The sequence below is a fragment of the Pseudophryne corroboree genome (genome assembly GCF_028390025.1).
Source record: "Pseudophryne corroboree isolate aPseCor3 chromosome 3 unlocalized genomic scaffold, aPseCor3.hap2 SUPER_3_unloc_18, whole genome shotgun sequence".
Classification (NCBI taxonomy): domain Eukaryota; kingdom Metazoa; phylum Chordata; class Amphibia; order Anura; family Myobatrachidae; genus Pseudophryne; species Pseudophryne corroboree.
Window position 1 is genome coordinate 1,086,124 of NW_026967506.1, and position 72,089 is coordinate 1,158,212.

Genomic DNA, 72,089 nt, shown 5'->3' on the forward strand with positions numbered 1-72,089 from the left:
AAACATGTAAGACAAGAACCTGGGACAAACATACCTGCCCTCAAACACTATCCCAGTGTTCTTGTCACACTATTTACCACTCGTATCCTTGTCATGTATACTGCCAAACATATTTCCAAATGCTCATCTCTGCTCAAACCTCTAACCCCAAGCCACTTTTTACTACATTCAAATCACTTCTTAATCCTCCCTCACCTCACTAGCCCTTCTCCCTCACCTCACCAGCCCTTCTCCCTCACCTCACCAGCCATTTTCCATCACCTCAGCAGCCCTCCTCCCTCACCTCACCAACCTTTCTCCCTCACCTCACCAACCTTTCTCCCTCACCTCACCAGCCTTCCTCCCTCACCAGCCCTTCTCCCTCACCAGCCACTACCAGTGCGCAAGTTCTTGCTTCCTACTTCAAAGACAAGATTGATAAGATGTCATGAGCCAACGCAGATCGCTCCCTGTGGTTGCCAGAAGACGCTAGTTTCCAGCCGGCATTCATTGGCAGCCAGGATGCCAGGGATACTGCCGGGAGACTATTGTTGGGAATCTTCCCGGCTGTCAGGGCTCCTGCAGTATTACAGCTGCTTCTAGTTGTTTCAATGGGAAACTCTTCCTGCTTGAGACTGATTGGTGGACTCTTATTTATAAGCTCATCTGACCAGCTCCAAAGTGCTGCTTATATTTACACCTAATGTCAAGTTGCTGGTTCATGCCTTGTCTGGAGAATCCTGCTGTGTATCCAGTGGAACCGTATTGAGTACCTTGTCATCTTGCCTCTGCCTCCAGTATTACTGCATCCCAGACGCTGATCTATCTAACTGCGGTGTTATCATCTAAACCAGGGATGGGGAACCTTCCGCCCTCCAGCTGTTGTTGAACTACACATCCCAGCATGCCCTGTAACAGTTTTACCATGGCCAAGCAAAACTGTAGCAAGGCATACTGGAATGTGTAGTTCAACAACAGCTGGAGGGCGGAAGGTTCCTCATCCCTGATCTACACCATCACTCCCTGGCAGCTACCATTCCTTCATGTGAGTGAGGGGAACTTCCACTGTGATAACCTCACCATGACCAAGTCGCATGTCTGCCGTGAATTTCCTTACTGCAATTAAGCCGCATATTATTGGTTTACAAATACCGTCACCACATCACCACGACTAAGGGGGTCATTCGCTCTGCATAGCTGCAACGGCTGCGCAGTCTGACCACATTGTAGAGTGAGCTCGTGCCCCCGGGAGCCCAGTGAGATACTAACAGCATCTCACTGGTGCTCGAGGAGGAAGGGGGTGCAGCAACGGCATTAGAACCCCGTTGGCAGGGCGCGTTCCGGGCAACACAGGCGTGTCCGGGCCGTTGGGGTGGCATGGCGGTGACGGCGGCTCAGTGACGCAGGAGCTACTCGCCGGGTGCAAAAGCACTTCTGCACCCTTGCGGGGGGGGGGGGGTGTATGGATCTGTCTGAGAGATGGATCGTAAATCTGCTAAATTTATCACATCAACGATCAGATCTGAATTAGGCCTTCAGTCTCATCTCAGCGTGGCTTCTCTCTTCACCAACTGGATATTGAACTACAGTGAATTATTTCAGTTATATCAAATTCCATCTTCAAGATACTCCTCTGTTTCTTCTCTATGATTCCTGGACTCCTTTTATTTTATGATTCTTCCATAGTAAGACCAAGAATCGTAACATAAGATTCGAGATTAAATTGTATGCCCTTCTTCAGCCAGTGACATGCTCAGTCCCTAGCTGAACTGTCCCGCTCTCTCTCTTCATTTGATCCAAGAAATGAAGATGAAGTATCAACACTCTTCTCATCCTGCTACTCTACTACCTCTCCTCTTGGGCCTATACCCTCACAAATAGATAAAGTCTCCTGCGCTCATGGAACAAAAGGGAAGATGTGAATCCGCACTGACCTGATCCAATTAGGATCAAATAGACGTGTATAGTATTATAGAACCAACATATAGGGCATCATATATTATGGCAAAATCCTACTAAATCACAAGGTTGGTGGTGAACCCTAGAGTCAGATATCATGTATAAACCAAAGAAAGAAGACTCTTTTTGTTGGGGCACTCTCCAGTACAGATACAGAACACACTACAGTGGGTTATGAAATTATTGTTACACAGTTTATTATTAGATGTAAGAAGATACAAACAGTACAATTATGTGATGTGGGTGAAAAATAGAGCTATAAAAAGCAATGAATATATCAGCCAGTAGTAGAGTCATTTCCAGGATTTGAAGTGAAGATAAAGTATCAACAATCTTCTCATCCTGCTACACTACTACCTCTCCTCTGGAGCAAATACCCTCATAAATACGTAAATCTGTCTCCTGTGCTCAACCCAACCCTAAATAACATCTGTAATCTCTGTCTCCACTGGTACAAGCATGCAGTGATTACTCCCATTCTATAAAAAACTAAATTCTGACCCAAACTCTCTAATACCACCCCATCTCTCAGCTCCCGTGCCCCTCCATGTTACTTGAGACTTGCCTACACTCGGCTCACACACTTTCTTATCTCACACAATTTACTGGACCCACTTCAGGCAGGCTTTCGTTCCCAACACTCCACAAAGACAGACTGACAAAAGCAGTGAATGATTTAGTCACTAAGTCCAAAGGCCATTACTCACTACTTATTCTTCTAGATCTCTCTGTTGCATGTGACACTGTTGACCACTCTCTTCTCATACAAACACTACAATCCCTAGGTCTACAGGACACAGCCCTTCTTGGTTCTAATCCTATCTAATCGCTCCTTCAGTGTCTGCTTCGCTGATTCTACGTCCTCTTCGCTACCTCTTTCAGTTGGAGTACCGCAAGGCGCAGTCTTAGGTCCTCTGCTTTTCTCAATCTATATCACAACTCTTGGCAAACTAATCAGCTGTTTTGGATTCAATATCATCTGTATGCGGTTGATACTCAATCTACCTATCCTGTCCTGATTTGTCATTATCAGTATTGGTCCGTGTCACTGAATGCCTTTCTGCCATTTCCTCTTGGATGTCTTCTTGTCACCTCAAACTTATTTCCAAAACAGAATTAATTATATTTCCACCAACCAATAGCAGTTGCCAAACTGATATCGCTATCACTGTTGAGAATTCAACAATCAATCCTACACATAAGCTCGCTGCCTAGGAGTCATCCTCGATTCTGAACTGTCCTTTGTTCTCCACATTCAATCTGTCTCTAACTCTTGCTACATGCATATAAAAAAACAGATCCAAAATACGCCCATACCTTACACAAGACACTGCAAAAACTCTAATCCATGCTCTAATTATCTCCCGCATTGATTATTGCAATAGTCATCTCACTGGTCTTATCGAAGAGACTCTCACCACTGCAATCTATTCTGAATCCAGCTGTGAGGCTAATCTCAGATCACTGAATGTTCATTATATGCAGAGTCGCTGTCAGTCCCTCCATTGGTTACCTGTATTCTACCGTATTCAATATAAAATACCTTTACTCACACACAAGGCCATTAACCAAACTACACCAATGTACATCTCTTCGATTATCTCAAACTATCTCACAACCCGACCTCTTCGCTCTTCACAAGATCTACAGCTTTCATCAACATTGATTATTCGCTCCCACTCAAGATTGCAGGACTTTCTTTGGGCTGCACCCAGTCTGTGGAAAGGCCAACCACATACAATAAGGCTCTAGTCTCCAAACCTTGAAGCGCTCCACGGAAACTCACCTCTTCAGGCAGCTTATCAAATTCCGGAACCGCCCACATAACCTTCATAATCTTTCATATCCAATTACTTCCCCACTGTAGAGCCCACTCATATCCTCCACATATTTTCCTGTTCTTCAATTTCCCATCCTCCTGACCCCTGGCCAACATCACTGTGTGACCATATCATACAGCCCACCAAGGACCTTTGCAATCTGGTGGACCTTTACATAATAGATAACACTTATCCTTGTGTACCAATGCCTATCTCCCTGTAGAGTGTAAGCTTATGTTCAGGGCCTTCCTACTCTATGACTGTCTTTTATTACCCAGTCTCGTTTTCTCAATGTTGTTTCCAATTGTTTTATTTTGTTATCACGGTTTCCACTTGTAAAGCGCAACAGAATTTGCTGCGCTATATAAGAAAACTGTTAATAAATAATAAATATATTTACAAACCATTGGAAGATGGATACTAAAATAAGATTTTAAACCTACCGGTAAATCTTTTTCTCCTAGTCCGTAGAGGATGCTGGGGACTCTGTAAGGACCATGGGGTATAGACAGGATCCGCAGGAGACATGGGCACACTAGAAGACTTTGAATGGGTGTGAACTGGCTCCTCCCTCTATGCCCCTCCTCCAGACCTCAGTTATAGGAACTGTGCCTAGGGAGACAGACATTTTGAGGAAAAGGATTTTTGTTAACCAAGGGTGAGAAACACACCAGCTCACACTACAACACACCATACAACATGGCTTTTAAGCAATACCAGTTAACAGCATAAACTAAAAACAGCAACAAGCTGAACATAACCGATACACAACCTCCGTGTAACAGAAGCAATAACTATCAATACTACTGCAAAAAAACAGTCCGCACAGGGACGGGTGCCCAGCATCCTCTACGGACTATGAGAAAAGGATTTACCAGTAGGTATTAAAATCCTATTATCTCTTACGTCCTAGAGGATGCTGGGGACTCCAAAAGGACCATGGGGTCTATAACAAACTCCAAACCGGGCGGGAGAGTGCGGACGACTCTGCAGCACCGATTGAGCAAACATGAGGTCCTCATCATCCAGGGTATCAAACCTGTAGAACTTAGCAAAAGTGTTTGAACCCGACCACGTAGCTGCTCGGCAAAGTTAAAGCATCAAGAGTCCTCGGGCAGCTGCCCAAGACGAGCCCACCTTCCTGATAGAATGGGCTTTCACCGACTTCGGCAATGGCAATCCAGCCGTAGAATGAGTATGCCGAATCGTATTACAGATCCAGCGTGCAATAGTCTGCTTGGAAGCAGGAGCCCCAATTTTGTTGGGAGCATATAGACAAACAGAGCCTCTGATTTCCTAATTTGAGCCGTTCTGGCGACATAAATTTTCAAAGCTCTGACTACATCGAGAGATTTTGAGACAGCCAAGGCATCCGTAGCCAAAGGCACCACAATAGGCTGGTTTATATGAAACGAAGAAACCACCTTCGGCAGAAACTGTTGATGAGTTCTCAATTCCGCTCTATCCACATGGAAAATCAAATAGGGGCTCTTGTGAGACAAAGATGCCAATTCCGACACCCGTATTGTGGACGCCAAGGCCAAAAGCATGACCACCTTCCAAGAGAGAAATTTCAACTCAACCTTTCGCAAAGGTTCAAACCAGTGAGGCATAAGAAATTGCAACACCACGTCAAGATCCCACGGTGCCACGGGTGGCCCAAACGGAGGATGGATGTGAAGTACTCCCTTCATGAAAGTCAACCTCTGGAAGGGCGGCCAATTCTTTTTGAAAGGAAAAAGATAAAGCCGAAATCTGCACTTAAATGGAACCTAATTTCAGGCCTGCATCCACACCTGCCTGCAAAAAATGGAGGAAACGACCCAGCTGAAACTCCTCCGTAGGAGCCTTCTTGGCTTCACACCAAGAGACATACTTTCTCCAAATACGGTGATAATGCTTCGCCGTGACCTCCTTTCTAGCCTTAAGGAGATTGGGGATGACTTCCCTGGGAATATTCTTTCGAGCTATGATTTGGCGTTCAACTTCCACGCCATCAAACACAACCACGGTAAGTCCTGGAAGACGCACGGCCCCTGCAGTAACAGATCCTCTCTGAGAGGAAGAGGCCAGGGATCTTCTATGAGCAATTCCTGAAGATCCGGATACCAGGCCCTCCGTGGCCAATCTGGAACAATGAGTACCGCCTGAACCCTTGTTCTTCTTATGATCCTTATCACTTTTGGAATGAGTGGAAGTGGAGGGAACACGTATACCGACTGAAACACCCACGGAGTCACCAGGGCGTCCACTGCACTGTCCTGAGGGTCCCTCGACCTGGAACAATATCTCTGAAGCTTCTTGTTGAGGCGAGATGCCATCATGTCTATGTGAGGAATTCCCCGACGACTTGTCACTTCTGCAAAAACCTCGGGATGAGGACCCCACTCTCCTGGATGGAGATAGTGTCTGCGGGGGAAATCTGCTTCCCAGTTGTCCACGCCCGGAAGGAAGACAGCTGACAGAGTGCTTACATGTTTTTCCGCCCAGCGGAGTGGCCTCCGCCATTGCTGCTCTGCTTTGTTCTGCCCTAGCGGTTTATGTACGCCACCACTGTTACATTGTCCGACAGAATCAGGACAGGTAGACCTCAAAGAAAGTGTTCCGCTTGCAGAAGGCCGTTGAAGATGGCACTTCATTCCAGAACGTTTATGTGCAGACAAGCTTCCTGGCTGGACCATTTTCCCTGGAAATTTTTTCCCTGTGTGACTGCTCCCCAGCCTCGGAGACTTGCATCCCAATCCTGGATCCCGAATCTGCGTCCCTCTAGGAGGTGAGAACTTTGAAATCACCACAGGAGAGATATTCTCGTCCTGGAAAATAGACTTATTTTCCGGTGCATGTGCAGGTGAGACCCGGACCACTTGCCTAACAGGTCCCACTGAAACACCCGGGTATGAAACTTGCTGAACGGAATGGCTTTGTAGGCTGCAACCATCTTCCCCAGCACCCGAGTGCAGTAATGGTCGACACTCTTGCTGATTTCAGAAGCTCCTTGACCATGGTCTAGATTTCCAGAGCTTTTTCCGCCGGAAGAAACACCCTCCGTAGTTCCATGTCTAGGATCATGCCCAAGAAGGGCAGCCGAGTTGTCGGAATCAACTGTGACTTTGACAAATTTAGAATCCAACCATGTTGTTGCAGAACTCTCAGGGAGAGTGTCACGTTTCTTAACAACTGCTCCTTTGATCTCACCTTTATCAGGAGATCGTCATAGTACGGGATAATTGTGACACCCTGCTTGCGCAGGAGTACCATAATTTCCGCCATTACTTTGGGGAAGACCCTCGGGGCCGTGTAAAGACCAAACGGCAACGTCTGAAATTGGCAATGATAATCCTGAACCGCAAACCTCAGGAAAGCTTGATGTGGAGGATATATCGGGACGTGTAAGTAGGCATCTTTTATGTCGACTGACACCATAAAATCCCCCCCTTCTAGACTGGAAATCACTGCTCGAAGAGATTCCATCTTGAACTTGAAAGTTTTCAAGTACAGATTGAGGGATTTTAGGTTCAGGATCGGTCTGATCGAGCCATCCGGCTTCGGTACGACAAATAGGTTCAAATAAAACCCTTCTCCCCGTTGAGACGGGGGTACCGTGACAATGACACGCTGTTGACACAGCTTTTGTATCGCAGCATGCACTACTTCCCTTTCTGGGATAGAAACTGGCAAGGCTGATTTGAAAAATCGGTGGGGGGGGGCACTTCTTGAAACTCCAGTTTGTACCCTTGGGACACTATGTCTAACACCCAAGGATCCAGGCCCAAGTGAAACCAGACCTGACTGAAGAGTCGGAGGCGCGCCCCCACCGGTACGGACTCCCGTAGAGGAGCCCCAGCGTCATGCGGTGGACTTGGCAGAAGCCGGGGAGGACTTCTGCTTCTGGGAGCCTGGTACAGCAGGCGACCTTTTTCCTCTTCCTCTAACTTTAGAGGCAAGGAAGGAAGACCCTCTTCCTTTTTTGTATTTATTAGGCTGAAAGGACTGCATCTAATAATGCAGCGTCTTTTTCTGTTTTGCAGGAACATAAGGAAGAAAGGATGACTTACCCGCTGTAGCTGTAGACACCAGATCAGCAAGGCCGTCACCAAACAAGACCCTACCTTTATAAGGGAGAGCTTTCATAGCTTTCTTGGAGTCGGCATCAGCATTCCATTGATGAATCCACAGCGCTCTCCTGGCCGAGACTGCCATGGCATTGGCCCTTGATTCCAAGAGGCCAATATCCCGCGCCGCATCCTTTAGGTAAGCCACAGCGTCTCTGATATAACCGAGAGTCTAAAGAATGCTATCCCTATCCAGAGTATCCATGTCAGATGCCAAATTATCTGCCCACTTGCCAATAGCACTACTCACCCATGCGGACGCCACGGCAGGTCTGAGCTGCGCACCCATAGTGACATAAATGGATTTTAAGGTCGTTTCCTGCTTACGATCCGCAGGGTCCTTTAGGGCAGCAGTGTCAGGAGACGGAAGCGCCACCTTCTTGGACAGTCGTGACAGAGCCTTGTCCCCATTGGGAGATGACTCCCACTTTTCCCTGTCGTCAGAGGGGAAAGGGGATATGCCATTAGAATTCTCTTGGGAATCTGCCACCTTTTGTAAGGAGATTCCCAAGCTTTTTCACAAAGAGTGTTCAGCTCATGAGAGGGGGGAAACGTCACCTCAGGCTTTTTCCCTTATACAAACAAACCCTTGTATCAGGAACAGTAGGTACTTCAGAAATATGTAAAACGTCTTTATTTGCCACAATCATGTACTGAATACTATTAACCAGTTTCGCATTTAAACTGGTCTCACTATAGTCGACACTGGAATCAGAGTCCGTGTCGGTATCAGTATCCGCCATCTGGGTAAAAAAACACTTTTGTGACCCCGAGGGGGCCTGTACTTGAGACAAGGCGTCCTCCATGGATTTTCTCCACGTTTGCGTCTGAGAATCAGATTTATCCAGCCTTTCAGTCAATAACGCCACATTCGCATTCAATGTACTCAACATATCCACCCAATCAGCAGTCGGCGGTGCCGACAGTCACTCCCAGCGCCTTATCTGCCCCCACTGCAACTTCCTCCGGGGAAGAGCACTCAGTCTCAGACATGTCAACACACACGTACCGACATGCACAAACACACTGGCTATAGGAGACAGACCCACAGGAAAGCCTGTTAGAGAAACACAGAGGGAGTTTACCACTCACACCCCAGCGCCTATCCCGGTACTGAGAGCAATACACACTGCCTCAGACCTGTTTGCGCTGCTATTATAATGGGTTAATCGCACCAAATTACTGTGCCCCCCCACACACGTTTTGCTCCGTTACTTGTGCAGGAGAGTGGAGGTCCGGGCCAGGGTCTCTGTCCTGTGAAAGGAAAATGGCGCTGGTAAGCTGTGAGGGATAAGCCACGCCACCTCACCGGCGCGCTGTAGTCCCGCTCGAATTTTAAATATTTATACTGGCGGGGGCTATATCAAGTGCCTAGGCACTGCAGACATATATATTTTGGCCAGATTATGCTCCAGTAACCATGCTGCCCAGGGCGCACCCCCTGCGCCCTGCAAGTGCCGCCAGAAGTGTGTGGGAGCATGGCGTGCAGCGCGACCGCTGCACGCTACCTCATTACTGAAGTCCTCTGATCTTCTCTATACTCACCCGGCTTCTTTCTTCTGGCTTCTATGAGGAGGGTGACGGCGCGGCTCCGGGAACAAGCAGCTAGGCGCACCAAGTGATTGAACCCTCTGGACCCAATGGTGTCCAGTAGCCTAAGAAGCAGAGCCTTTAAACTAAGAAGTGGGTCTGCTTCTCTCCCCTCACTCCCACAAAGCAGGGAGCCTGTAGCCAGGCCTCCCTGAAAATAAAAAACCTAACAAAGTATTTTCAGAGAAACTCAGTAGAGCTCCCCTAGTGTGTGACCCATCACTCCTGGGCACAAAGTCTGAGGTCTGGAGGAGGGGCATAGAGGGAGGAGCCAGTTCATACCCATTCAAAGTCTTATAGTGTGCCCATGTCTCCTGCGGATCCCGTCTATACCCCATGGTGCTTTTGGAGTCCCCAGCATCCTCTAGGATGTAAGAGAAAATTATTTATCTTCATTATTCAGGATAAAAAGCAAAGGTACCATCCTCAGGGGTCTCTCAAGAACAACAATATTGATGTCATGCGGCAAAAAAGGCTCAGGTATCAGTAAGGACATCTGCGCAACACCAACTTGGAGTCATTAAATCACTTAACTGACGATTTTTCCCTTCCAAACCGTTCATATAGTATTTTTTTTGTTTTTTATTTAATATAGTTTTGAACGTATTTTTAAAACTCTCTCAATATTATATTATGCACAGCTACAAAATGGATCTCCATGTCAAAAACTGGGGGACACGTGATCTGACCATGCCAGTTAAAGGGTTAAATATGAAGGACACCCTCTTTGAAGTGAAGTTCTGCAAAGTGTAGTTTAGTTGTGACTTCTTAGGTGATATTTCAGGTGTGATTGTCTGGTGGAACATTTCCCACATTCTGGGCAGGAATGAGGAGACTCTCCTGTATGGAGTCTCTGATGCACTCTCAGATATGACTTGCTGCCAAAACATTTCCCACACTCAGAGCAAGAATATGGTTTCTACCCTGTGTGGACTCTCTTATGTACAACAAGATGTGATCTAGTTTTGCAGCATTTCCCACACTCAGAACAAGAATACGGTTTCTCCCCTGTGTGAACTCTCTTATGTACAACAAGACTTGATCTAGTTCTGCAACATTTTCCACATTCTGGGCAGGAATACGGTTTCTCTCCTGTATGGACTCTTATATGATCTTTCAGATTTGACGCAGTAGTAAAGAATTTGCCACACTCAGAGCAGGAATATGGGTTCTCCCCTGTGTGGAGCATCTGATGGTTTTGTAGCTCTTCTTTCCTAGCAAAACACTGATCACACTCAGAGCTGGAATATGGCTTCTCTCCTGTGTGGAGTCTCTGATGTATAAGAAGTTGCTGACTAGTGGTAAAACATTTCACACACTCAGAGCACGCATGTGGTCTCTCTCCAGTATGGAAGCGCTCATGTCTCTTCAGGCTTGATGCACAGGCAAAACATTTCCCACAATCAGAGCAGGAATATGGCTTCTCTCCTGTGTGACATCTCTGATGCTTTTTCAGATGTTCATTCCTAGTATAACATTTCCCACACTCAGAGCAGGAGTATGGTTTTACCCCTGTGTGGATTTTCTGATGCTGCCTTAGGTCTGATGTACAGCTAAAAGATTTCTCACATTCCGAGCAGGAATATGGCTTCTCCCCTGTGTGACTTCTAAGGTGATCTTTCAGGTTTGATTGTCTGGTGAAACATTTCCCACATTCTGGGCAGGAATGAGGAGACTCTCCTGTATGGAGTCTCTGATGCACTCTCAGACATGACTTACTAACAAAACATTTTCCACATTGTGAGCAAGAAATCTCCCCTGTGTGACTTCTTAGGTGATATTTCAGGTATGATTGTCTGGTGAAACATTTCCCACACTCCGAGCAGGAATATGGCTTTATTCCTGTGTGACTTTGGATATGCCGTTTCAGTTGTGATGCTATAGTAAAACATTTCCCACATTCTGAGCAGGAATATGGCTTCACGCCTGTGTGACTCTGGATATGCAGTTTCAGTTGTGATGATATAGGAAAACATTTCCCACATTCTGAGCAGGAATATGGCTTCACCCCTGTGTGACTCTGGATATGCAGTTTCAGTTGTGATCGTGTAGTAAAACATTTTCCACACTCAGAGCATGCATGTGGTCTCTCTCCAGTATGCAATCGCTCATGTCTCTTCAGGCTTGATGTACAGGTAAAACACTTACCACATTCAGGACAAGAATACGGCTTCTCCCCTGTATGGTGTCTCTGATGCGATATCAGACCTAATGTTCTGGTAAAACATTTCCCACACTCAGAGCACGAATATGGCTTCTCTCCCGTGCGACTTCTATTATGTTTAACAGAAGTATAAATATTTTCAGCACTAGATGAAGATCCTGGTTCCACCTCAATATGAGTAGATTTATGTTGTGTATGTTCTGCAGATGTATTAATGTCAGTGTCTGTGAGGGTTCCTCCATCACATGAGACTGGTTCCTCCTTAATACGAGATGAATACGGTGTATGACCTGTGGGTGTATAAATGTCACTGTCTGTGAGGGTTCCTCCATCACATGAGACTGGTTCCTCCATAATATCAGATGTATACTGTGTATGATCTGTGGGTGTATAAATGTCACTGTCTGTGAGGGTTCCTCCATCACATGAGACTGGTTCCTCCTTAATATGAGTAGATGTATACTGTGTATGATCTGTGGGTGTATAAATGTCACTGTCTGTGAGGGTTCCTCCATCACATGAGACTGGTTCCTCCTTAATATGAGTAGCTGTATACTGTGTATGATCTGTGGGTGGATAAATGTTGGTATCTGTGAGGGTTCCTCCATCACATGAGACTGGTTCCTCCTTAATACGAGTAGCTGTATACTGTGTATGATCTGTGGGTGGATAAATGTTGGTGTCTATGAGGGTTCCTCCATCACATGAGACTGGTTCCTCCTTAATACGAGTAGCTGTACACTGTGTATGATCTGTAGGTGTATAGATGTCACTGTCTGTTAGGGTTCCTCCATCACATGAGACTGGTTCCTCCATACTAGGAGTAGCTGTATCCTGTATATGATCTGTGGGTGTATAAATGTCAGGGTCCGTTAGGTTTCCGCCATCACATGAGACTGGTTCTTCGTCATTATGAGCAGATGGATTTTTTCGTAGTTCTGCTGGGAAAAATATATGGTGGTGAGACATACAATGTTCAGAATCCTGCAATTTCACAGTACAAATCCTGCGGACTACCCTTATTTAGTACTAAGGATTTGATCTTTCACGAAAGAAGCCTGAAATGTGATTAATGGTAGATGTGAAACATCCAAGTAACAGCCACGTTCTTGGTCTTTAGTGTAACAAGCCTCAGAGGCTCCGCTATTACTAGATGAACTTCTCCATCATACAGGAGCGGTGGATTGGCTCTCTGCTTCTTTATTAATGCAAATTGCTGTGGTACTATTGCTTTAGAGGGTCCCACAAGTCTCTGACCCCCCCACTAATTTCACCAAAATGTGTATATGTTTTGTGTATCTATATATAGCAAAGTCTACACTCACGTATACAGACAAATGTGGTGCTGGGGTAGCAACCCAGGTAGGTCCAGAAGAAACAGGGTGTCCATGCAATTTGTAATAAAATGGGTGAACTCACCAGACTAACACAGAGAAGCCATTATATTGCCCAAGTCCCATCATGCAGAGAACAGTCACCAATGTTTTGGCCCTCATTCCGAGTTGTTCGCTCGCAAGGCGAATGTAGCAGTTACACACGCTAAGCCTACGCCTACTGGGAGTGTATCTTAGCTTCTTAAATGTGCGACCGATGTATTCGCAATATTGCGTTTACAAACGACTTAGCAGTTTCTGAGTAGCTTCAGACTTACTCTGCCTGTGCGATCAGTTCTGTGCTTTTCGTTCCTGGCTGACGTCACAAACACACCCAGCGTTCGCCCAGGCACTCCCACCGTTTCTCCGGCCACTCCTGCGTTTTTTCCGGAAACGGTAGCGTTTTCAGCCACACGCCCCTAAAACGCCGTGTTTCCGCCCAGTAGCACCCATTTCCTGTCAATCACAATGCGAACGTCGGAGCGATGAAAAAGCCGTGAGTAAACTTACTTTCTTCATAGTAAAGTTACTTGGCGCAGTCGCAGTGCGAACATTGCGCATGCGCACTAAGCGGATTCTCACTGCGATGCGATGAAAAACACCGAGCGAACAACTCGGAATGAGGGCCAATGTTTTGTTCATGGATTGGACCTTTAACAATGTACTCTGCGTGATGGGACTGGGTAAAATAAAACTGCTTCTGATGGGTGGGGGCAAATATACCAAATCTCACACACACACACACACACTGTGTGTTGAGACAAAGGGGGTAAGTCAGACCTGATCGCAGCAGCAAATTTGTTAGTAGATGGGCAAAACCATACTGCACTGCAGGGGGGCAGATGTAACGTGCAGAGAGAGTTAGATTTGGGTGGGGTGTGGTCAAACTGAAATTTAAATTGCAGTGTAAAAATAAAGCAGCCAGTATTTACCCTGCACAGAAACAATATAACCCACCCAAATCTAACTTTCCCTGCACATGTTATATCTGCCCCACCTGCAGTGTACATGGTTTTGCCCAACTGCTAACAAATTAGCAGGTCTGAATTACCCCCAAAGTTTGTAAACACTAAAAATAATTGCTGACAAAATGTTCAGATAGTCACATAAGTCATAAAAATAGATAGTTTGTGGCCGGAGAATCCCCCCCACCCAGCCAAGTGTACTGGTGGCCACGGCGCTGAAGGGATTTCCAGTGAATTTCAATTGAAGCTGAAACCAAAGTGTTAGTAAATAGAAGTTCTTTACACAGCAATGTGCAATGTCCGTTGGTTTTGGTTTAGTACCAAAACAGAATTTTAGTAAATTTATCCCCTAGGATTTCATAACTGGAGACTTTCGTTGTTAGCAATTACTTTAATGAAATACTTGTATGGTAATTGTCCATCAGTCTCACAGATCAGCTTGGAGGAATCATTGCCCAGTCCTCCATACAGAACTGCTCCAACTCGTATGCATATCTAGGCTTTCTTCCCTGAACACCCTTCATTTGGTCCTGCCGTACCATTCCTATTGGACTAAGATCTGGACTTTGATTAGCAATTACTTGTACAGGTGAAACTCAGAAAATTATCGGGCGAAAGTTAATTAATTCCACTAATGTAACTTAAAAGGTGAAAGTAATATATTATATACTGACTGCACGCAAAGCGAGATATTTCAAGCCTTTATTTTTTATCATTTTGATGATTGTGGGTTACAGCTTAAGAAAACCCGAAATCCAAAATCTTAGAAAATTAGAATATTACATAAAATCAATAAAAAAAGTATTTTACAGAAAGAAATGTCGGCCCTCTGAAAAGTATAATCATGCCTATGTACTCAGTACTTGGTTTGTGCCCCTTCTACATGAATTACTGCCTCAATGCGGCATGGCGTGGATTCTATCAGCCTGTGGCACTGCTGAGGTGTTATGGAAGACCTGGATGCTTCAATAGCGGCCTTCAGCTCTTCTGCATTGTTCCGTCTCATGTCTCTCATCTTTCTGCAATGCCCCGTAGATTTTCTATGGGGTTCAGGTCAGGTGAGTTTGCTGGCCAATCCAGCACAGTAATCCCACGGTCATTGAACCAGGTTTTGGTACTTTTGGCAGTGTGGTCAGGTGCCAAGTCCTACTGGAAAATGAAGTTAACATCTCCGTCTGTTGTCAAGCTGCTCTTGAACAACAAACAACGTTAGAAGCGTCTTACCTGGGCTAAAGAATAAAAGAACTGGTCTGTTTCTCAGTGGTCCAAAGTCCTCTTTTCAGATAAGAGCAAATTTTGCATCTCATTTGGAAACCAAGGTCTCAGAGTATGGAGGAAGGGAGGAGAGGCACACAATCCAAGATGCTTGAAGTCCAGTGTAAAGTTTCCACAGTATATGTTGATATGGGGAGCCATGTCATCTGCTGGTGTTGGTCCACTGTTCTATATTAAGACCAGAGTCAACAGAGCCATCTACCAGGACATTTTAGAGCACTTCATGCTTCCTTCAGCAGACAAGCTTTACTGCACCCATGATACATAAGCTACATTTAGGATTTTTAGATATAACTCTTGGATTCAATTTCATATGCTCACCATAAATAAACCTTCATACTGGATTAATAAGGTCTCTCTCATTATTATTGTTTACTTATATGGCGCCACAAGGGTTCCGCAGCGCATAACAAACTACATAAACCAATGAGCAAAACAAAGAACACAGCGACTTACAGTACAGACATTGTAGGGAAAAGTTCACGGTACAGTGCCTTGCTAAAGTATTCACCACCTTGGCTTTTTACCGATTGTTACATTACAACCTGTAATTTAATTTTTATGTTTTTTCATCTGAATTTTATGTGATGTATCTGCACAAAATAGTCGAAATGAGAAAAATGTATATAAAATAATTTTTATAACTAAAAATTTGAAAATTGGCATGTGCATATGTATTCACCCCCTTTGCTATGAAGCCCCTCAAAAGTTCTTGTGCAACCAATTACCTTCAGAAGTCACATAATTAGTGAAATAAAGTCCACCTGTGTGCAATCAAGTGTCACATGATCTGTCAGTATAAACACAACTTTGCTGAATGGCCCCAAAGGCTGCAACACCACTACACCATGAAGACCAAGGAGCTCTCCAAACAAGTCAGGGACAAAGTTGTTGAGAAGTACAAGTCAGGGTTGGGTTATACAAAAATAGGGTTTTAATTACCTACTGGAAAATACTTTTCTCGTAGTCCATAAGGGATACTGGGGTCTTAGTACAATGGGGTATAGATGAGGTCCAAAGGAGCCGGTGCACTTTAAATTTCTTCAACTGGGCGTGCTGGCTCCTCCCCTCTATGTCCCTTCCTACAGCCAGTCTAGGTAAAACTGTGCCCAAAGGAGAATGGATATACCTGAGAGAAGGAACAGAACAATAACGAGTGGTGAGATTTACACCAGCACATCACAACTTAACTGACTAGCAACAGCTGGTAACAACAAAAACAGCAACAGCTGAACAGGTAAACTTTTACAAAAGAAAAAACCTGCAGACAAGTCAAGCACTGAGGCGGGCGAACAGTATCCCTTATGGGACTATGAAAAAAGGATTTACCGGTAGGTAATTAAAATTTTATTTTTTCTAGCATCCATAAGGGATACTGGGTTCTTAGTACGATGGGGACGTCCCAAAGCTTCCAGAATGGGCGGGAATGTGCGGAGACGTCTGCAGCACCACTGCCCAAACTGGGTATCCTCTTTGGCCAGCGTATCAAACCTGTAGAACTTCACAAAGGTGTTCTTCCCCGACCAGGTAGCAGCTTGGCATAGTTGCAAGGCCAAAACTCCACGTGCAGCCGCCCAGGAAGACCCCACTGATCTTGTAGAGTGGGCCTTCAGAGACTATGGAACAGTTAAGGCTGCCGACACATAGGCCTGTTGGATAGTCGGCCTAATCCAAAAGGCAATGGACTGCTTAGAAGCATGGTAACCCTTTTTCTGCGCATCATAAAGCACAAATAGGGAATCCGTTTTTTGTAAACTGAGCCGTCCTCTTGATGTAGATCTTCAAAGCTCGCGCAGCATCCAACGCCTCCGGAGGGTCAGAAATGCCAGTACCTGATGGAATCACAATAGGTTGGTTCAGATGAAACGCAGAGACAACCATCAGCAGGATCTGCTGCATACTCCGGAGCTCTGCTTTGTCTTCATAAAAGACCAAGTATGGACTTTTACAGGATGAGGCCCCAAATTCTGAGACACGCCTAGCAGAAGCTAGGGTCATTAACAACATCTTCCATGTGAGGTACTTGTCTTCTACCATCCTTAACTGTTCAAACCAGGAGGACTGTAGAAATTCCAATACCACACTCTGATCCCATGGTGCCGTTGGTGGCACAAAGGGAGGCTGTATACAAAGAATGCCCTGCAAGAAGGTCTGAACTTCTATCAACACTGCCAACTTATTCTGGAAAAAAATTGAGAGGGCTGAAATCTGGACCTTAAGAGAACCAATAGGCAAGCCCATATCCACTTCAGGCTGGAGGAAACATGAGATACGTCCCAAGTGAAAATCCGCTGGAGGATACTTGCGCTCTTTACATCAAGAGACATATCTCCTCCAGGTATGATGATAGTGCTTTGACGTCACAGATTTTCTGGCCTGAACCATGGTTGCGATAACCCTTTTGGAAAGGCCTTTTCGAGCTAGGATGTTCCGCTCAACCGCCATGCCATCAAACGAAGCCGCCGTAAGTCCGGGTAGACAAACGGTCTTTGTTGCAGAAGATCTCTTCTCATTGACAGAGGCCAAGGGTCCTCGATGAACATGAAGATCCGCGTACCAAGCCCTCCGAGGCCAGTCTGGGGCAATCAGAATTGCCTGGACTCTGATGCCTGATTCTCTTTAGCACCATCGGGAGCAAAGGAATCAGAGGAAACAGGTAGACCAACCTGTAAGGACACAGGGTTGTCAGTATATCCACTGATACCACCTGCGGGTCCCTGGACCTCGAACAATACCGGCTAAGTTTCTTGTTGAGCCGAGCTGCCATCAAGTCGATCTGTGGGCAGCCCCACAGATCGGTGATCTGCCAAAATACCTGTGGGAGGCTCCACTCCCCCGGGTGTAAGTCTGATGACTTACTAATCCATGCTCTAATTATCTACCGCATTGATTATTGAATAGTCATCTCACTGGTCTTATCAAAAAGAGACTCTCACCACTACAATCCATTCTGAATGCAGCTGTGAGGCTAACCTTAGATCGCTAGATGTTCCTTATATGCAGAGTTGCTCTGTCAGTCCCTCCATTGGTTACCTGTATTCTACCGTATTCAATATAAAATACCTTTACTCACACACAAGGCCATTAACCAAACTACACCAATGTACATCTCTTTGCTTATCTCAAACTACCTCACAACCCGACCTCTTCGCTCTTCACAAGATCTACAGCTTTCATCATTAACATTGATTATTCGCTCCCACTCAAGATTGCAGGACTTTCTTTGGGCTGCACCCACTCTGTGGAAAGCCCTACCACACACAATAAGGCGTTTCTCTAGTCTCCAATCCTTCAAGCGCTCCCTGGAAACTCACCTCTTCAGGCAAGATTATCATATTACAAAACCGCCCACATAACCTTCATAATCTTTACTATCCAATTACTTCCCTACTGTAGAGCCCACTCATATCCTCCACATATTTTCCTGTTCTTCAATTTCCCATGCTCCTGACCCCTGGCCAACATCACTGTGTGACCATATCATACAGCCCACCAAGAACCTTCCCAATCTGGTGGACCTTTAGGTAATAGATAACACTTATCCTTGTGTACCAATGACTACCTCCCTGTAGAGTGTAAGCTTATGTTCAGGGCCTTCCTACCTCTATGACTGTCTTTTTTCACCATTGTTACAAATTGTTTTAATTTGTTATTGTATAGCGCAAAGGAATTTGCTGTGCTATATAAGAAACTTTTAATAAATAAATAACTGAACAAACCATTGGAAGATGGATAATAAAATTATTTATCTTCATTATTCAGAACAAAGAGCAAAGGTACCGAAGTCCTCTGTATTCGCTCAGCTACGACAATATTGATGTCATGCGGCAAAAAAGGCTCAGGTATCAGTAAGGACATCTGCGCAACACCAACTTGGAGTCATTAAATCACTTAACTGACGATTTTTTTCCCTTCAAAACCGTTCATATAGTTGTTTTTTTCTTTTTTATTTAATATAATTTTCAAAGTATTTTTAAAAACTATTTCAATATTATATTATGCACATCTCCAAAATGGATCTCCATGTCAAAAACTGGGGGACACGTGATCTGACCATGCCAGTTAAGTGGTTAAATATGAAGGAAACCCACTTGGAAGTCAAGTTCTGCAAAGTGTAGTTTAGTTGTGACTTCTTAGGTGATATTTCAGGTGTGATTGTCTGGTGAAACATTTCCCACATTCTGGGCAGGAATGAGGAGACTCTCCTGTATGGAGTCTCTGATGCACTCTCAGATATGACTTACTGCCAAAACATTTCCCACACTCAGAGCAAGAATATGGTTTCTCCCCTGTGTGAACTCTCTTATGTACAACAAGACTTGATCTAGTTCTGCAACATTTCCCACACTCAGAGCAGGAATACGGTTTCTCCCCTGTGTGGACTCTTTTATGATCTTTCAGATTTGACGCAGTAGTAAAGAATTTGCCACACTCAGAACAGGAATATGGGTTCTCCCCTGTGTGGAGCATCTGATGGTTTTGTAGTTCTTCTTTCCTAGCAAAACACTGATCACACTCAGAGCAGGAATATGGCTTCTCTCCTGTGTGGAGTCTCTGATGTATAAGAAGTTGCTGACTAGTGGTAAAACATTTCACACACTCAGAGCACGCATGTGGTCTCTCTCCAGTATGGAAGCGCTCATGTCTCTTCAGGCTTGATGCACAGGTAAAACATTTCCCACACTCAGAGCAGGAATATGGTTTCTCTCCTGTATGGGTTCTCAGATGCTTTTTCAGATCTTCATTCCTAGTATAACATTTCCCACACTCAGAGCAGGAATATGGCTTCTCCCCTGTGTGGATTTTCTGATGCTTCCTTAGATCTGATATATAACTAAAAGATTTCTCACATTCTGAGCAGGAATATGGCTTCTCCCCTGTGTGACTTCTAAGGTGATCTTTCAGGTGTGATTGTCTGTTGAAACATTTCCCACATTCTGGGCAGGAATGAGTACTCTCTCCTGTATGGAGTCTCTGATGTACTCTCAGATATGACTTACTGACAAAACATTTTCCACATTGTGAGCAAGGATTCTCCCCTGTGTGACTTCTTAGGTGGTCTTTCAGGTGTGATTGTCTGGTGAAACATTTCCCACATTCAGAGCAAGAATATGGCTTCTCTCCTGTGTGAATTCTCAGATGCCTGTTTAGATCTGATTTAAAGCGAAAAGATTTTTCACATTCTGAGCACGAATTTGGTTTCTCTCTTGTGTGACTTCTTAGGTGATGTTTCAGGTGTATTTTTCTGGTGAAACATTTACCACATTTAGAGCAAGAATATGGTTTCTCTCCTGTGTGATTTCCAAAACTAGATGTAGATCCTGGTTCCACCTCAATATAAGTAGATTTATGTTGTGTATGATCTATAGATGTATTAATGTCAGTGTCTGTGAGGGTTCCTCCATCACATGAGATTGGTTCCACCTCAGTATGAGTAGCTGTACACTGTGTATGATCTGTGGGTGTATAAATGTCACTGTCTATGAGGGTTCCTCCATCACATGAGACTGGTTCCTCCTTAATATGAGTAGCTGTATACGGTGTATGATCTGTGGGTGTATAAATGTTGGTGTCTATGAGGGTTCCTCCATCACATGAGACTGGTTCCTCCTTAATATGAGTAGCTGTATACGGTGTATGATCTGTGGGTGTATAGATGTTGGTGTCTATGAGGGTTCCTCCATCACATGAGACTGGTTCCTCCATAATATGAGTAGCTGTATCCTGTATATGATCTGTGGGTGTATAAATGTCACTGTCTGTGAGGATTCCTCCATCACATGAGACTGGTTCATCCTCATTATGAGCAGATGGATTTTTTCGTAGTTCTGCTGGGAAAAATATATGGTGGTGAGGCATACAATGTTCAGAATCCTGCAATTTCACAGTACAAATCCTGCGGACTACCCTTATTTATTACTAAGGATTTGATCTTTCACTAAAGAAGCCTGAAATGTGATTGATGGTAGAACTGAAACATCCAAGTAACAGCCACATTCTTGGTCTTTAGTGTAACAAGCCTCAGGGGCTCCGCTATTACTAGATGAACTTCTCCATCATACAGGAGCAGTGGATTGGCTCTCTGCTTCTTTATCAATGCAAATTGCTGTGGTACTATTGCTTTAGAGCAGGGGTTCTCAAACTCGGTCCTCAGGGGCGCACATAGTGCATGTTTTGCAGGTAACCCAGCAAGTGCACAGGTGTATTAATTACTCACAGACACATTTAAAAGGTCCACAGGTGGAGCTAATTATTTCACTTGTGATTCTGTGAGACCTGCAAAACATGCACTGTGTGCGCCCCTGAGGACCAAGTTTGAGAACCCCTGCTTTAGAGGGCCCCACTAGTCTCTGACCCCACACTAATTTCACAAAAATGTGTAAAGTCTACATTCATGTATATAGACAAATGTGGTGCTGGGGTAGCAACCCAGGTAGGTCCAGAAGAAACAGGGTGTCCATGCAATGTGTAATAAAATGGGTGCACTCACCAGACTAACACAGAGAAGCCATTATATTGCCCAAGTCTCATCATGCAGAGTACAGTCATCAATGTTTTGTTCATGGATTGGTCCTTTAACAATGTACTCTGCGTGATGGGACTGGGTAAAATAAAACTGCTTCTGATGGGTGGGGGCCAAATATACCAAATTACACACACACACACACACACACACACACACACACTGTTGAGACAAAGTTTGTAAGCCCTTAAGATACTTGCTGAGAAAATGTTCAGATCTTCACTTAAGTCATAAAAATCGATAAAGAGATAAATCCAGCATTATGGGGTAAATTCACTAACGGTTGATTTTGGGTTTATAGATAATTTTTTGCAAACTGAACATTACAAAAGAGAAAAGCAATGTCAAAACTACCAAACACCCAACTTCAGAATACTTCCAACCAACAGATTTTTTTAAATACAGTTCCCCTAAATTTCCAGTGAATTTCAATTGAAGCTGAAACCCAACAGATAGTAAATAAAGGTTCTTTAGAAAGTAACGTGCAATGTCCGTCGGTTTTGGTTTAGTACCAGACGGTTAGTACATTTAGCCTCTAGGATTAAATAAGTGGAGACTTTCGTCGTTAGCAATTACTTTAAATACTTGTATGGTAATTGTCCATCAGTCTCACAGATCAGCTTGGAGGAATCATTGCCCAGTCCTCCATACAGAACTGCTCCAACTCATATACATACCTAGGCTTTCTTCCCTGAACACCCTTCACATGGTCTTGCCGTACCATTCCTATTGGACTAAGATCTGGACTTGGACTAGAAATTACTTGTATATTTAGGGCTGTTGCCTTATTACAACCCCTCTTTCTGCTCACCTTCAGTTCATGGACATATACTCTGACAACCTCCTGTATAATTTGTTGGTACAGTCCAGAACATATAGTTCCAACAATAAAGGCAAGCCATCCTGGTCTCGTGGCAGGAAAGCCACCCCAAGCCACAACTCTGCCAATACTGGTTTTCTTCAAACAGAAGGTTTCTTATTTATCTAAAAAATACTGTTTTAGGTTCATCCAGCCACAGAAACCATTTCCATCTGGCTCATCCAGCTACAGAAACCATTTCCATCTGGCTCATCCAGCCACAGAAACCATTTCCATCTGGCTCATCCAGCCACAGAAACCATTTCCATCTGGCTCATCCAGCCACAGAAACCATTTCCATCTGGCTCATCCAGCCACAGAAACCATTTCCATCTGGCTCATCCAGCCACAGAAACCATTTCCATCTGGCTCATCCAGCCACAGAAACCATTTCCATCTGGCTCATCCAGCCACAGAAACCATTTCCATCTGGCTCATCCAGCCACAGAAACCATTTCCATCTGGCTCATCCAGCTACAGAAACCATTTCCATCTGGCTCATCCAGCCACAGAAACCATTTCCATCTGGCTCATCCAGCCACAGAAACCATTTCCATCTGGCTCATCCAGCCACAGAAACCATTTCCATCTGGCTCATCCAGTTGGTTCTTTAGGAAACATTAAAAAGGGCAGAAGGTCTTCTTGAAGAGCAGAGGCTTCATCTATTATTCTCCCATGCACGCCATTCTTCTTCAGCGTTTGCCTGATGGTGGACACATGAACACTGAGATTATCTTGTGATACCTGTAGATCCTTTGACCTTACCCTGGTGTTCTCCCTGATTATATGTCTTTTGTTGGACAACCACTTTTGTGGAGGGGTAACTATGGAGTTGACTGTTCTCCATTTTGACAAATCCCCTGGCTGACAGTAGATCCAAAACATCATTATGTCTTGTCATACATTTTCGCTCCCAGGCAAGGCTCCTATTTGGTATAGAAGTCTTTGATTTCCCTCTTGTCAAAGTAGAGGAAGTCAAGAACTTCTGCTTTAACTACACTAACAGCAGAGAAAACATGCAATACCCATTTACTTTAGATACTGTAACTGTGAGAAGTGGTCTAGCAGTTATGTCAGGAAGACCATCCATCCAGACACCTAAACTAGATAGAGTAAGGCTTCCTAGGTAGACTGTGACTAATAAAATATAGACCTTGATGCCGCAGTGTAATCATTTTCATATGTCGTGTGACTGGATGTTGGATAATTCCAACTGGTCACTCACTATGGGCAATCTGCATTGAGGAAAGGGTTTCAGGTTGGAGACTGGGCTCAATTCAGGTGTTTTAAGAAGAGATGCGTATTGCTGGTAAATCTGTTAAAATCGTAATCCCTAAGGGTGCTTGGGAAGATCACAGTATGCAAGATGTCACAGAAGTACAATCCTCTCTGGATGGTCAGAGGATATCAGAGGTCATGGTAGACTTACCTTGATAACCCTGTTTCTCTAAAGTCCACAGGATCTGCCTTGGGGATACATAGTAGTGACAGTGGAACGGGCACCAAACAGTTAAGCTTTTCAGACTCCCAGGATGTAATAAGTCAGTCCCCTATATTCCCGCCTCCCGGATCAGGCAATTCAGTTGGAATCAAAGCTCAAGGCTGGTGCAGTTTTATCGAGAGGTAGACATATTCAGGCGAGAAGAACATGCACACACTTCCATACCCAAGGACAGGAAGAGGTTAGTAAGTGTACAGATTATTCAATCATGTGTGTCAGGGTGGGATGCCTGTGGACACTGTGGACTTCAGAGAAACAAGGTTATCTAAGTAAGTCTACGATAACCTCCGATTTCTCCTTCAGGGTCCACAGTGATCCACAGGATCTACCTTGGGACATCCTAAATCAGCCACTAAGGGAGGGGACACTACTATTAAACAGAAGAATCCTTCAGTCAAATCAGAGGCAAATGTGTCAAAGGCATAATGTCTAATGAATGCATTAATGGATGACCATGTGGCTGCCTTACAGATTTGTTCAGCTGAGGCACCATGGTAGGCCCATGAAGAACCTACCTTACGAGTAGAGTGGGCAGAGACATTATCCGGAATAGGCAGATCAGCTAGGAAGTATGCTTCTGAAATAGTCATCCAAAGCCATCTAGCCAGAGTTTGTTTATTGGCAGGCCATCCTTCGTATAAGACGAAGAGTGAGTCTGTCCCTCCGATGGCACTGGTACGATCCATGTAGATCCATAGAGCATGAACTACGTCCAGTGATGCATCTCCCGCAAAGAGGTCCGGTACCTGAAAATCCGGAACTACTATCTATTCATTAAGATGGAACTTAGAAACCACCTTAGGAAGGCGTCCAGATTTAGTTTGAAGAACTGCTCTATCTGGATGAAATACCAGAAATGGAGGACGACATGATAGCGCCCCTAAATCTGTAACTCTTCTAGCTGAAGCAACGGACACAAGAAAAAGCACTTTAGCTGTCAACCATTTGAGATCCACACAATTTAGTGATTCGACTGGAGCAACTTGAAGCGCCCTGCAAACTAACTCTAGGTCCCAGGGAACTCTAGGGGGAACAAAAGTAGGTTGAATGTGAAGCATTCCTTGGAAAAAAAAGTGCAAACATCCTCTAGGTTTGCAATATTCTTTTGAAACCATACAGTTAACGCTGAAACTTGTACCTTCAAGAACGCTATGCGGAGATCCCTGTCCATTCCTGCTTGAAGAAAAGCTAGAATTCTCGAAACTCTGAAGGACCTAGGATCAAAACTTTTGGCAGCGCACCATTGAAAATACGCATGCCATATCCGTTGATAGATGCGAGCAAAGGATGACTTCCTTGCTTTGAGCAGCATCTGAATTACCTCTTCTGAAAACTCTTTAGCTTTTAAAATGGATGTTTCAAGAGCCACACCGTCAAAGACTGTTGATACGGATGTTTGTAGAGACAGGGACCCTGAATCAGCAGATCTGAACGTTGAGGTAGTAGGAACGGAGCGTCCACAGACAGACTCTACAGATCTGTGTATCAGTTATATCTGGACCACGCTGGAGCTATTAGTATCACGGCGCCCCCTTCTTGTTTGAATTTTCAAATCACTCTGAGTACCAGAGAGATTGGTGGAAACAAATAGGCCAGATAAAAATTCCATCTCACTGATAGAGCATCCAAGAAGGCTGCTTCTGGATTTCTTGTTCTCGACCCGTATGCGGGAACTTTGTTGTTCTGACGGGAGGTCATGAGATCCACTTCCAGCAGCCCCCACTTGTCTACCAGACTCTGGAAGACTTCTGGGTGTAAGGCCCATTCACTAGCATGAATATCGTGCCTGCTGAGAAAATATGCTTACTAGTTTAGGACTCCTGAAATGAAAACTGCTGATACAGCTGGAAGATAAAGTTCTGCCCACCGTAATGTGCGGTTTAGCTCCTTCACTGCCATTAGACTTTACGGGTCTCCTTGGTGATTGAGGTACACTACTGCCGTGGTATTGTCCGAGCAAATCTGAATCAGTTTGCCATGAAGTATTTCTTTTGCCTGGGTGAGAGCCATGTATTATGGCCTGAAGCTCCAGAATGTTGATTGGCAGATGAATTTCCTCCTTGTTCCAGCGTTCATGGAATGAGTACTGTTCTGACTGGCTCCACGGCCCTGAAGACTTGAGTCTGTTGTCAGAACCTACCAATATGAAATCCAAAATGGTCGCCCTTTGTCCAGATGGGACGTCTGTAGCCACCAGGCTAATGACCGCAGCACTTCCGGAGGAAGAGTTATTGTCAGAGTTATTGTCTGATGCTGTCCGTTTCATTTGGAAAGAATCAGAAGTTGAAGAGATCTTGAATGGAATTGAGCATACTCTACAATGTCGAATGTCGAGACCACTGATACCAAAACTCGCATTGCTGCCTGGATGGATACCCTCTGACTGTGTAGCAATTTCAGAACCCTTGTTCGTAACATGGTTATTTTGTTCAGAGGCAAAATATTCTCTGAAGACTGGTATCCAATAAAGCCCCCAGATACATCATCCGTTCAGATGGAACTAAGGAAGATTTTATCCAATTTATGAGCCAGCCCTGATCCTGTAGCCAGGCTATAGCATGAGGCCGGTAGCGCTTCCATGGAAGTGCTGACATAAAAGTGTTATTATAATAGCGTTATACCTGGTAAAGTTATATCATCAGCTGTTGTCGATTGTGAACTGACTCCTCATCAACTCCTTCTCATCAACAGGTAAACTGAACTACCACTACCACCATCGGATGCAAATGAAATCGGATTGTATTACATAGCTGTGTTGTATTGCCGGAGTAAAATGAAAACGGCTTTTTTTTCTTTGTAATGATTCAGTGTCTGCCATGCTGGTGTGTAATGCTTGTTTGTCTAAGCTACTTCATTGCCTGGGCTTTTAAGTGGGATCGTATTGGAAGAAGTTTGCAATCATTGCATTCACATGGAAAATTTTACTATTTAAAGTTTAGTATAAGGCTGGTAGTGCTTCCACAGAAGTGTTATTATAATATTAGCGTTATACCTGCATTAAACCGAAGGTAAACATCTGCAGACCAATATTACCACATATGGACTGCCTTAATGCCTCAAAAGTATGTAATTCATCTTATGCATATTATCTATCTTTTTATACTAGGAAAAGACATCCCCAATCTGCTATTTTGATGTAAAGATTTGCTTGTAATTGGCACTGCATGTGTGGGGAAGTTGCTCAGTGAAACATGGTTTATTATTGCATGTGTGGGGAAGTTGCTCAGTGAAACATGGTTTATTATTGCATGTGTGGGGAAGTTGCTCACTGAAACATGGTTTATTATTGCATGTGTGGGGAAGTTGCTCAGTGAAACATGGTTTATTATTGCATGTGTGGGGAAGTTGCTCAGTGAAACATGGTTTATTATTGCATGTGTGTGGAAGTTGCTCAGTGAAACATGGTTTATTACTGCATGCTGTCTGGTGTTTACCTCCTTTGATCATTTGGCCATTTGTGGTCAGGTATACTATATCTTTACATTTAGTAAGGTGTAGTCGTGGTGTAAAGGACAACAAAGCAATGAGAAAGGCAAGTCAGATGCTTGGTTGCATAGGGAGAGGAATCAGTAGCAGGAAAAGAGAAGTAATAATGCCACTGTATAGGTCATTGGTACGACCTCATCTGGAATACTGTGTCCAGTTCTGGAGACCATATCTCCAGAAGGATATAAATACATTAGAGGGTGTACAAAGAAGGGCAACTAAAATAGTGCATGGCCTACATCACAAAACCTACCTGGAAAGGCTAAAAGATCGTAACATGTATAGTTTGGAGGAAAGAAGAGAAAGGGGAGACATGATAGAAACTTTCAAATACACCAAGGGTTTTAACAAAGTTCAGGAGGGAAACATTCTTCAAAGGAAGAGAAGCAATAGGACACAAGGACATGCACCGAGACTGGAGGGGGGAGGTTCAGGGGAAATTTAAGGAAAAATTACTTCACAGAAAGTGCAGTGGATAAGTGGAAAAGACTCCAGTCAGAGGTATTAGAGGCTAAGACTGTAGAGCAATGTAAACATGGGCAGTACGGATGGTGTAGTGGTTAGCATTACTGCCTCACAGCACTGAGGTCATGGGTTCAATTCCCACCATGGTCCTATCTGTGTGGAGTTTGTATATTCTCCCTGTACTTGCGTGGGTTTCCTCCGGGTACTCCGGTTTCCTCCCACAATCCAAAAATATACTGATAGGGTAATTGGCTCCCAACAAAATTAACCCTAGCGTGAATGTGTCTGTGTACATGTGGTAGGGAATATAGATTGTAAGCTCCACTGGGGCAGGGACTGATGTGAATGAGCAAATATTCTCTGTAAAGCGCTGCGGAATATGTGTGCGCTATATAAATAACTGGTAGTAATAATAATAATAATAAATATGCTTGGGATAGGCATATGAATATCCTTACAAAGAACTAAGGTTCAAAGGGTTGAGATTACCTTAAGGATAAATAAGAGGGGCAAACTAGATGGGCCAAGTGGTTCTTATCTGCCGTCAAATTCTATGTACTCACTTGAAGATGGCGTTACAGAGTTTCCTGAGACTGAGCCAGGATAAGCAAGTCATCTACATATGGGAAAATCCTTATTCCCTGACGATGAAGGTGAACTTCCATCACCACCATGATCTTGATAATTACCCTGGGAGCTGTAGCCAGTCCCAAGGGCAGCGCCGGAAACTGGAAATGTTGTTGGAGGATACCAAACCTGAGATAGCAGTAATGAGAAGATGCTATAGGTACATGTAGGTAAGCATCCTGAATATCAAGGGACACCATAAAATCCACTGGCACCATAGCCAGGATAATGGGCCGTAAGGTTTCCATACGTAATCATGGCACCCAGACATATTTCTCAGAGTCTTGAGATTGAGAATCGGTCAGCAGGATCAATTTGGTTTCTGTAGAAGAAATAGGTTGGAATAGAAACCTCAACCTCTCTGTGTAGTAGGAACCGGCACTATTACTCCTGACTGCAGTAGTGTCTGAACTGCATCCTCTAGAGCCATAGCCTTCAATTCCACAGGAGACGGTACAAAAGAATCTTTGAGTAAGGTTTTTCCTGAAGGAAAAAGCGTAACGGTGAGCCACCACTTCTTGCGCTCATGTATCTGTGGTGGACTGTAGCCAAACCTGTGCAAAATGAAGAAGTCGTCCTCCCACCCTGGGGCCTCCCAGGTGGAGGCCTATGGCTTGTCTTCTAGTTAAGAAGCTGGGCATTTGGTTGACCAAGTCTGTTTCTTCTAATTCCAAAAAGGGGGGGGGAGGGGGGGGCTGGACTGCACACCATGTTACTAAAGATATTAAGGGGTGCTATCATGCTGAGGCTTCTATTACTATGCTGGAGGAAGAGAGATGCAGGTGCACGCTCCTAGCACTGAGAACACTGATCGTAAGTATAATTGAATAAACCCTCACCACAATGAACATGGAGTATAACTGAAGTTCTTTGCACACATTTGCGCAAATATGCGGGCCCAAGTACCGCGACCAGGTGACTTCATCACATGGGTCCCTAACATTCCTAATACTATCACACTATATAAATTTATCCAGGACTTATCTCTGAATATGATCTGAAATACAGGAAATTAAAACACCTGAGGGTGAATGGGAGGGGTGCCAATACCAGAAGAAGGAAGCCTTGCCTTCCAGTGTACAATATATACACAATAGTAGAGGGGAAAAAGGGGGGGGGGTAGGGGGGGTAGGGGCGGTCTGGACTGCGCACCCTATTACTAAAGATATTAAGAGGTGCTATCATGCTGAGGCTTCTAAAAACAACCTGACTTGGATCTGATTTATCCAGAAAATGTTTATGAAAATTATAGCAATTTACAAGTCATCTTGTACCAGATCCTGGGTGGCACAGCTTTGCTGGACAAACATGTTGTTAATGTAGGTGCCTTGTCACCTTTGTCTTTCTTGGACATAGCAACAATTATTACCACAATGATCATTGTAACTCTACTCATAAATGTGACCATCCCCACTTTAATACTTTAAAGTGAAATATAATCAGATCCTACCCTGCTTTGCACCAGCATTGAGGATCTGAATAACAGAGAGAAACAGCTAACAGAAACAGAGTTTAAAGTCAGTCGTCACACTAGCAATCGGTCACATAAAATGAGTTAATACACATATACATTGTATGTGTGTATATATATATATATATATATATATATATATATATATATACACACACATTATACAATATGAGCACATTTTTCAATTACACAATATATATAAGTAGGTAGGAAGAAACATTGCTGCATTACCTTATACCAGAGATTAGCGTATTCAGACGCACAGCAAATAATACAGCAGAAAACAATCACAATGATCATTTGTATCAGGCACCTACTCAACTACTCAATATTGCCAAGGTAGGTAGGAACTCAGGGGGTCATTCCGACCCGATCGCTCGCTGCAGTTTATCGCAGCGATCGGGTCGAAATTGCGCGTGCGCCGGCGTATGCCGGACGTCCGAGGGCCGTCGTTCAGTAGCGATCGCCTCTGCCTGATTGACAGGCAGAGGTGGTCGCAGGGCGAGAGGGCGGCGTTAAGCCTCAGTTTAGGGGGGCACAGTCTGGCCAACGCAGGCGTGGCCGGACCACTGGGGGGGGCGGGCCACGGCGGCTGCGTGACGTCTCAACGGCCAGTGGCAGCGACAAACAACTCCCGGCCAGCCGCAGGAGCTGCGCTGGCCGGGAGTTACTCCACAAATACAAAAGCATCGCCGCTGTGTGATGCTTTTATATTTGTGCAGGAGGGAAGCCGGACTGACATGCAGGGCGGACTAGCTACGTGCTGGGCGTCCCACCGCATGTCAAGGAAAATGATCATAGCTGTGCTAAATTTAGCAGAGCTACCATCAACTCGGAATGACCCCCTCAGTGCTGTATCACCTGCCTCTGGAGAGCGGGATACAGGGAGACTTAAACCATGCTTCCGTATGCGACCATGCTGCAAACAAACGGCTCAGCAAATCAGACACACCAGTGTACCCAGCTGCACATGCGACTATGACCGATACAGTATGTTAAGCGCCTCAGACGGAAGCGGAAATCAGTTCATGGCGGGAGACTCGGCTGAAACTGGTCATGAACTGGTGGGAGGGATGACCAGGATAGCGTCTTACTGCTGACATCAACCTTAGGCATTGCAGCCTCAACTATTCCCCAGAACCCTATGATGCCTGGGGCCTAGAGCTGGTGCACCCGAGGTGGCAGCCGCATCAGCAACTGTCTGGTAGTTTTCACCCGAGACAGTAAGGCTGTGTTATATGCACCTGAGACTGCGAACAGAAAAAGATGCCTTACCTTCTCCTCGTTCCGGCCACAGCCTGGGATAGTCAGTATGGACTTGCTAGCACATCCAGTCTGGCGCCTGCTGAAACAGCAGTGCACTCGGAGGTAACAGTTGTCGCGACTCGGCGGAGAGTAATTGGATCGTCTTTTCTATTATGCGTTTAGACGCATAGAAAGCGCACTCAGAAATAAGTTAAACACTATACAAAATAACAAAGTTTGTGGCTTCAACATAATTTGCAGCTCAACCGTTTTAATAGTCCGGCTCCTGCCGCACAAATTAAAAAAACTAAATTGCCTGAGACAGGAGGCTGTGATATTGGGATATAGGGGGCTGACCCACTGTATCCTGGGAGTCTGAAAAGCTTACCTGTTTGGTGGCGTTACGCTGTTGCTACTATATAACCAAAGGTAGATCCTCCAAACAAGAGGTGAGGCAGGTATCCCTTCCGGTCCCTCCTTCTCTGATGTAAAAAATGCACGTAGCATACGCTTCAGAGTACCATTGAACCATTCACACAGTCCATTAGCCTGGGGATGATAGGGAGCGGTACGTAGTTTCCTCACTTTGGGGGATATCTAATTATCCCCAGTAAAACATCGGGTCTGAAAGACGGCCGAAAACTGAAGTTTTTGACTTTTTTCCGATGTTTCGCCATTTTTTTGTTTACAGACTATCCAGATTGATCACCTGTAAAAAAACAAAAAAACAACCCTTTCTCCCGAAAACACACTGGTTCAATGAATCCTGTGTTTTCGTGTGAAATCAGGATTTTGGTACTTACCGATAAATCCCTTTCTCCGATTCCACAGGGGCCACTGGAGCGTAGTTACAATGGGGAAATAGTAGGCAGTAATTGGGAGCTGGCACTTTAAAATTCTCACACTGTGGCTAGCTCCTCCCCTACTATCTCCCCTCCAAGCCAGTCTACGTAAAACTGTGCCCGAGGAGAGCTGGAATAAACAAACCGTAAGGTAGAGGAGGTTGATGACGCCCTGTAAACCAGGAGAACACAAACCAAACCTGGAACAGAACCTAACAAACAACCGGCTAGCCCGAACTCAACAAGCAGTCATATGGTGATCTGCAAACTGTTAAGCAAAAAACAAGGAGGAACAGCGCTGGGCGGGCGTCCAGTGGCCCCTGTGGAATCGGAGAAAGGGATTTATCGGCAAGTACCAAAATCCTGATTTCTCCTTCATCCACTAGGGGCCACTGGAGCGTAGTTACTATGGGACATCCCAGAGCTCCCAAATTGGGTGGGAGAGCGCTGAGAGTCCTGTAAAACTGCTCGGCCAAACTGTGATGCAGAGGCCGCAAAATTGTCAAACTTGTAGAATTTGACAAAACGAATGTCGGTCCAACCAAGTAGCCGCGCAACATAAAGTATTCATGGAGACCCCACGGGCAGCTGCCCCCGAAGGTCCCACCACGCACGTGCAGTGCGCTGAAATGGTCAGATGTATGCAACAGCCCAACATAAGCTGGGACCCCGGCTACTTAGTACGGGAGCATCGTACAGAACAAAGAAGAAAAACACTTTGTTGAATAGCCTAAGACCTCTGTAAAGAGACTCAGCGAGCCCTGACAACATTCTAAGAGGACTGAAAAACACTAGTGTAAGATTTATATGAAAAAACGGACTTCCCCTTTGGAAGAAACGACCCCTGAGGCCGAAGCTCAGCCGGGGGAGTAGCTAATAGAATACTCCCTGAAAGAGAGCCCGAACTTACGGCCGCCAGGCTAATTTTTTTTGGAAGAAAACCGAAAAAGGCAGAGACCTAAAATTCAGGTCAATGTGGTTTGAAGCGCAGCGGAGCAAAACCTCCCAGAGAAACCAAAGATAACGGCTGAATGGTAACCGAAAGAAGGGGAAAACCCCCTTTTTTCCTTATCATGTCCAATACAGTTTTCCAAAAGTGGCAAAAGCGAGAAGAGGTGACAGACTTCTGAAATCGGGGCCTAGTAGGCCTAACCGAACTAGGGTACTCCTCCCTTCTGAGGTCTCGTGAACAGACACACGGTTAAATGAAAGCAGTGTAAGATTGAACAAAGAAAAGGACCCTGTTGAAGTAGACAGTCCAGTCTAGGTAGGAGCTAAGGCTCCTCTACTGACAACAGGTGTAGCTGTATCTTCAATCATGGGTGGCCCAACTAGAGCCACCGAGAGGACTAGCACGCATATTCCCCTCCTGTGTTACCGAAAGTGAGGTAGAAATAGAAAAGGAGGCAGGATAGAATAACCAGAAACTCCCAGGAGCCCTGAGGGCATCCTCGGCTACTGCCACCAGAGCTCACGTCCGTGAGTAGTAAAGAGTTAAAGAGTCAGTCAGAACGCCCTGAGGTAGATTCGAAATCTCCGCCCACAGCAGACCAGCTGACAAAACTCCGGGGAATGTTCCCTCGCCCAGGAGTCCGACCTGGTGGCCTGACCTGGGAAGAAGATTGTTGTCTCCCGCTCAGAGGGGAATGAAGGCGACCACTCATTGCGTCGCAACTTGAGTTGAGAAAACGTCTACGAGGAGCATAAATTGGATCTGAGTCGAACCACAAGCTCCTGGATCCTCCGGATCTTCAGAAGACACCTAATGTACAGAGTGGGATAGTAGCAGTAGATTGCCCCATTAGGGAACCAACGTCACCCCCCTGAAAAAGAGTTATTCTGTGATCTTCCTGAACCCTGTGGGAGCGGAAGAGAGACCAAAAGGAAAGGACTTACAGTGAAAATGAGAATCCTGTAATGTGACTCTGAGTAAAGCCCGATGAGGAAACCCAAGGGAAATCAGTAAACCGGCATCCCTGAAGACAAGGGATGCGTAAAACTCCCTTTCTTGTTTAAACCAGCAATCACAGACTGAAAGGATTCTAAGGCCAGAATAGGCCTGGCCGAGCCAACTGGCTTCGGAACGTGAAAAAAAAACAAAAGCCGGAGAACTGTCTCGATTCAAATGATATGTAAAAAACAGGGATCAACACCCTTTGCGGTTAGAAGCATATGGAGCGCCGCCTGCAGTCTGACTCTCTTGTCATCGTAAATCGGCCGACCCCTGCCGAGGGACTCCCGAGACGGTTGTAATCCAAAATCTAGTCTGTAACCGCCCAAGCCTTCTTCCACCGACCTGCGCCCACCCTGGGACCCTCCAGGTGGTAGGAAAGTCTGACCTGTAGAGTGTGTATAGGATGATGTAAAATCAGACTGGACCGAGGTTGTTGAACCTTCAGTGTTTTTTTTTTTTTGTTTTTTTTATAGATCCCCTGGCGACGGAGATATCGCCCGTGTGGAGTCGAAAGCTTGAAAGGGCATGGTAAAACTCTAAAGGAAAGACTGGTAAAGGTCTGTCTTGGAGCTGGCACAGAAGTAGGAGAAAGCAATGTGGACTTACCTCCAATGGTTCAAGAAATCCTGCAGAAAGTTCCTTCCCCTGAACCATCTGCCCCGTAGGATTTCATGTTCACCTGTCACTGTCGCAGCCCCAGAGGTCGACGGGTTAAGACAGCCCAAGCGAAAATGCAGGTTCCGAGTCTGTAGACGTGGAGACCTCCAAAGAACATAAAGCAGAATCGTGATTCTGACCGTACCAAAGTATCAATTGATCCTGATGCGAAACATCCTGTAACCTAGAGGACAATTGTTCCCCTACCTACCTGCTCCGGACAAGGTAGAACCCCGCTGCCGCATATGTGTCTTCGATGGATCCCTGAGCAAGGTTGCCTCAGGAAAACAGCAGCTTGTTGGACCGGCGATACATCAAGGGGTATACCCTGGAGAGGTTCTGATACCATTTCCTGCCGTCTGCGGGGAAAGGATAGGAAAACAAACATTGTTTGATACCTGAAATTGTGTATTCGGGCGTCTGCCGGCCGTCTACCGGAGCCTGGCCAGCTCATCCGAAACTGGACCAGTCGCTGTCATTTCGTCATTGGCGTCGAACCCTGATGGACTCGACGTGTCCGCCTCCTTTACCTGCAGTCTCAGACGAACTGCTGTATAATGCACCTGGATATTCTGAGACACTGGTTCAGACTCCACAGAAAACAGACATCATCAGTATTGTAACATGGAAGGTTAGCAAGGTTCCTTTAGAAACCTTGGAGAGGTGAAATGACGTACAAGGTCTCTGGTTACCAGTGACATTACCTGCATAATCTGAGCTGTTCAAACAGGAGTGTCCTGCAGGTGCGTGGAGGGCTAAGCAGATGGCTCCACCGCATACTTCACACCTAAGAGGGAATTCTTTGACTATCCCAGGTGAGACAAACGAAAGGAGAAAAGGTGGGTTAAATAAACACAGCCCTATGTAAGGTCTGCACTATAATGTGTGACCGACACGATTCAAATAAACTTTCTGGAGCAGCGGAGACCTGAACCAGTAACGCTGCGCTGTGGGACAGGAGTCTTAGCCCTAGGCTATAGGAGCTCTCTTTAAAGTTTTGTTTGGATTCAAACCCCTGTTCAGATACCCGCTACTAGCGTACTGAGCCACAGCGCTATTTGTCTGATGCCTTACACACATTCCCCAATTACAAATAGCATTAGTAACTAGTGACACCAAGGAATAATAAAGGGAAGGCAACACCCCGCCCTGTATGTAGTGTACCGCTAATTAAGGTGCACCAGATGGCAAGGTGGGGTATCTTGTTATTAGAAAACATTGCGGAAGTGTCTGTTTTATCCCCTATATATGGTATTGTATGGATATATCTATATACATACCCACACACACTTAAATATATATATATATACAAACATATCTATATATATCTATATATATCTCACACCACAGTGAACCCAACCGTGTAGATAAATACCGTGCACCTAATAGGGTAGATAAATACTGTGCACCTAATAGGTTAGATAATTACTGTGCACCTAATAGGGTAGATAAATACTGTGCACCTAATAGGTTAGATAATTACTGTGCACCTAATAGGGTAGATAAATACTGTGCACCTAATAGGGTAGATAATTACTGTGCACCTAATAGGGTAGATAAATACTGTGCACCTAATAGGTTAGATAATTACTGTGCACCTAATAGGGTAGAAAAATACTGTGCACCTAATAGGGTAGATAAATACTGTGCACCTAATAGGGTAGATAATTACTGTGCACCTAATAGGGTAGATAATTACTGTGCACCTAATAGGGTAGAAAAATACTGTGCACCTAATAGGGTAGATAAATACTGTGCACCTAATAGGGTAGATAAATACTGTGCACCTAATAGGGTAGATAAATACTGTGCACCTAATAGGTTAGATAATTACTGTGCACCTAATAGGGTAGATAAATACTGTGCACCTAATAGGTTAGATAATTACTGTGCACCTAATAGGGTAGATAAATACTGTGCACCTAATAGGGTAGATAATTACTGTGCACCTAATAGGGTAGAAAAATACTGTGCACCTAATAGGGTAGATAAATACTGTGCACCTAATAGGGTAGATAATTACTGTGCACCTAATAGGGTAGATAATTACTGTGCACCTAATAGGGTAGAAAAATACTGTGCACCTAATAGGGTAGATAAATACTGTGCACCTAATAGGGTAGATAAATACTGTGCACCTAATAGGGTAGATAAATACTGTGCACCTAATAGGGTAGATAATTACTGTGCACCTAATAGGGTAGATAATTACTGTGCACCTAATAGGGTAGATAAATACTGTGCACCTAATAGGGTAGATAATTACTGTGCACCTAATAGGGTAGATAATTACTGTGCACCTAATAGGGTAGATAAATACTGTGCACCTAATAGGGTAGATAATTACTGTGCACCTAATAGGGTAGATAAATACTGTGCACCTAATAGGGTAGATAAATACTGTGCACCTAATAGGGTAGATAAATACTGTGCACCTAATAGGGCAGATAAATACTGTGCACCTAATAGGGTAGATAAATACTGTGCACCTAATAGGGTAGATAAATACTGTGCACCTAATAGGGTAGATAATTACTGTGCACCTAATAGGGTAGATAAATACTGTGCACCTAATAGGGTAGATAAATACTGTGCACCTAATAGGGCAGATAAATACTGTGCACCTAATAGGGTAGATAAATACTGTGCACCTAATAGGGTAGATAAATACTGTGCACCTAATAGGGCAGATAAATACTGTGCACCTAATAGGGTAGATAAATACTGTGCACCTAATAGGGTAGATAAATACTGTGCACCTAATAGGGTAGATAAATACTGTGCACCTAATAGGGCAGATAAATACTGTGCACCTAATAGGGTAGATAAATACTGTGCACCTAATAGGGTAGATAAATACTGTGCACCTAATAGGGTAGATAATTACTGTGCACCTAATAGGGTAGATAATTACTGTGCACCTAATAGGGTAGATAAATACTGTGCACCTAATAGGGTAGATAAATACTGTGCACCTAATAGGTTAGATAAATACTGTGTATTTGTAGGGTAGATAATTACTGTGCACCTAATAGGGTAGATAATTACTGTGCACCTAATAGGGTAGATAATTACTGTGTATTTGTAGGGTAAAGAAATACTGCACAGTAGATTTTTAATTATCAATGAGCCGAGTCCCAGCTCCTGTAATAGAGCAGATTCCCTGATCTAAATGTCTGAAATGGGGCAGAGGACTCCCCTGCAGGGAGGAATGTAGCCAAAGCAAGATGTAACAATATTTCTGCAGCACACTGCAAAGCCAAAAACCCCCGAGACAGGTGTGTTGCCTAGAGACAATGAGAGCTGCCACCGGGGGGAATAAGCTTCACCCCCCCCCCCCCCCCCCTCATACCTTATACATGTTAAGCAAGTTAAGAATCCTCCCTGCGCAGCCAGGAGAGGAAAGGAGCTTTCAGCGGGCCGGGGAGCGGGGGACTGTGGTGTTTTTAGTGATCATCAGTGAGCGATGGTATCAGAATGACACACACCCCGGTTGTCGGTCAGGGTGGTGCAGGGGAACTGTATAATCACATACTCAGCCTCCCCCATTCATCATGTCTGTTTCCCCATTAGGAGGAACAGGTAAGGATCAACCTCACTGATGATCTCGTCATGCAGCGGCCGGGGAGCGGAGAAAGCCCGCCGAACAGAGCGGGAGTTAGCTCCACCCTCCTAGTTCTTGGTGGCCGCTGCTGTCTCAGTACATCCCCCGGCCGCCTGTATGCTGCGGCCGGGGAGCGGTGTGCGGCCGGGGAGCGGAGAGCCTGAGCCCGCCGAAAAGAGCGGGAGTTAGCTCCGCCCCCTCGTTCTTGATGGCCGCTGCTGTGCTTTCTCCCTGCATCCCCCGGCCGCCTGTATGCTGCGGCCGGGGAGCGGTTTCACTTATCAAATTAAAAACCACATTATCCCCCGGCTGCCTGTAAGTGTGTATGCTGCAGCCGGGGAGTGTAAATGTATCACCCGGCTGCCTGTATGCTGCAGCCGGGGAGTGAAGCGCGTTGAGCCCGCTTACAGAGCGGGCTGAAGCTCCGCCCCCCACATAATGGCGCCAATTTCAAATCAGTAAGTGCGCCTTTTATGCACTCCAGCCTGGCTATGACTGGAGAGTATAGGAGAGCCTTGTATTAAAACACTGAAAAATGTAAAAACATACATCAGTCTGGGGAGATTGTACTCACCGCTTCCTTCCGTCAGGCGTTTCGACCCAGCGGCCCCAACACGCGCCGCACGCAGCGGTGTCCGGCCGGAATCTTCTGTGGTGGAGCGGCCCCGACACGCGCCGCACGCAGCGGTGTCCGACCACGTATACTCACCGCTGCCATGCTGCCGGAATCTTCTGCTGGATGGAGTGGCACCGACACGCGCCGCACCAGGGCCGGCTCCAGGCCTACTAGCACCCTGAGCGAGAAAATGTGAAAGCGCCCCCCCCCTCTTCTGGAAAAGTGGGTGTGGTCTCTGGAAAAGTGGGCGTGGCCTCGTAACTTCATATCACCAAACTATAAATAAATATATTTTCACACCCCCTCTACGCACACAATTAGCAGCCTTACACATAACAGCCACAGTAGTGTTCCTTACACATAATGTCTCCAGTATAGTGACAGATACACATAATGCGCAGTGCCAGATAGACATGATATGCAGTGCCAGCTACACATGACATGACCCCCAGCAGTGCCAGCTACACATGACATGCCCCCCAGCAGTGCCAGATACTTAAATGGCCTCACAGTGCCAGATATGTCCCCACAGTTCAAGATACATAAATGACCCCACAGTGCAGATATGCCCCCACAGTGCCAGATACATAAATACCCCCACAGTGCCAGATACATAAATGCCCCCACAGTGCAGATATGCCCCCACAGTGTCAAATACATAAATGCCCCCACAGTGCAGATATGCCCCCACAGTGTCAGATACATAAATGCCCCCACAATGCCAGATACATGCCCCCACAGTGCTGATATGCCCCCACAGTGCCAGATACATACATGCCCCCACAGTACAGATATGCCCCCACAGTGCCAGATACATACATGCCCCCACAGTGCCAGATACATACATGTCCCCACAGTGCAGATATGCCCCCACAGTGCCAGATACATACATGCCCCCACAGTGCCAGATACATAAATGCCCCCACAGTGCTGATATGCCCCCACAGTGCCAGATACATACATGCCCCCACAGTGGCAGATACATACATGTCCCCACAGTGGCAGATACATACATGTCCCCACAGTGCCAGATACATAAATGCCCCCACAGTGCCAGATACATAAATGCCCCCACAGTGCTGATATGCCCCCACAGTGTCAGATACATACATGCCCCCACAGTGCCAGATACATACATGTCCCCACAGTGCAGATATGCCCCCACAGTGCCAGATACATACATGCCCCCACAGTGCAGATATGCCCCCACAGTGCAGCTATGCCCCCAAAGTGCTGCCAGATACACAAATGACCCCACAGTGAATGCCAGATACACAAATGCCCCCACAGTGAATGCCAGATACACTAATGCCCCCACAGTGCTGCCAGATACACTAATGCCCCCACAGTGCTGCCAGATACAAAAATGCCCGCACAGTGCTGCCAGATACAAAATTGCCCGCACAGTGCTGCCAGATACAAAAATGGCCCCAGTGCCAGATAACTGTATCCAAGTGCGGAGAGGAACGGGCGGTGCGCAGTGTACAGAATGCTGAGGTATGGGAGCTTTGCTCCCGGGACCTCAGCTACATGCAGGCAGCAGGGGATCGAGCTACGGCAGCAGGGACAAAGGACACCCATACCGCCCTCAACCCCCGGATCAGACTCACCCGTGCGTGACCCACCGCGATGTCTGCGGAGCTGCGGCTGCTCTCCGGCGCCGGTCATCTGAAATATGGCGCCGGTCCTCGAGCCAATCAGAGCTCTCGGCCCGGCAGCCAATCAGGAGCTGCTGCTGCCGGGCCGTGAGCCCTGATTGGCTGATGGCCGGCACCATGTTTGAAATGGGCAGCCGCCCTTAAATAGCTGGCGCCCTGTTCGGCCGCTCCAGTGGAACGTGCCTGGAGCCGGCCCTGCGCCGCACGCAGCGGTGTCCGCCAACTCAGGAGAGCTCAGTGTCTCCCTCAGCCAGGGCCCATCCCGAGCCGCACGCAGCTGCGATGGGACCCCGCCGGCAGCTCCCGCGGTGCAGACTGGCAGTGGCAGAGCTGCCAGTCTGTGTGTGTGTGAAAGAAAAATAAAATAATAAAGAAAAAGAAAAAATTCTTCAGCTAAACCCAAGTGAACCAGCTCACCTCGGGCACTAACTAAGACTGGCTTGGAGGGGAGATAGTAGGGGAGGAGCTAGCCACAGTGTGAGAATTTTAAAGTGCCAGCTCCCAATTACTGCCTACTATTTCCCCATTGTAACTACGCTCCAGTGGCCCCTAGTGGATGAAGGAGAAATAACCCTGTTTTCGGACAAAAACGGGGCTGTTTCCGGGGATTCTGGTTCATCTGCCGGAGACAGGTGAAACAAAATCCCTGATAAGACGCGGCACGCGCCGGCTTATCAGGGCTAATTAGATAGCCTCCGGCGGGACAATTAGCCCCAGTAAATTATTGGAGATAATTAGATATACCCCTTTGCACCTTTCCCAGAAATACTGGACCAGACCACTCATGAACTGAATCTCTTGTATCACACTGGGAACCGTATGTCATGACTCGACACCATGCCTGGGTGTACTTTTTGCCAGCATGTTTCTGCATTCAGTATGTAAGCACAAGATGCAGGATATAACTGAGTTTTACCCTCTATGGCCCACTGCCTGCATGTCAGAAACCACGGTTCACGCGCTGCTCGCACACGCCACTTACCGGTACGCTGGTGTATCCTGTGGCGCAGATCTGCCGCTGGCACATTCTGTGGTTACTGGCATGATGTCCACCGACTCTGGCAGAGTCACATGATCCAGGTAATTACTTCCTGGTTCTGTGCAGCTGCCAGCAGCAACCAATCAGCATCCTTCTGGGGGAATATAAGCAGGCTTCCCAGAGTCCTCATTGCCTTGAACAACTTATCAGTTCTCCTGCAAGTTCTCCAGCGTCGCTCTCAAGGCTCTAGGCTTGCTCCAGAGATCCATTTACCCATGTCCTGCTACACCTGCCTTTCCTGGTTACTTACCTGCCGCCAGAGACTTCCAGGATTACCCTCACAGGCTCCGGATATTCTCGGCTCCCAGGCTACACCATCGGTTCCTAGACCTACCCTGCACTTGGCTCCTTTTCACGTCTCACTATCGATGGTTAAGCACTTCAGTAAAATCCCGCATTAAGCATCCCTGTATACCCGAATGTCTCTCAGTCCCCACAGAGAAACCTGAGCAGAGGGCCGTGACCTGCCCATCAGGTGCAGCAAAGACCATATCCCCTGGCGGGGGTCACTGGTGAAAACCCCTGGTGAGTTAGAATCCGCGCCTCTGCTTCAGGTCTTGCCAATTCTCTGTGCTCATTGTGTAATCTTCCAGAGTGCTCCAGCATATGACTTGTCCATGTCTCAAGCCACCTAACTTCTGCCTCCCTGCGCCCTCTACTGGCTCACCCAGGTCATTACCGGGAATACAATCAAACCAGCCCGTGAACACTGCATGCTCAATGGATTTGTGTATCCCCTACTATTGTGGACATTATCAGGACAAGATATGGTTAAATGCTGAACCTGTCATCTACTATATGTATTTAGGTAATTGTCCCTCTTGTTATATGGTTGTGTCTGTCAGGGAATATCTTTCTAGCCCTGATTTGTTCCCTACAAAATGCCTATGACATGTATATTGCACTAATGGGTGTAAGGGTCTGTTGTCAGTTGTGTGCCCAGCCAGGTAAGCTGTCTCTGTACATCACACCATCAGATGTCCTAGAGTCCAAGCTGACACCCCACACAGCCCCTCTCTACTCCCGAAGCCCTGATCAGGTCAATGACCTCTGACATCACACATGACTACAAGGGGTTACAAGTTACTCAGGGCAGCCAACCTTCTTGTCACCTTACTTAGGTGCCTTTTGTTCTGGATGGCCTTTCAGCGGACGACCTGGCAAAATCCCCACAGCGGGTACCCTGGTGTCCCTGGACACATTTAAATATTAGGATTGAAAATCCCGCCAATCCCAGAGTCACAGCTGTCTCCTAACTCCACAAGCGTCAGAGGTTTTAAAAGATCAAGTGGAAGGGCATTTGGACTTAGTTGAGTGAAGCTCCTGCCTTGTGAGGAGGTTTGGAATGAGGCTGTTGCCAGGAGTTGGGAGATCCTGTCGGCCCTATTGTCTGGAGACCTGGCTCTGCGGAGAGGGTCCAGTATACACAGCTAAGCGTTAATTCCATCGGGAGCTGTCCCAGGCATGTGGCCGGTGTGTCGGCTGGAGCCGGGTGATTAGTCAGCACGGCCTACCTTTGGTGGGTAGAAGACCATCAGGCCAAGCGGCCAGTATTTGTCGTAAGCAGGCTGAGCAACCGGGATGCTTCACCAGCTCGCCGAACAGCCCCAATTTGCAACCAGCTCACCAGCGGCCTTTAAGTATTCAGCAGCAGCCTGCCAGCATGCCAGGTCCCAGCTCACAAATTGCCGGAGGTGACTATTGACTGCTTATATGGGTGGAGGGTTCCTTTGTGTGGTTTTTCTCTTATATAATCTTAACTGTAATTGCTATTAATGCTACCTGTATATATTGTATATATTGTGGTGACAGTTTTTATACTGTATGTTTAGTGTGTATAAAATAAAGGTGCTCTGGTGCCTTGCTATTGCGTGCTTACTGGCGTGATCCTAGAACCCATAGCGACCTCGGGGCCCATGAAGAGCTGTGAGCGCTGCCTTTCTCAAGGGCGCAGAGAAGGGATAGGCGAGAATAATGCACATATGAACCTGGGGTCATCACACTCTACTCTGCTAAACAACACCTTGATGTGTGTCTGCTGCCTTTTCCACAGTGATGGCAGACAGACCACCAACCTCTGGATACCATAATCCACAATGCTGAGGATGCATTTCTAAGGGCACAGTTAGCGGACCTATAGTATGTCCACAGCCACTCGGAAAGGTTGCCCATTTATTGGCAAGGACCTGAGGGGAGCTCTAGCACTGGTAGTCTGGAACTAACATCCGCTGCATTGCTAGGGGATGTAGGCCTACCAGAGGCAAAAAGCATGCTGGGTCGATGTGCTGTCCTAGCCACTGTGGCCTCTTCCTCTGGGCTAGCTGATGCTGTGGTGGCTGGTGCTGGCAGTTGTCTAGCTACTGTGGTCTTATCCGCTGGGCTGGTGTAGATAATGATGACTGCAGATGATGGTGTCAGCCAAGACAGTAATGATTCCACAACTAAAGGTCATCCCCAGGACATCATTTGGGAGGCAATCTATGATGGCAACATCTCACAACTCGTGGCCAGACTGGTTCCCAACCATCGCTGCCTGAAAATAACAAACTAACATAAAATCTGAGGAAAATTCTCTGGAGCTCCAGAGGATGCACCCGGCTCCTTGGGCACATTTTTCTAAATGGAGTCTGGTGGAGGGGCATAGAGGGGAGGAGTCAGCACACAATGTTTCATAAAGTGACAGGCTCCAACGGACCCAATCTAAACCCCATGGTACTAATGTCACCCCAGTATCCACTAGGACGTTAAAGAAAAGGTCTTTATCATTATTATCGTCTATTTATATGGCGCCAAAAGGGTTCCACAGCGCCTAACAAAGTGCATAAATGAGCAAAACAAAGAACACAGTGACTTACAGCACAAGACAGTGTAGGACAAGTAGATGGTATATAAACATTGCTATTATCAGGGAACAGGACACTGAGATAATCATCAGGGAGGCAGAAACTGAGGGCTAGGTGCCATTGTAGGGAGTATGGAGTAGAAAAAAATCTAAGAGAGGGGAGAGGGCCCTGCTTACATTTTTAAGTGGAGGGACAGACATACAGGGGTGACAAAGATGGTGTAAACAGGGAGCGTGGTACAGAGGGTTAGGATGAGAGATGGATGGGTTTGGTGAAGAGGTGGGTTCTTGAGAGCCCATTTGAAGTTTTGTAAAGAGGTGGAGAGTCTGAGTGGGAGAGGTAGAGAATTCCAGAGGTAGGGAGAACAACAGCAAAAATCTTGGAAGCAGAAATGGACGCAATCAGTTGCCAGGAGAAGCAGTGTGCATTTGTGGAGCGAAGAGGATGGGCGGGAGTGTAAAGGTCAGATATGTGAATAAGAGAGGAATGAGAGAGCGCTTTGTGAGCGTGAGAAGCTTGAATTGGATTCAGAAGGGGAAGGGTGTTGATCTGCGAGGGTTATAGTGGTTCCAGAGCCACAGAGTCAAGAGTAGAAGTAAGGGAGGGAAGTGAGTTACAGGGGAAGCGGCTTGTTCAGGACATTAGAGTATAGAAGAGAGAAGTGAGATGAGCAGGGAGGATAAGGAAACGCTGTCGATGGCCTCAATGTTAAGCTAAGTGATGGTAGCCTTAGGAGGTAGAGATGGAGAAGCAGAGAGAGATAAGGTAAAAGAGAGCAGGTGAAGGTCAGAGAGGGGAAATGGAGAGTTGCAGAGAGTCAGAAATATCACAAAGGTGAGTGAAGACCAGATCAAGTGAGTGCCTACTCACATAAGAGGGTGAGGGGCTCTATTAGGAGAAACCAAGCAATGATGTGAGGTTAAGGAGTTTAGAGGTATTCTGTGGGCCATTGATTGGGATTTTGCAATGACCTAAGATAATGGAGGGAATGTCTGAAGAGAGGGAGTGAGTGAACCAGAAAACAAAGTGATGACAAAATGACATCTACTTCAAGATGAACAGGTCGGAAGAAGCATATAGCATGTGTCTACAAAGTAGACAATGTAAGGGAAGGTTCTGGAGGTATAATGTTGTAGGCGTAACATTAGGACAGAAGGACGACACCACCACCACCACCATGGTGACCATGTGTGTGTGAGAATGTAAGGCTCCCAGGGGAGAGAACAGCAACAGAAGTGGTGTAAGAGGAGGAAACCCCCTTGATGTCTAAGATGAAGATCTTACCACACCCAAGGTCACATTTCTGAAAATATTCCAATCATTGCATGCACACTGATATATATCCTTACACTGAAACCCCCAATTATAAGATGATATAACACAAATCGGACATAAACATTTGCACGGAATCAGCATAATTTACAACCAGGTGGGATGCCGGCTGTCTATATCCTCGATGCCTTGAAAAAGAGTCTGGTGACTCGAAACGCGTTGGATACAGGAGGCTTTGCGTCAGAGGACTCTGCGGGAAGGTAGGACCTCTGCTTTTTTTCCTATCTAAATTGGGACTTCCAAGTTGGCCACTTTGTCCCATATATACTTCCTCCAGAGCTAGGCATTTCCACTGAGCAACGCTTTTTATGACCTTTATGAGTTTTTACTGAAACAAATAAAATTTTAATTTTATCAATATCGGCTCAATGAAACTGGCTTTGAAAGAAACTGCTACGTGAGGATCCAATCAGCTCTAACTGTGAGTGATAGGTACGCACCTGGGCACCAAAAGTGCAAAAGATACCTTTATATGTGTCAACATACCCGTATCTGTGTAAGGTAGGTGTGTTGATATTGCTACCCCTGCTCTCTAGTGAAAGGTAACACATCTGGGTACCAAAAGTGTGAAAGATACCTTTATATGTGTCAACATACCCTTGTCTGTGTAAGGTAGGTGTGCTGATATTGCTACCCCTGCTCTCTAGTGAAAGGTAACACATCTGGGTACCAAAGGTGTGAAAGATACCTTTATATGTGTCAACATACCCTTGTCTGTGTAAGTTAGTGCCCATTTGGGAAAGAAAGTTTAAAGAAACCGACTTGGATATAATTACCGCAGCTAAGTATACTAGCCTCCTGTTTTCACTCCACCTTATCACGTTTTCCAACGGTAGCGCCATCTAATCCACACTACCACAATTTTATCTATATCCTGGCTGCACTTGTCACAGGATCTATTCCCACTCTATGGGTGACGTGGACACACCAGTGGGAACAGTCCTGTTACGCCATTGCCGGCTGTCTACATCCTCGCTGCACTTGTCACAGGATCTATTCCCACTCTATGGGTGACGTGGACACACCAGTGGGAACAGTCCTGTTACGTCATTGCCGGCTGTCTATATCCTCGCTGCACTTGTCACAGGATCTATTCCCACTCTATGGGTGACGTGGACACACCAGTGGGAACAGTCCTGTTACGTCATTGCCGGCTGTCTATATCCTCGCTGCACTTGTCACAGGATCTATTCCCACTCTATGGGTGACGTGGACACACCAGTGGGAACAGTCCTGTTACGCCATTGCCGGCTGTCTATATCCTCGCTGCACTTGTCACAGGAACTATTCCCACTCTATGGGTGACGTGGACACACCAGTGGGAACAGTCCTGTTACGTAATTGCCGGCTGTCTATATCCTCGCTGCACTTGTCACAGGATCTATTCCCACTCTATGGGTGACGTGGACACACCAGTGGGAACAGTCCTGTTACGGAATTGCCGGCTGTCTATATCCTCGCTGCACTTGTCACAGGATCTATTCCCACTCTATGGGTGACGTGGACACACCAGTGGGAACAGTCCTGTTACGCCATTGCCGGCTGTCTATATCCTCGCTGCACTTGTCACAGGATCTATTCCCACTCTATGGGTGACGTGGACACACCAGTGGGAACAGTCCTGTTACACCATTGCCGGCTGTCTATATCCTCGCTGCACTCGCCACAGGATCTATTCCCACTCTATGGGTGACGTGGACACACCAGTGGGAACAGTCCTGTTACGCCATTGCCGGCTGTCTATATCCTCGCTGCACTTGTCACAGGATCTATTCCCACTCTATGGGTGACGTGGACACACCAGTGGGAACAGTCCTGTTACACCATTGCCGGCTGTCTATATCCTCGCTGCACTTGTCACAGGATCTATTCCCACTCTATGGGTGACGTGGACACACCAGTGGGAACAGTCCTGTTACGCCATTGCCGGCTGTCTATATCCTCGCTGCACTTGTCACAGGATCTATTCCCACTCTATGGGTGACGTGGACACACCAGTGGGAACAGTCCTATTACGCCATTGCCGGCTGTCTACATCCTCGCTGCACTTGTCACAGGATCTATTCCCACTCTATGGGTGACGTGGACACACCAGTGGGAACAGTCCTGTTACACCATTGCCGGCTGTCTATATCCTCGCTGCACTTGTCACAGGATCTATTCCCACTCTATGGGTGACGTGGACACACCAGTGGGAACAGTCCTGTTACACCATTGCCGGCTGTCTATATCCTCGCTGCACTCGCCACAGGATCTATTCCCACTCTATGGGTGACGTGGACACACCAGTGGGAACAGTCCTGTTACACCATTGCCGGCTGTCTATATCCTCGCTGCACTTGTCACAGGATCTATTCCCACTCTATGGGTGACGTGGACACACCAGTGGGAACAGTCCTGTTACACAATTGCCGGCTGTCTATATCCTCGCTGAACTCGCCACAGGATCTATTCCCACTCTATGGGTGACGTGGACACACCAGTGGGAACAGTCCTGTTACGCCATTGCCGGCTGTCTATATCCTCGCTGCACTTGTCACAGGATCTATTCCCACTCTATGGGTGACGTGGACACACCAGTGGGAACAGTCCTGTTACACCATTGCCGGCTGTCTATAGCCTCGCTGCACTTGTCACAGGATCTATTCCCACTCTATGGGTGACGTGGACACACCAGTGGGAACAGTCCTGTTACACCATTGCCGGCTGTCTATATCCTCGCTGCACTTGCCACAGGATCTATTCCCACTCTATGGGTGACGTGGACACACCAGTGGGAACAGTCCTGTTACGCCATTGCCGGCTGTCTATATCCTCGCTGCACTTGTCACAGGATCTATTCCCACTCTCTGACGTGGACACACCAGTGGGAACAGTCCTGTTACGTCATTGCCGGCTGTCTATATCCTCGCTGCACTTGTCACAGGATCTATTCCCACTCTATGGGTGACGTGGACACACCAGTGGGAACAGTCCTGTTACGCCATTGCCGGCTGTCTATATCCTCGCTGCACTTGTCACAGGATCTATTCCCACTCTATGGGTGACGTGGACACACCAGTGGGAATAGTCCTGTTACACCATTGCCGGCTGTCTATATCCTTGCTGCACTTGTCACAGGATCTATTCCCACTCTATGGGTGACGTGGACACACCAGTGGGAACAGTCCTGTTACGCCACTGCCGGCTGTCTATATCCTCGCTGCACTCGCCACAGGATCTATTCCCACTCTATGGGTGACGTGGACACACCAGTGGGAACAGTCCTGTTACGCCATTGCCGGCTGTCTATATCCTCGCTGCACTTGTCACAGGATCTATTCCCACTCTATGGGTGACGTGGACACACCAGTGGGAACAGTCCTGTTACGCTAATGCCGGCTGTCTACATCCTCGCTGCACTTGTCACAGGATCTATTCCCACTCTATAGGTGACGTGGACACACCAGTGGCAACAATCCTGTTACGCCATTGCCGGCTGTCTACATCCTCGCTGCACTTGTCACAGGATCTATTCCCACTCTATGGGTGACGTGGATACACCAGTGGGAACAATCCTGTTACGCCATTGCCAGCTGTCTATATCCTCGCTGCACTTGTCACAGGATCTATTCCCACTCTATGGGTGACGTGGACACACCAGTGGGAACAGTCCTGTTACGCCATTGCCAGCTGTCTATATCCTCGCTGCACTTGTCACAGGATCTATTCCCACTCTATAGGTGACGTGGACACACCAGTGGCAACAATCCTGTTACGCCATTGCCGGCTGTCTATATCCTCGCTGCACTTGTCACAGGATCTATTCCCACTGTATAGGTGACGTGGACACACCAGTGGGAACAGTCCTGTTACGCCATTGCCGGCTGTCTATATCCTCGCTGCACTTGTCACAGGATCTATTCCCACTCTATGGGTGACGTGGACACACCAGTGGGAACAGTCCTGTTACGCCATTGCCGGCTGTCTATATCCTCGCTGCACTTGTCACAGGATCTATTCCCACTCTATAGGTGACGTGGACACACCAGTGACAACAATCCTGTTACGCCATTGCCGGCTGTCTACATCCTCGCTGCACTTGTCACAGGATCTATTCCCACTCTATAGGTGACGTGGACACACCAGTGGCAACAATCCTGTTACGCCATTGCCGGCTGTCTATATCCTCGCTGCACTTGTCACAGGATCTATTCCCACTCTATGGGTGACGTGGACACACCAGTGGGAACAGTCCTGTTACGCCACTGCCGGCTGTCTATATCCTCGCTGCACTCGCCACAGGATCTATTCCCACTCTATGGGTGACGTGGACACACCAGTGGGAACAGTCCTGTTACGCCATTGCCGGCTGTCTATATCCTCGCTGCACTTGTCACAGGATCTATTCCCACTCTATGGGTGACGTGGACACACCAGTGGGAACAGTCCTGTTACGCCATTGCCGGCTGTCTATATCCTCGCTGCACTTGTCACAGGATCTATTCCCACTCTATGGGTGACGTGGACACACCAGTGGGAACAGTCCTGTTACACCATTGCCGGCTGTCTATATCCTCGCTGCACTCGTCACAGGATCTATTCCCACTCTATGGGTGACGTGGACACACCAGTGGGAACAGTCCTGTTACGCCACTGCCGGCTGTCTATATCCTCGCTGCACTCGCCACAGGATCTATTCCCACTCTATGGGTGACGTGGACACACCAGTGGGAACAGTCCTGTTACGCCATTGCCGGCTGTCTATATCCTCGCTGCACTCGTCACAGGATCTATTCCCACTCTATGGGTGACGTGGACACACCAGTGGGAACAGTCCTGTTACGCCATTGCCGGCTGTCTACATCCTTGCTGCACTTGTCACAGGATCTATTCCCACTCTATGGGTGACGTGGACACACCAGTGGGAATAGTCCTGTTACGCCACTGCCGGCTGTCTATATCCTCGCTGCACTCGCCACAGGATCTATTCCCACTCTATGGGTGACGTGGACACACCAGTGGGAACAGTCCTGTTACGCCACTGCCGGCTGTCTATATCCTCGCTGCACTCGCCACAGGATCTATTCCCACTCTATGGGTGACGTGGACACACCAGTGGGAACAGTCCTGTTACGGCACTGCCGGCTGTCTATATCCTCGCTGCACTTGTCACAGGATCTATTCCCACTCTATGGGTGACGTGGACACACCAGTGGGAACAGTCCTGTTACGCCACTGCCGGCTGTCTATATCCTCGCTGCACTCGCCACAGGATCTATTCCCACTCTATGGGTGACGTGGACACACCAGTGGGAACAGTCCTGTTACGCCATTGCCGGCTGTCTATATCCTCGCTGCACTTGTCACAGGATCTATTCCCACTCTATGGGTGACGTGGACACACCAGTGGGAACAGTCCTGTTACGCCACTGCCGGCTGTCTATATCCTCGCTGCACTTGTCACAGGATCTATTCCCACTCTATGGGTGACGTGGACACACCAGTGGGAACAGTCCTGTTACACCATTGCCGGCTGTCTATAGCCTCGCTGCACTTGTCACAGGATCTATTCCCACTCTATGGGTGACGTGGACACACCAGTGGGAACAGTCCTGTTACGCCACTGCCGGCTGTCTATATCCTCGCTGCACTTGTCACAGGATCTATTCCCACTCTATGGGTGACGTGGACACACCAGTGGGAACAGTCCTGTTACACCATTGCCGGCTGTCTATAGCCTCGCTGCACTTGTCACAGGATCTATTCCCACTCTATGGGTGACGTGGACACACCAGTGGGAACAGTCCTGTTATGCCATTGCCGGCTGTCTATATCCTCGCTGCACTTGTCACAGGATCTATTCCCACTCTATGGGTGACGTGGACACACCAGTGGGAACAGTCCTATTACGCCATTGCCGGCTGTCTATATCCTCGCTGCACTTGTCACAGGAACTATTCCCACTCTATGGGTGACGTGGACACACCAGTGGGAACAGTCCTGTTACGCCACTGCCGGCTGTCTATATCCTCGATGCACTTGTCACAGGATCTATTCCCATTCTATGAGTGACGTGGACACACCAGTGGGAACAGTCCTGTTATGCCATTGCCGGCTGTCTACATCCTCACTGCACTTGTCACAGGATCTATTCCCATTCTATGGGTGACGTGGACACATCAGTGGGAAAAGTCCTGTTACGTCGGGATGCTGGCTCGCAGCATTGTCAGCTGTCGGGATTCCACCGTCGATATCCTGACCAATGGGATCCCGACAGCCAGCAAACTGAATGGATCCCATCTGAACTACATTTATATTATGAAATCTAACTGTTCACAATATACAAGTTTACACAGTGGAGATATCTCCTATACACTCAGACAGGCCTGTGATAAAACTTCTCACCTTGTGATGTGAGGGGTTGGTGATTATCCATCATCACGTCATTATACAGACCCCTGTGTTCCTCTATATACTCCTCCTCCTGCATGGAGACATAGACAGTGACATCCTGACACCTTACAGGAACCTGACACACACAGTGATACAGTCATCACCCAGACACATCCCCCGGTGTTACTGTATAATACCCCATTCCCAGCATTCACCTCTCCAGTCATCACCCAGACACGTCCCCTGGTGTTACTGTATAATGTCCCATTCCCAGCAGTCACCTCTCCAGTCATCACCCAGACACATCCCCCGGTGTTACTGGATAATGTCCCATTCCCAGCAGTCACCTCTCCAGTCATCACCCAGACACGTCCCCTGGTGTTACTGTATATTGTCCCATTCCCAGCAGTCACCTCTCCAGTCATCACCCAGACACGTCCCCTGGTGTTACTGTATAATGTCCCCTTCCCAGCAGTCACCTCTCCAGTCATCACCCAGACACGTGCCCTGGTGTTACTGTATATTGTCCCATTCCCAGCAGTCACCTCTCCAGTCATCACCCAGACACGTCCCCTGGTGTTACTGTATAATGCCCCATTCCCAGCAGTCACCTCTCCAGTCATCACCCAGACACGTCCCCTGGTGTTACTGTATAATGCCCCATTCCCAGCAGTCACCTCTCCAGTCATCACCCAGACAAGTCCCCTGGTGTTACTGTATAATGCCCCATTCCCAGCAGTCATTTCTCCAGTCATCACCCAGACACGTTCCCTGGTGTTACTGTATAATGCCCCATTCCCAGCAGTCACCTCTCCAGTCATCACCCAGACACGTCCCCGGTGTTAATGTATAATGCCCCATTCCCGGCAGTCATTTCTCCAGTCATCATCCAGACACATCCCATGGTGTTACTGTATAATGTCCCATTCCCAGCAGTCACTGCTCCAGCAGTCACCTCTCCAGTCATCACCCAGACACATCCCCTGGTGTTACTGTATAATGCCCCATTCCCAGCAGTCACCTCTCCAGTCATCACCCAGACACGTCCCCTGGTGTTACTGTATAATGCCCCATTCCCAGCAGTCACCTCTCCAGTCATCACCCAGACACGTTCCCTGGTGTTACTGTATACTGCCCCATTCCCAGCAGTCACCTCTCCAGTCATCACCCAGACACGTCCCCGGTGTTAATGTATAATGCCCCATTCCCAGCAATCACCTCTCCAGTCATCACCAAGACACATCCCCTGGTGTTACTGTATAATGTCCCATTCCCAGCAGTCACCTCTCCAGTCATCACCCAGACACGTCCCCTGGTGTTACTGTATAATGTCCGATTCCCAGCAGTCAACTCTCCAGTCCTCACCCAGACACGTCCCCTGGTGTTATTGTAATGTCCCATTCCCAGCAGCCACCTCTCCAGTCATCACCCAGACACATCCCCTGGTGTTACTGTATAATGCCACATTCCCAGCAGTCACCTCTCCAGCCATCACCCAGATACATCCCCTGGTGTTACTGTATAATGTCTCATTCCCAGCAGTCACCTCTCCAGTCATCACCCAGACACGTCCCCTGGTGTTACTGTATAATGTCCCATTCCCAGCAGTCACCTCTCCAGTCATCACCCAGACACATCCCCTGGTGGTACTGTATAATGCACCATTCCTGGCAGTCACCTCTCCAGTCATCACCCAGACACATCCCCTGGTGTTACTGTATAATGTCCCATTCCCAGCAGTCACCTCTCCAGTCATCACCCAGACACGTCCCCCGATGTTAATGTATAATGTCCCATTCCCAGCAGTCACCTCTCCAGTCATCACCCAGACACATCCCCTGGTGTTACTGTATAATGTCCCATTCCCAGCAGTCACCTCTACAGTCATCACCCAGACACATCCCCCGGTGTTACTGTATAATGTCCCATTCCCAGCAGTCATCACCCAGACACATCCCCCGGTGTTACTGTATAATGTCCCATTCCCAGCAGTCACCTCTCCAGTCATCACACAGACACTTCCCCTGGTGTTACTGTATAATGTCACCTTCCCAGCAGTCACCTCTCCAGTCATCACACAGGCACTTCCCCTGGTGTTACTGTATAATGTCCTATTCCCAGCAGTCACCTCTCCAGTCATCACCCAGACACGTCCCCTGGTGTTACTGTATAATGCCCCATTCCCAGCAGTCACTGCTCCAGTCATTACCCAGACTCATCCCCTGATGTTACTGTATAATGTCCCATTCCCAGCAGTCACCTCTCCAGTCATCACCCAGACACATCCCCCGGTGTTACTGTATAATGTCCCATTCCCAGCAGTCACCTCTCCAGTCATCACCCAGACACATCCCCTGGTGTTACTGTATAATGTCCCATTCCCAGCAGTCACCTCTCCAGTCATCACCAAGACACATCCCCCGGTGTTACTGTATAATGTCCCATTCCCAGCAGTCACCTCTCCAGTCATCACCCAGACACATCCCCTGATGGTACTGTATAATGTCCCATTCCCAGCAGTCACCTCTCCAGTCATCACCCAGACACGTCCCCCGGTGTTACTGTATAATGTCCCATTCCCAGCAGTCACCTCTCCAGTCATCACCCAGACACATCCCCCGGTGTTACTGTATAATGTCCCATTCCCAGCAGTCACCTCTACAGTCATCACCCAGACACATCCCCTGGTGTTACTGTATAATACCCCATTCCCAGCAGTGACCTCTACAGTCATCACCCAGACACATCCCCTGGTGTTACTGTATAATACCCCATTCCCAGCAGTCACCTCTCCAGTCATCACCCAGACACATCACCTTGTGTTACTGTATAATTTCCCATTCCCAGCAGTCACCTCTCCAGTCATCACCCAGACACATCCCCAGGTGTTACTGTATAATGCCCCATTCCCAGCAGTCACCTCTCCAGTCATCACCCAGACACATCCCCCGGTGTAACTGTATAATGCACCATTCCCAGCAGTCACCTCTCCAGTCATCACCCAGACACATCCCCCGGTGTTACTGTATAATGCCCCATTCCCAGCAGTCACCTCTCCAGTCATCACCCAGACACATCCCCTGGTGTTACTGTATAATGCCCCATTCCCGGCAGTCATTTCTCCAGTCATCACGCAGACACATCCCCTGGTGTTACTGTATAATGCCCCATTCCCGGCAGTCATTTCTCCAGTCATCATCCAGACACATCCCCTGGTGTTACTGTATAATGTCCCATTCCCAGCAGTCACTGCTCCAGCAGTCACCTCTCCAGTCATCACCCAGACACATCCCCTGGTGTTACTGTATAATGCCCCATTCCCAGCAGTCACCTCTCCAGTCATCACCCAGACACATCCCATGGTGTTACTGTATAATGTCCCATTCCCAGCAGTCACCTCTCCAGTCATCACCCAGACACATCCCCTGGTGTTACTGTATAATGCCCCATTCCCAGCAGTCACCTCTCCAGTCATCACCCTGACACATCCCCTGGTGTCACTGTATAATGTCCCATTCCCAGCAATCACCTCTCCAGTCATCACCAGACACATCCCCCTGTGTTACTGTATAATGTCCTATTCCCGGCAGTCACCTCTCCAGTCATCACCAAGACACGTCCCCCGCTGTCACTGTACAATGTCCCATTCCCAGCAGTCACCTCTCCAGTCATCACCCAGACACATCCCCTGGTGTTACTGTATAATGTCCCATTCCCAGCAGTCACCTCTCCAGTCATCACCCAGACACATCCCCTGGTGTTACTGTATAATGCCCCATTCCCAGCAGTCACCTCTCCAGTCATCACCCAGACACTTCCCCTGGTGTTACTGTATAATGTCCCATTCCCAGCAGTCACCTTTCCAGTCATCACCCAGACACTTCCCCCGGTGTTACTGTATAATGTCCCATTCCCAGCAGTCATCTCTCCAGTCATCACCCAGACACATCCCCTGGTGTTACTGTATAATGTCCCATTCCCAGCAGTCACCTCTCCAGTCAGCTGCTGAATGATCTTGTTGGTGAGTTCCAGGATCTTCTGGTCAATGTGTCTCTCCGTGAGCAAGGTGGAGACACCGTGATGGTGCTCTGGGTCTGGCTCAGTCCTACTAACTCACTAATCAGATTTCTTCACTATTTGTATAGTCCCCTCTCCACTATATAATGAAAAACAAGAGTTATGGTAGACTAACCATGGTTAACTCTATTTCTCCGAGGTCCATAGGATCCACAGGATATACATTGGGTTGTAGGATGGCGTGAGATGATCGGGCACAAATGGTTAAACTTTTGAGCTCCCAGGATGCTTAGGTTCAGTCTCCCTATAACCCCACCTCCTGGCCCAGGGAATTCAGTTTATCAAAAAGCCCAAAGCAGGAGCAGGATTAAAGCGAGAAGGTAGACCTATTCAGGGGAGAAAAACACACACACTTCCTTAGCAGAAGGAAGGGATTAGTAAGTGTAGATATTCTCAAATCAGATGCGTCAGGGTGGGCTCCCCGTGGATCCTGTGTACCTCAGAGAAACAGCGTTAATCATGGTAAGTCTACCATAACTCTTGTTTTCTCCTTTGGGATCCACAGGATATACATTGGGATATCCCAAAGCAGCAATTAAAGGAGGGGACGCTCCCGATTTGACAGGAGAATCCTACGCCCAAAACACAGCATCCTGAGAGGAATAGGTATCTAAGGCATAATGTCTGACAAATGTATATATGGATGACCATGTGGCAGCCTTACAGAGTTCCTCAACTGAAGCACCATGGTGAGCTGCCCATGAAAGACCGACTGAATGGGTAGAATAGGTAGAGACATTATCAGGGATAGGGAGATTGGCTTGAGAGTAGGCTTCTGAGATAGTCATCCGAAGCCATCTAGCCAGTGTTTGCTTATTGGCAGGCCAACGTCTCTTGTGGAATCTGTATAGGACAAAAAGTGTCTGATCTTCTGATGGCACTGGTATGATCCAAGTAGATCCTTAGTGCGTGAACTACGTCCAATGATGCACCTCCCACAGAGAGATCCGCCATGCCAAAACTACTATTTCTTCATAAGGATGGAAATTTGAGACCACCTTAGGAAGATATCCAGACTTGGTTCGGATCACCGCTCCGTCTGGATAGAATGCCAGAAATGGAGGGCGACACGAAAGTGCTCCTAAATCTGATACTCTTCTAGCTGAAGCAAATGCCAGTAGAAAGAGAACTTTAGCTGTCAACCATTTGAGGTCCATCCTTTGCAAGGGTTCAAATGGGGCAACCTGAAGCGCCCTGAGAACCAGTCCTAGGTACAAAGGGGCCTCTGGAGGTACAAACGGTGGCTGAATGTGAAGGATTCCCTGGAATAATGTGCGAACATCGTGTAGATTTGAAAGTTTCCATTGGAACCATATGGTTAATGGAGAAACTTGTACCTTCGGGGAGGTTAGGCGGAGGCCTCAGTCCATTCCAGCTTGAAGGAACGCTAAGATTCTGGAAACTCTGAAGGACTTGGGTCATAGTTTCTGGCAAAGCACCATTGGAAATAAGCATGCCATATCCGGTAATAGATGCGAGCTAAGGATGGTTTCATTGCTTTAAGCATCATTTTATTACCACCTGTGAAAAGTCTTTCGCTTTTAGGATGGAAGTTTCAAGTGCCATGCCATCAAAGACAGTCGATCCAGGTATACATAGAGACAGGGAACCTGACTCTGTAGATCTGGTCGTTAAGGCAGTAGGAACGGAGTGTCCACGGATAGCCTCTGTCGACCTGTGTACCAATTTCGTCTGGGTCACTCCGAAGCTATTAATATCACGGCATCCCCTTCTTGTTTGAATTTTCGAATCACCATTGGCAACAGGGAGATTGGTGGGAAGATATATGCCAGCTGAAATCTCCATCTCACTAACAGCGCATCCACGAAGATTGCTTAGGGGATCCCTTGTTCTTGACCCGTATACTGGTACCTTGTGTTATTCTGACGTGACGCCATAAGGTCCACTTCCGGCAATCCTCATTTGTTTACCAGAATCTTGAAGACTTCTGGGTGCAAGGCCAATTCGCCTGCATGAATGTCGTGCCGGCTGAGGAAGTCCGCTTCCCAATTTAGGACTTCGGATATGAATACTTTGAACTTGGCTGGATGATGAAGTTCCGCCAACTTTAATGTGCGGCTAACCTCCTTCATAGTCATCTGACTGAGAGTGCCTCCTTGGTGATTGAGGTAAGCTACTTTAGTGGCATTGTCCATCTGAATCTAAACCGGTTTCCAGTGAAGCACTTCTTTTGCCTGGGTGAGTGCCATGTAGATGGCCCGAATTTCCAGGACAATGGTTGGCAGATAACTTTCTTCCTTGGTCCAACAACCCTAGAGAGAGTATTGCCCTGTTATGGCTTCTCAGCTTCGGAGACTGGTGTCCATTGTCAGCAATACCCAGTCTGAGATCCAAAAGGGTCGACCTTTGTCCAAGTGGGACGTCTGTAGCCACCAGGCTAATGACTGATGTACTTCCAGAGGAAGTGTCATTGTCTGATTTTATCCATTCCATCTGGAGAAAATGAGATGTTGAAGGGATCTTGAATGCCACTGGGCATATTCTACCATGTTGAATGTCGAGACCATTGATCCCAGTATCCGCATTGCTGTATGTATGGATACTCTCCGACTGTGTAATAATCTGTTAATTCTCACCTGTATTGTGGATATTTTGTCCAGGGGTAGAAAACATTTCTGAAGACTGGTATCCAATACAGCCCCTAGGTGCGTCATCCATTGGGATGGGAATAGGGAGGACTTTGCCCAAATTATGAGCCAGCCGTGACCCTGTAGGCAGTCTATTGTCATTTGATAATGGCAGGGAAGGGTGTCCTGGGATTGTGCCAGGATTAGCAGGTTGTCCAGATATGGGAAACGGAAGGAGGGCTGCCATCACCATCATAATTTTGGTGAACACCTTTGAAGCTGTAGCCCGTCCAGAAGGTAGTGCCTGAAATTGAAAATGTTGCTGGAGGATAGCGAACCTGAGATTGCACTGATGGGATAGTGCTATCAGTACATGTAGGTAAGCATCTTGAATGACCAGGGACACCATGAAGTCCTCCGGCTCCACTGCCAGGATAATGGTCTGACCGAGGCACCCAAATATATTTGTTTAGAGAATTGAGATTGAGAATAGGCCAATAGAACCATTTGGCTTCTGAATCGGGAAAAGGGTAGAGTAAAAACCCAGTCCTAGTTGTGCTGAAGGAACTGGTATTATCACTCCTGATTGTAGCAAATTCTGTAATGCATTTTGTAGAGCCCTGGCCTTTGTTGCCACTGGTGGCAGGCTGGTACAAAAGAATTGTTGAGGGGGGAGGCGCTTTTTGAACGAGAAGGCGTACCCTTGAGACACCACTTCTTGCACCCAGGTATCTGTGGTGGACTGCTGCCAAACCTGGGCAAATTGATGAAGTCGGCCTCCTACTCTTAGATCCCCCAAGTGGAAGCCCGTGCCCTCAGCTAACGGGATTGTCTTGTTTTAGAAGTCAGGTGTCTGGCTGACCAAGCCTGTTTGGCCTTAGTCTACCGAGGAAGCTGAAGCCTGAGAAACTAATATACCCATATCTAGGGCTGCTTCTTCCATATAAGCAGCTGCTTGATCTATATTAGTTATATGGGATAATTGTTCTCTCGTTCCATGAACTGAGATATCATTCTCCAAAGCTTCTGCCCAGCCTGTCACGGCTTTAGTCACCCATGCTGTGGCCATACAGCCTTAAGATAGAAAAATTAATAGTTATCTGTTGCATCATTCAAAGATGCTGAAGGCAGAGGTAATGTAGATTTGCGCACCAGTCGTACTACGTGAGCATCTACCTTGGGAGGTATTTCCCTTTATACACAGTCTCCAGGTGGGAGAGGATAGTAAGAGACCAATTCTTTTGGTACTTTATACTTCTTACTGGGTGTTTCCCATGCTTCTTGTATAATTTCTGTAAATTTATCAGAGTTGGATGTTTAAAAAATTGGAGCCTTTTAAAAATGTAAATGTAAAAAATGACCAATTGACAATGTCAGAGGTAAGTAGGAAATCAGCGCTGTATCACCTGCCTCCAGAGAGCGGGATATGGGGAGACTAGAACCCGGCTTTCTTACTTCCACATTGCTGCCAGAAAAACGGCTATCAGTAACAGACGCTCCAGAGACCACAGCCGCAAAGCGACTACGACGCACCACGTGTACTTAGTCTCATTACATCACAGACGGAAGCTGGTAAATATCAGTTCATGGTGGGTAACACAAAGGAGACTGGCCATGAACTGGGGGGAGGGGCGACCAGGGGAGCAACGTACTCCCCACTGCTGACATCCACCCCAGGGTTCTGCAGCCTCATTAATCTCCAGAGCCTATGATCCCTGAGGTCTATCACTACGGCACCCGAGGTGGATGACAGCGTCAGTGACTGTCCAGTAGTCTCCAAGCCGAGACAGTAAGACTGCATGAAATGCGACTTAGACCGATAAGCGGTCATCACCCCTTACCTTCTCCCCGTACTCCGGCCGCAGCCTGGGATTGTCAGTGTGGACCTGCTAGTACATCGCGCTGGTGCCCGCCATACCACCAGCGTCTACATGAGGGCACCTGTTGCTACAATATCGCAAAGTTGTTGGAGCGACCTTTGCAAAAATAAGATTTTACTTACCGATAAATCTATTTCTCGTAGTCCGTAGTGGATGCTGGGGACTTCGTCAGGACCATGGGGATTAGCGGCTCCGCAGGAGACAGGGCACAAAAATAAAGCTTTAGGATCAGGTGGTGTGCACTGGCTCCTCCCCCTATGACCCTCCTCCAAGCCTCAGTTAGGATACTGTGCCCGGACGAGCGTACACAATAAGGAAGGATTTTGAATCCCGGGTAAGACTCATACCAGCCACACCAATCACACCGTACAACTTGTGATCTGAACCCAGTTAACAGTATGACAAACCTAGGAGCCTCTGAACAGACGGCTCACAACAATAACAACCCGATTTTTTTGTAACAATAACTATGTACAAGTATTGCAGACAATCCGCACTTGGGATGGGCGCCCAGCATCCACTACGGACTACGAGAAATAGATTTATCGGTAAGTAAAATCTTATTTTCTCTGACGTCCTAGTGGATGCTGGGGACTTCGTCAGGACCATGGGGATTATACCAAAGCTCCCAAACGGGCGGGAGAGTGCGGATGACTCTGCAGCACCGAATGAGAGAACTCCAGGTCCTCTTTAGCCAGGGTATCAAATTTGTAGAATTTTACAAACGTGTTCTCCCCCGACCACGTAGCTGCTCGGCAGAGTTGTAATGCCGAGACCCCTCGGGCTGCCGCCCAGGATGAGCTCACCTTCCTTGTGGAATGGGCCTTGACAGATTTAGGCTGTGGCAGGCCTGCCACAGAATGTGCAAGTTGAATTGTGCTACAAATCCAACGAGCAATCGTCTGCTTAGAAGCAGGAGCACCCAGCTTGTTGGGTGCATACAGTATAAACAGCGAGTCAGATTTTCTGACTCCAGCCGTCCTTGAAATATATATTTTCAATGCTCTGACAACGTCCAGCAACTTGGAATCCTCCAAATCGCTAGTAGCCGCAGGCACCACAATAGGCTGGTTCAGGTGAAACGCTGACACCACCTTAGGCAGAAACTGAGGACGCGTCCGCAGTTCTGCCCTGTCCGAATGGAAAATCAGATATGGGCTTTTATACGATAAAGCCACCAATTCTGACACTCTCATGGCTGAAGCCAGGGCCAGTAGCATGGTTACTTTCCATGTAAGATATTTCAAATCCACCGATTTGAGTGGCTCAAACCAATGGGATTTGAGAAAATCCAAAACTACATTAAGGTCCCACGGAGCCACTGGGGGCACAACCGGGGGCTGTATATGTAGTACTCCTTTTACAAAAGTCTGGACTTCAGGAACTGAAGCCAATTCTTTTTGGAAGAAAATCGACAGGGCCGAAATTTGAACCTTAATGGACCCCAATTTGAGGCCCATAGACAATCCTGTTTGCAGGAAATGTAGGAATCGACCCAATTGAAATTCCTCCGTGGGGCCTTCCTGGCCTCACACCACGCAACATATTTTCTCCAAATGCGGTGATAATGTTGTGCAGTCACCTCCTTCCTGGCTTTGACCAGTGTAGGAATGACCTCTTCCGGAATGCCTTTTTCCCTTAGAATTCGGCGTTCAACCGCCATGCCGTCAAACGCAGCCGCGGTAAGTCTTGGAATAGACACGGTCCCTGCTGAAGCAGGTCCCGTCTTAGAGGTAGAGGCCACGGATCTTCCGTGAGCATCTCCTGAAGTTCCGGGTACCAAGTTCTTCTTGGCCAATCCGGAGCCACGAGTATCGTTCTTACTCCCCTTTGCCGTATAATTCTCAGTACTTTTGGTATGAGAGGCAGAGGAGGAAACACATACACTGACTGGAACACCCACGGTGTTACCAGAGCGTCCACCGCTATTGCCTGCGGGTCTCTTGACCTGGCGCAATACCTGTCCAGTTTTTTGTTGAGGCGAGACGCCATCATATCCACCTTTGGTTTTTCCCAACGGTTCACAATCATGTGGAAGACTTCTGGATGAAGTCCCCACTCTCCCGGGTGTAGATCGTGTCTGCTGAGGAAGTCTGCTTCCCAGTTGTCCACTCCCGGAATGAACACTGCTGACAGTGCTATCACATGATCTTCCGCCCAGCGAAGAATCCTTGCAGCTTCTGCCATTGCTCTCCTGCTTCTTGTGCCGCCCTGTCTGTTTACATGGGCGACTGCCGTGATGTTGTCCGACTGGATCAACACCGGCTGACCCTGAAGCAGGGGTTTTGCCAGGCTTAGAGCATTGTAAATCGCTCTTAGCTCCAGAATATTTATGTGAAGAGACATCTCCAGGCTTGACCATACTCCCTGGAAGTTTCTTCCCTGTGTGACCGCTCCCCAGCCTCTCAGACTGGCATCCGTGGTCACCAGGACCCAGTCCTGTATGCCGAATCTGCGGCCCTCTAACAGATGAGCACTCTGCAACCACCACAGAAGAGACACCCTTGTCCGTGGCGATAAGGTTATCCGCTGATGCATCTGCAGATGCGATCCGGACCATTTGTCCAGCAGATCCCACTGAAAAGTTCTTGCGTGAAATCTGCCGAATGGAATCGCTTCGTAAGAAGCCACCATTTTTCCCAGGACCCTTGTGCAATGATGCACGGACACTTTTCCTGGTTTTAGGAGGTTCCTGACTAGCTCGGATAACTCCCTGGCTTTCTCCTCCGGAAGAAACACCTTTTTCTGAACCGTGTCCAGAATCATTCCCAGGAACAGCAGACGTGTCGTCGGGTTCAATTGAGATTTTGGAAAATTCAGAATCCACCCGTGCTGTTGCAGCACTACTTGGGTTAGTGCTACTACGTCTTCCAGCTGTTCTCTGGACCTTGCCCTTATCAGGAGATCGTCCAAGTAAGGGATAATTAATACGCCTTTTCTTCGCAGAAGAAACATCATCTCGGCCATTACCTTGGTAAAGACCCGAGGTGCCGTGGACAATCCAAACGGCAGCGTCTGAAACTGATAATGACAGTTTTGCACCACGAACCTGAGGTACCCTTGGTGTGAAGGGCAAATTGGGACATGCAGGTAAGCATCCTTGATGTCCAGGGACACCATAAAGTCCCCTTCTTCCAGATTCGCTATCACTGCTCTGAGTGACTCCATCTTGAACTTGAATTTTTGTATGTACAGGTTCAAAGATTTCAGATTTAGAATAGGTCTTACCGAGCCGTCCGGCTTCGGTACCACAAATAGCGTGGAGTAATACCCCTTTCCCTGTTGTAGGAGGGGTACCTTGACTATCACCTGCTGAGAAACCAGCTTGTGAATGGCTTCCAATACCGTCGCCCTGTCTGAGGGAGACGTTGGCAAAGCAGACTTTAGGAACCGGCGAGGGGGAGACTTCTCGAATTCCAACCTGTAACCCTGAGATACTACCTGCAGGATCCAGGGGTCCACCTGTGAGCAAGCCCACTGCGCGTTGAAATTCTTGAGTCGACCCCCCACCGCTCCTGAGTCCGCTTGTAAAGCCCCAGCGTCATGCTGAGGGCTTTGCAGAACCCGGGGAGGGCTTCTGTTCCTGGGAAGGAGCTGCTTGCTGCCTTCTCTTACCCTTTCCTCTGCCTCGGGGCAGATATGACGGTCCTTTTGCCCGCTTGTTCTTATAGGACCGAAAGGACTGCGGCTGAAAAGACGGTGTCTTTTTCTGTTGGGAGGGGGTCTGAGGTAAAAAGGTGGATTTCCCGGCAGTTGCCGTGGCAACCTGATCCGATAGACCCACGCCAAATAATTCCTCCCCTTTATACGGCAATACTTCCATATGCCGTTTGGAATCCGCATCACCTGACCACTGTCGCGTCCATAAACTTCTTCTGGCAGATATGGACATCGCACTTACTCTCGATGCCAGAGTGCAAATATCCCTCTGAGCATCTCGCATATAAAGAAAAGCATCCTTTAATTGCTCTAAAGTCAATAATATACTGTCCCTGTCCAGGGTATCAATATTTTCAGTCAGGGAATCCGACCACACCACCCCAGCACTGCACATCCAGGCTGAGGCGATGGCTGGTCGCAGTATAACACCAGTATGTGTGTATATACTTTTTAGGGTAGTTTCCAGCCTCCTATCAGCTGGATCCTTGAGGGCGGCCGTATCAGGAGACGGTAACGCCACTTGTTTTGATAAGCGTGTGAGCGCCTTATCCACCCTAAGGGGTGTTTCCCAGCGCGCCCTAACCTCTGGCGGGAAAGGGTTTAATGCCAATAACTTTTTTGAAATTAGCACTTTTCTATCAGGGGTAACCCACGCTTCATCACATACATCATTTAATTCCTCTGATTCAGGAAAAACTACAGGTAGTTTTTTCACACCCCACATAATACCCCTTTTTGTGGTACTTGCAGTATCAGAGATATGTAAAGCCTCCTTCATTGCCGTGATCATATAACGTGTGGCCCTACTGGAAAATACGTTTGTTTCTTCACCGTCGACACTAGATTCAGTGTCCGTGTCTGGGTCTGTGTCGACCGACTGAGGTAAAGGGCGTTTTACAGCCCCTGACGGTGTCTGAGACGCCTGGGCAGGTAATAACTGGTTTGCAGGCCGTCTCATGTCGTCAACTGATTTTTGTAATGTGCTGACATTATCACGTAATTCCATAAACAAAGCCATCCATTCCGGTGTCGACTCCCTGGGGGGCGACATCACCATTACCGGCAATTGCTCTGCCTCCACACCAACATCGTCCTTATACATGTCGACACACACGTACCGACACACAGCAGACACACAGGGAATGCTCTATTGAAGACAGGACCCCACTAGCCCTTTGGGGAGACAGAGGGAGAGTTTGCCAGCACACACCCAAGCGCTATAATATATATGGGAACAACCCTATATAAGTGTTGTATCCTTATAGCAGCTTAAATATAGTAATATCGCCAAAAAAAGTGCCCCCCCTCTCTGTTTTACCCTGTTTCTGTAGTGCAGTGCAGGGGAGAGTCCTGGGAGCCTTCCTCACAGCGGAGCTGAGCAGGAAAATGGCGCTGTGTGCTGAGGAGAATAAGCCCCGCCCCCTATTTCGGCGGGCTCTTCTCCCGGAGTTTGTGAGATCTGGCAGGGGTTAAATACATCCATATAGCCTCAAGGGCTATATGTGATGTATTTTTAGCCATAAGAAAGGTATTATACATTGCTGCCCAGGGCGCCCCCCCCAGCGCCCTGCACCCTCAGTGACCGCTGGTGTGAAGTGTGCTGACAACAATGGCGCACAGCTGCAGTGCTGTGCGCTACCTTATGAAGACTGAAAAGTCTTCTGCCGCCTGTTTCTGGACCTCTTCAATCTTCGGCATCTGCAAGGTGGGTCGGCGGCGCGGCTCCGGGACCGGACTCCATGGCTGGGCCTGTGTTCGATCCCTCTGGAGCTAATGGTGTCCAGTAGCCTAAGAAGCCAATCCATCCTGCACGCAGGTGAGTTCACTTCTCTCCCCTAAGTCCCTCGTTGCAGTGAGCCTGTTGCCAGCAGGACTCACTGAAAATAAAAAACCTAAAAACTTTTTCTAAGCAGCTCTTTAGGAGAGCCACCTAGATTGCACCCTGCTCGGACGGGCACAAAAACCTAACTGGGGCTTGGAGGAGGGTCATAGGGGGAGGAGCCAGTGCACACCACCTGATCCTAAAGCTTTATTTTTGTGCCCTGTCTCCTGCGGAGCCGCTAATCCCCATGGTCCTGACGGAGTCCCCAGCATCCACTAGGACGTCAGAGAAATGTGCTTAAGAAACAAAGTAATGGCGCCCACAAAAAGGCAATATAAAAAAAAAAGGTTGCAACTGCAAGACAACCACACCGTTTCTACAGTGGTCCAGCTGACCTGATTTCCCTGGGCCAGGAGGTGGGGTTATAGGGATGCTGAACAGAGGCATCCTGGGAGCTAAAAAGTTTAACCGTTTGGAGAACAATTCAATACCGCCCCCTACAATCCAATGTATACCCTGTGGATCTACTGTGGACCGAAGGAGAAATATCACATATCAGAGTGTACCAGGAGCTGTGTTATTCCCCTCATATATCACTGAACGGCCCCCTCTCCTCTATATAATAATAATACCACATATCAGTGTGTGCCGGGAGCTGTGTTATTCCCCCTCATATATCACTGTACGGTCCCCTCTCCCATATATAATAATATTACCACATATCAGTGTGTGCCGGGAGCTGTGTTATTCCCCTCATATATCACTGTACTGTCCCCTCTCCCCTATATAATAATAATACCACATATCAGTGTGCCGGGAGCTGTCTTATTCTCCCTCATATATCACTGTACTGTCCCCTCTCCCCTATATAATAATAATACCACATATCAGCGTGTGCCGGGAGCTGTGTTATTCCCCTCATATATCACTGTACGGTCCCCTCTCCTCTATATAATAATAATAACACATATCAGAGTGTACCAGGAGCTGTGTTATTCCCCTCATATATCACTGTACGGTCCCCTCTCCCCTATATAATAATACCACATATCAGTGTGTGCCGGGAGCTGTCTTATTCTCCCTCATATATCACTGTACGGTCCCCTCTCCCCTATATAATAATACCACATATCAGTGTGTGCCGGGAGCTGTCTTATTCTCCCTCATATATCACTGTACGGTCCCCTCTCCCCTATATAATAATAATACCACATATCAGTGTGTGCCGGGAGCTGTGTTATTCCCCCTCATATATCACTGTACGGTCCCCTCTCCTCTATATAATAATAATACCACATATCAGTGTGTGCCGGGAGCTGTGTTATTCCCCCTCATATATCACTGTACGGTCCCCTCTCCCCTATATAATAATAATACCACATATCAGTGTGTGCCGGGAGCTGTGTTATTCTCCTTCATATATCACTGTACGGTCCCCTCTCCCCTATATAATAATAATACCACATATCAGTGTGTGCCGGGAGCTGTGTTATTCCCCCTCATATATCACTGTACGGTCCCCTCTCCCCTATATAATAATAATACCACATATCAGTGTGTGCCGGGAGCTGTTATTCTCCTTCATATATCACTGTACGGTCCCCTCTCCCCTATATAATAATAATACCACATATCAGCGTGTGCCGGGAGCTGTGTTATTCCTCCTCATATATCACTGTACTGTCCCCTCTCCCCTATATAATAATAATACCACATATCAGTGTGCCGGGAGCTGTCTTATTCTCCCTCATATATCACTGTACGGTCCCCTCTCCCCTATACAATAATAATACCACATATCAGCGTGTGCCGGGAGCTCTGTTATTCCCCCTCATATATCACTGTACTGTCCCCTCTCCCCTATATAATAATAATACCACATATCAGCGTGTGCCGGGAGCTGTGTTATTCCCCTCATATATCACTGTACGGTCCCCTCTCCTCTATATAATAATAATAATACCACATATCAGAGTGTACCAGGAGCTGTGTTATTCCCCTCATATATCACTGTACGGTCCCCTCTCCCCTATATAATAATACCACATATCAGTGTGTGCCGGGAGCTGTCTTATTCTCCCTCATATATCACTGTACGGTCCCCTCTCCCCTATATAATAATAATACCACATATCAGTGTGTGCAGGGAGCTGTGTTATTCCCCCTCATATATCACTGTACGGTCCCCTCTCCTCTATATAATAATAATACCACATATCAGTGTGTGCCGGGAGCTGTGTTATTCCCCCTCATATATCACTGTACGGTCCCCTCTCCCCTATATAATAATAATACCACATATCAGTGTGTGCCGGGAGCTGTGTTATTCCTCCTCATATATCACTGTACTGTCCCCTCTCCACTATATAATAATAATACCACATATCAGTGTGTGCCGGGAGCTGTGTTATTCCCCCTCATATATCACTGTACGGTCCCCTCTCCCTTATATAATAATAATACCACATATCAGTGTGTGCCGGGAGCTGTGTTATTCCCCTCATATATCACTGTACGGTCCCCTCTCCCCTATATAATAATAATACCACATATCAGTGTGTGCCGGGAGCTGTGTTATTCCCCCTCATATATCACTGTACGGTCCCCTCTCCCTTATATAATAATAATACCACATATCAGTGTGTGCCGGGAGCTGTGTTATTCCCCTCATATATCACTGTACGGTCCCCTCTCCCCTATATAATATAATACCACATATCAGTGTGTGCCGGGAGCTGTGTTATTCCTCCTCATATATCACTGTACGGTCCCCTCTCCCCTATATAATAATAATACCACATATCAGGGTGCTGGGGGCTGTGTATAGACACTATATAATAATAATACCACATAGGGTGCTGGGGGCTGTGTATAGACACTATATAATAATAATACCACATATCAGGGTGCTGGGGGCTGTGTATAGACACTATATAATAATAATACCACATATCAGGGTGCTGGGGGCTGTGTATAGACACTATATAATAATAATACCACATATCAGGGTGCTGGGGGCTGTGTATAGACACTATATAATAATAATAATACCGCATATCAGGGTGCTGGGGGCTGTGTATAGACACTATATAATAATAATACCACATATCAGGGGGCTGTGTATAAACACTATATAATAATAATATCACATATCAGGGTGCTGGGGGCTGTGTATAGACACTATATAATAATAATACCACATATCAGGGGGCTGTGTATAAACACTATATAATAATAATACCACATATCAGGGTGCTGGGGGCTGTGTATAGACACTATATAATAATAATAATACCGCATATCAGGGTGCTGGGGGCTGTGTATAGACACTATATAATAATAATACCACATATCAGGGGGCTGTGTATAAACACTATATAATAATAATATCACATATCAGGGTGCTGGGGGCTGTGTATAGACACTATATAATAATAATACCACATATCAGGGGGCTGTGTATAAACACTATATAATAATAATACCACATATCAGGGTGCTGGGGACTGTGTATAGACACTATATAATAATAATACCACATATCAGGGTGCTGGGGGCTGTGTATAGACACTATATAATAATAATACACATATCAGGGTGCTGGGGGCTGTGTATAGACACTATATAATAATAATACCACATATCAGGGTGCTGGGGGCTGTGTATAGACACTATATAATAATAATAATACACATATCAGGGTGCTGGGGGCTGTGTATAGACACTATATAATAATAATACCACATATCAGGGTGCTGGGGGATGTGTATAGACACTATATAATAATAATACCACATATCAGGGTGCTGGGGGCTGTGTATAGACACTATATAATAATAATACCACATATCAGGGTGCTGGGGGCTGTGTAAAGACACTATATAATAATAATAATACCACATAGGGTGCTGGGGGCTGTGTATAGACACTATATAATAATAATACCACATATCAGGGTGCTGGGGGCTGTGTATAGACACTATAATAATAATAATACCACATATCAGGGTGCTGGGGGCTGTGTATAGACACTATATAATAATAATAATACCGCATATCAGGGTGCTGGGGGCAGTGTATAGACACTATATAATAATAATACCACATATCAGGGGGCTGTGTATAAACACTATATAATAATAATACCACATATCAGGGCGCTGGGGGCTGTGTATAGACACTATATAATAATAGTAATAATACCACATATCAGGGTGCTGGGGGCTGTGTATAGACACTATATAATAATAATACCACATATCAGGGTGCTGGGGGCTGTGTATAGACACTATATAATAATAATACCACATATCAGGGTGCTGGGGGCTGTGTATAGACACTATATAATAATAATACCACATATCAGGGTGCTGGGGGCTGTGTATAGACACTATATAATAATAATACCACATATCAGGGTGCTGGGGGCTGTGTATAGACACTATATAATAATAATACCACATATCAGGGTGCTGGGGGCTGTGTATAGACACTATATAATAATACCACATATCAGGGTGCTGGGGGCTGTGTATAGACACTATATAATAATAATACCACATATCAGGGTGCTGGGGGCTGTGTATAGACACTATATAATAATAATACCACATATCAGGGTGCTGGGGGCTGTGTATAGACACTATATAATAATAATAATACCACATATCAGGGTGCTGGGGGCTGTGTATAGACACTATATAATAATAATACCACATATCAGGGTGCTGGGGGTGTGTATAGACACTATATAATAATAATAATACCACATATCAGGGTGCTGGGGGCTGTGTATAGACACTATATAATAATAATACCACATATCAGGGTGCTGGGGGCTGTGTATAGACACTATATAATAATAATACCACATATCAGGGTGCTGGGGGCTGTGTATAGACACTATATAATAATAATACCACATATCAGGGTGCTGGGGGCTGTGTATAGACACTATATAATAATAATACCACATATCAGGGTGCTGGGGGCTGTGTATAGACACTATATAATAATAATAATACCACATATCAGGGTGCTGGGGGCTGTGTATAGACACTATATAATAATAATAATACCACATATCAGGGTGCTGGGGGCTGTGTATAGACACTATATAATAATAATACCACATATCAGGGTGCTGGGGGCTGTGTATAGACACTATATAATAATAATATCACATATCAGGGTGCTGGGGGCTGTGTATAGACACTATATAATAATAATACCACATATCAGGGTGCTGGGGGCTGTGTATAGACACTATATAATAATAATACCACATATCAGGGTGCTGGGAGCTGTGTATAGACACTATATAATAATAATAACAACACATATCAGGGTGCTGGGGGCTGTGTATAGACACTATATAATAATAATACCACATATCAGGGTGCTGGGGGCTGTGTATAGACACTATATAATAATAATACCACATATCAGGGTGCTGGGGGCTGTGTATAGACACTATATAATAATAATACCACATATCAGGGTGCTGGGGGCTGTGTATAGACACTATATAATAATAATAACAACACATATCAGGGTGCTGGGGGCTGTGTATAGACACTATATAATAATAATAATACCACATATCAGGGTGCTGGGGGCTGTGTATAGACACTATATAATAATAATACACATATCAGGGTGCTGGGGGCTGTGTATAGACACTATATAATAATAATACCACATATCAGGGTGCTGGGGGCTGTGTATA

At 46.7% G+C, this 72,089-nt stretch overlaps 1 protein-coding gene and 1 non-coding gene across 4 annotated transcripts; both read right to left on the bottom strand.

Annotated features, from left to right (window-relative positions):
- Window positions 1-9,804: 9,804 nt before the first annotated feature.
- Window positions 9,805-56,486, bottom strand: LOC134983563 (oocyte zinc finger protein XlCOF22-like). 3 transcript variants are annotated; one of them, XM_063949217.1, is made up of 3 exons: window positions 56,325-56,486; window positions 52,347-52,425; window positions 9,805-12,562 (listed from the first exon to the last, which is right to left on the bottom strand). In XM_063949217.1, exons 2-3 carry the CDS (start codon window positions 52,378-52,380, stop codon window positions 10,380-10,382), a joined length of 2,217 nt encoding a protein of 738 aa, XP_063805287.1. In that variant the 5' UTR covers window positions 52,381-52,425; window positions 56,325-56,486; the 3' UTR covers window positions 9,805-10,379. The 3 variants fall into 3 exon arrangements, with proteins under 3 accessions (XP_063805287.1, XP_063805289.1, XP_063805288.1); XM_063949219.1 differs by lacking the exon at window positions 9,805-12,562 and adding an exon at window positions 14,677-21,065; XM_063949218.1 differs by lacking the exon at window positions 9,805-12,562 and adding an exon at window positions 14,677-21,068.
- LOC134983568 (U8 small nucleolar RNA) lies at window positions 38,339-38,472 on the bottom strand. Its single transcript, XR_010191665.1, has one exon. It is a non-coding gene; the product is annotated as a U8 small nucleolar RNA (small nucleolar RNA).
- Window positions 56,487-72,089: the final 15,603 nt, after the last annotated feature.

Excerpts from the sequence above, each read along its gene's own strand:
- LOC134983563 (XM_063949217.1), bottom strand. The coding sequence starts at position 52,380 with ATGATGGATAATCACCAACCCCTCACATCACAAG. Across the intron at positions 12,563-52,346 it reads CCAACCCCTCACATCACAAG|AACTACGAAAAAATCCATCT; the intron begins GTGAGAAGTTTT and ends TTTTCCCAGCAG.